General features: G+C 36.6%; 7 protein-coding genes and 1 long non-coding RNA gene across 11 annotated transcripts; 5 read left to right on the top strand and 3 right to left on the bottom strand.

Moving 5' to 3' along the window:
- The first annotated feature begins 889 nt into the window (after positions 1–889).
- On the top strand, positions 890–5968 carry LOC125468851 (exportin-2-like). Its single transcript, XM_048565399.1, is given in 3 exon segments — positions 890–2440; positions 2443–3944; positions 5266–5968. Coding segments are annotated over 2 exon segments (2910 nt in total). The 5' UTR covers positions 890–1032; the 3' UTR covers positions 5266–5968.
- An 11475-nt stretch (positions 5969–17443) lies between these two features.
- On the bottom strand, positions 17444–18862 carry LOC125468700. Its single transcript, XR_007251071.1, has 3 exons — positions 18602–18862; positions 18311–18518; positions 17444–18216 (listed from the first exon to the last, which is right to left on the bottom strand). It is a non-coding gene; the product is annotated as an uncharacterized LOC125468700 (long non-coding RNA).
- Positions 18863–20467: 1605 nt separating this feature from the next.
- On the top strand, positions 20468–24958 carry LOC125468890 (auxin response factor 18-like). 3 transcript variants are annotated; one of them, XM_048565550.1, is made up of 14 exons: positions 20468–20898; positions 21166–21281; positions 21399–21494; positions 21640–21696; positions 21996–22148; positions 22255–22339; positions 22517–22607; positions 22693–22857; positions 22951–23064; positions 23152–23224; positions 23309–23456; positions 23562–24166; positions 24259–24446; positions 24527–24958. In XM_048565550.1, exons 1-14 carry the CDS (start codon positions 20853–20855, stop codon positions 24666–24668), a joined length of 2079 nt encoding a protein of 692 aa, XP_048421507.1. In that variant the 5' UTR covers positions 20468–20852; the 3' UTR covers positions 24669–24958. The 3 variants fall into 3 exon arrangements, with proteins under 3 accessions (XP_048421507.1, XP_048421508.1, XP_048421506.1); XM_048565551.1 differs by having other exon boundaries at positions 20470–20898; positions 21999–22148; positions 23559–24166; XM_048565549.1 differs by having other exon boundaries at positions 20472–20898; positions 23559–24166.
- A 7218-nt stretch (positions 24959–32176) lies between these two features.
- LOC103929307 (uncharacterized protein At4g00950) lies at positions 32177–34368 on the top strand. The gene is made up of 2 exons (XM_048564994.1): positions 32177–32991; positions 33935–34368. The coding sequence occupies exons 1-2, from the start codon at positions 32380–32382 to the stop codon at positions 34001–34003; spliced, it is 681 nt and encodes a 226-aa protein (XP_048420951.1). The 5' UTR covers positions 32177–32379; the 3' UTR covers positions 34004–34368.
- A 313-nt stretch (positions 34369–34681) lies between these two features.
- On the bottom strand, positions 34682–37237 carry LOC125468848. The gene is made up of 3 exons (XM_048565387.1): positions 36977–37237; positions 35621–35703; positions 34682–34979 (listed from the first exon to the last, which is right to left on the bottom strand). The coding sequence occupies exons 1-3, from the start codon at positions 37053–37055 to the stop codon at positions 34950–34952; spliced, it is 192 nt and encodes a 63-aa protein (XP_048421344.1). The 5' UTR covers positions 37056–37237; the 3' UTR covers positions 34682–34949.
- Positions 37238–39174: 1937 nt separating this feature from the next.
- LOC125468847 lies at positions 39175–42590 on the bottom strand. 2 transcript variants are annotated; one of them, XM_048565386.1, is made up of 4 exons: positions 42437–42568; positions 41882–42051; positions 40052–40982; positions 39175–39900 (listed from the first exon to the last, which is right to left on the bottom strand). In XM_048565386.1, exons 3-4 carry the CDS (start codon positions 40933–40935, stop codon positions 39432–39434), a joined length of 1353 nt encoding a protein of 450 aa, XP_048421343.1. In that variant the 5' UTR covers positions 40936–40982; positions 41882–42051; positions 42437–42568; the 3' UTR covers positions 39175–39431. The 2 variants fall into 2 exon arrangements, with proteins under 2 accessions (XP_048421343.1, XP_048421342.1); XM_048565385.1 differs by lacking the exon at positions 41882–42051 and having other exon boundaries at positions 42437–42590.
- A 3291-nt stretch (positions 42591–45881) lies between these two features.
- On the top strand, positions 45882–46883 carry LOC125468803. The gene has a single exon (XM_048565260.1). It carries the CDS (start codon positions 45882–45884, stop codon positions 46881–46883), a length of 1002 nt encoding a protein of 333 aa, XP_048421217.1.
- Positions 46884–47057: 174 nt separating this feature from the next.
- LOC125468801 lies at positions 47058–47859 on the top strand. The gene is made up of 2 exons (XM_048565259.1): positions 47058–47583; positions 47744–47859. Exons 1-2 carry the CDS (start codon positions 47058–47060, stop codon positions 47857–47859), a joined length of 642 nt encoding a protein of 213 aa, XP_048421216.1.
- The last annotated feature ends 23206 nt before the right edge of the window (positions 47860–71065 follow it).

Here is a 71065-nt window from a genome sequence, read left to right as displayed (position 1 = left end):
CCTACTCCCTCTCCTGCGATCCTCTCTTTTTAGATCTTTTTGTCTAGTTTAAGTTGTAAGATTTAAAAATTTTAAATCGCAAACCAATCAAGTTTTTGAGTCTTAAAGAAAATTGCTTTCAAGAAATGTTTTGAGAAACTATAAAAATTTTCAAATAGAAAACCAAACAGGTCCTAAAGGTTGTGAAAGCAATCCAAACCGTTTAGCATTGCATCTCTATTAATTAATGAAACCCTCTTTGTCAACCAAAAGAGGGTGAAAAGACAACTTAGTCTTCTATCACACAAAAAAAATGATGGCAATAATGTAATTTCATAGGTTCAAATTTTACTGTTTTTTATTGAAGTCTTACCTACAAGTGATGTTAAAATATCTCTAATATTTAAAATAATAAAAATAATAAAAACCTCCCACTCTCCCTCTCTCTCCTTCTCATTTTCTAAAAAAATGTGTTCATACACACAAAGTGTGTAGGCAAATGCTAGTTGCACGTTGAAGGAGGCTCTTTTAGGGCTTTTTTTTTTTTTAATTTTAAACAATCTATACCAAATGGCAGGTCCAAGGAGAAAAGAGAAAGTGGAGGGCTTCTTAGGGCTTTTGGGGTGCACGCGGGTCGGCAGTTTCTGTAGTGGAAGAGCTCAAGCCCAAGCAGTTACCGCAGGGGCAGCCCTAGGCCCAATCGCCTGGAGCAACTTTTTTTGGATTGGGGGAATTCAACCCAATGGCAAGGGCAATTCAATCCAATTGCAAGGGCTACCAAACGAGGCCGTTTGAAGGGGGAATAATTGGCAGTGCTTGCTTCTACGGACCAAAAATTCCCAAATAAATTGGAAAACAAAAATCCCCAAATTAAAATCCCCCAAACTCTTCGATTTTCCCTCTCCTCTCTCCCTCTCTCTCTCTCTCTCTCTCTCTCTGTTATTTCACAAACACCTTCCGCTCGCTTTCAAAATCTCCACACATCGCATAAACCCTAGTCCCCCTTTTTCCCCCGCAAAACCCTGAAGACCGCGAGAGCTTCATCGCCCATCAATGGAGTGGAACTCCGAAACCCTACAGCACCTCTCTCAGTGCTTTCTCCACACTCTCTCTCCGTCCCCCGAACCTCGCCGCCGCGCCGAGGCTTCACTCTCCGAGGCATCCCTCCACCCCAATTACGGCCTCGCCGTCCTCCGCCTCGTTGCCGAGCCCACCGTCGATGACCAAATCCGGCAGGCCGCTTCCGTCAACTTCAAAAACCATCTCAAGGCGCGATGGGCTCCTAACTCTTCTTCCGACGAGACCCCCATCCCCGACGCTGAGAAGGAGCAGATCAAGGGACTCATCGTCTCCCTCATGCTCTCTGCGACCCCCAAAATTCAGGGGCAGCTCAGCGAAGCCCTAGTTCTCATTGGCAAGCACGATTTCCCTAAGCTGTGGCCCGCTTTGCTTCCCGAGCTTATCTCCAGCCTCCGGACGGCTTCACTCGCTGGAGACTACGCCTCCATTAACGGTATTCTCGGCACTGCCAACTCGATTTTTAAGAAATTTCGTTATCAGTACAAGACCAATGATCTTTTGCTTGATTTGAAATACTGTTTGGACAATTTCGCCGCACCTCTTTTGGAAATTTTCATAAAAACCTCGAATTTGATAGAGTCTGCTGCTAATTCCGGTGGGCCTGCTGTGCTTAAGCCGCTCTTTGAGTCACAGAGATTGTGCTGTAGGATTTTCTACTCATTGAATTTTCAAGAGTTGCCTGAGTTTTTTGAGGACCATATGAATGAGTGGATGACTGAGATGAAAAAGTATTTAACCACTAGTTATCCAGTACTGGAGAGCAGCGCTGATGGTCTTGCACTGGTTGATGCGTTGCGTGCAGCTGTTTGTGAGAATATTAACCTTTATATGGAAAAGAATGAGGAAGAGTTTCAGACGTACTTGAATGATTTTGCGCTTGCTGTGTGGCATTTATTGGGGAATGTGTCTCAGGTGTCAAGCCGTGATCAGTTAGCTGTTACAGCTATTAAGTTCTTGACAACAGTTAGCACAAGTGTGCATCATAATCTTTTTTCTGCAGAGGGTGTGATACCACAGATTTGTCAGGGCATTGTGATCCCTAATGTGAGATTAAGGGAGGAGGATGAAGAACTATTTGACATGAACTATATTGAGTTCATCAGGAGGGATATGGAAGGTAGTGATCTCGATACTAGGAGGAGGATTGCGTGTGAGCTTCTTAAAGGGATTGCTAGCAATTATAAACAACAGGTTACTAATTTGGTTTCTCTACAGATACAGAATTTGCTAAGCTCTTTTGCTACAAACCCAGTTGCGAATTGGAAGGATAAGGACTGTGCTATATACTTGGTCGTATCACTTGCTATTAAGAAGGCTGGTGGTACTTCTGTTACAACTGATCTTGTTGACGTTCAGAACTTCTTTGGGACGGTAATTGTTCCGAATTGCAGAGTCAGGATGTCAATGGGTTTCCAATGCTCAAGGCCGGTGCACTAAAATTTTTCACTATGTTCAGGAATCATATACCAAAGCCTATAGCATTGCAATTTTTTCCGGATTTGATTCGGTTCCTTCGTGCAGAGTCAAATGTTGTTCACTCTTATGCTGCAAGTTGTATTGAGAAACTTTTGATGGTGAAGGACGAGGGTGGAAGAGCAATATATACTTCAGCAGATATATCTCCTGTTCTGCCACAACTGATGAACAACCTCTTTGAGGCCTTGAAGGTTCCAGAATCTGAGGAAAACCAATATGTAATGAAGTGTATTATGCGAGTTCTAGGAGTTGCAGACGTATCACATGAGATTGCTGATCCTTGCATTAAAGGGTTAACATTAATACTCAACAAAGCTTGTGAAAACCCCAAGAATCCAGTATTTAACCACTATCTTTTCGAGTCAGTGGCTGTTCTTGTAAAGCGTGCATGTGGGAAGAATGCCTCTCTAATATCACTTTTTGAGACAAGCCTATTTCCCAGTCTCCAGAAGATATTGGTCGAAGATGTGACCGAGTTCTTTCCTTATGCATTTCAGTTGCTCGCTCAACTAGTTGAGCTGAATAACCCACCTATTTCACCGTCTTACATGCATATTTTTGAGATACTTTTGTCCCCTGATTTATGGAAAAAGGCTTCTAATGTTCCAGCTCTTGTGCGTTTGCTTCAAGCATTCCTTCATAAGGCACCCCATGAGCTCAACCAAGGGGGGAGGTTGCAGCAGGTGCTTGTGATATTTAATAAACTCGTCTCCACTCGTAGCACAGATGAACAGGGTTTCTATGTACTAAATACTATTATTGAGAGCCTTGAATATAATGTAATTGCACCTTATATTGGTGGCATTTGGAGTGCCCTTTTCACGGTGCTCCAAACCAGGCAAACAGGAAAGTTTATCAAGTCTCTCTTGATTTTTATGTCACTCTTTCTGGTCAAACACGGCTCTCAAAACCTTGCAGATACAATGAATGCTGTTCAGGGAAACATATTTCAGGTCATCTTGGTGCAGTTTTGGATTTCCAATCTTAAGCTAATTACAGGAGTCATTGAGACTAAGTTGACTGCTGTTGCATCAACCAGACTTCTATGTGAATCTCCAGCCCTTCTGGATGCTGCAGCTGTTGAGCACTGGGGGAAGATGCTGGACAGCATTATGACCCTTCTTTCACGCCCTGAACAGGACAGGGTTGAAGAGGATCCAGAAATGCCTGATATTGCTGAAAATGCAGGTTACTCTGCCACCTTTGTTCGTCTTCACAATGCTGGGAAGAGAGAGGACGACCCACTGAAAGATATCAGGGATCCGAAAGAATTTTTGGTAAATTCATTGGCTAGGCTTGCTGCACTTTCCCCAGGCAGATACCCTCAAATCTTCAGTCAGTATCTTGACCCAACCAATCAGGCAGAACTACATCGTCTCTGCGAAGTTTATAAATGCCCGATTGCTTAAGTGAGTATGTATACAAAATATTTTCTTGTTTTGTAGTTGTGCACCATTCCTATTATTTTTTATGGATCTTCATGAAGCATGTTTTAATTACGTCTGGAATTGTTTGTGATATATTCATATTGTAGCAATAGTTTGGTGACTAAGCATGTGATACACAATGGGGGGTTGTAGCTGTGAGATATGCTCTGATACAGAAAGATTGTTACCTTGTTATTTCTTAGTCATTGTCTTACACTAATTAGAAACTGATTGAGTGCACTGAACATCAGCAATGAGTAACTTGCAGTTTGATTGAAATGTATTGGGCTATATAAGAAATTATCTAATCATATCCTCGCTATGCCATTATATGCTCTTCTTCCCTTGGATGATAAGCAATCAAAGTTGTTTTTTACAATATATATGGATCCGTCTTGGTGGTATGTACTCATAAGAATTTTTGTATCTAAAAGATGTATTGTCTATTGGAATGCTGATAACCGCCTAGAAATACATCTTTTTTAGGTAAGTGTTGTGAGTAGCTTAATATTTGATTAGTGGTGCAAATACTACCACTTAGTAAACTACAGATTAGAAGTTGGATGGTAAGAAAAAAGTATTACTTGTTTTGGAACATTTATTGATTAATAGTGTAAAAAAATTTGTTGTTGAAACTGAATGGTGAATCTGGGGTATTAGCTGCAACCTGATAACAATAGGCTTTAAATGTACGATGATTTGTATGTAAATTTATTTGGTGAGTGGTTTTACTGTTTGCAGAAACAATCTTAGGTTGAACTGGGACGGGTTTGAGTTTTGAATATTGCCAAAAACTGGTTTGCTCATGGTGTGGCAGGAGGAAAACAACGACCTTGGGACTCTTAGCCAGTTTTGGTTGTGCGTTTGTGGAAAAGATGAATGGTTTTGATTTTCTTTCTGTAGTAGAGGGGTCTCTAGGGTTGATATTTAAGCCTTGTTTGTTCAACATTAAAGGGGTTTCTTCAAGTTACAGTGAAAGCTTACTTGGTTTAAGTTGTGGCTGTATTTGTTTTTATTTCTCAATCTAGGCATGCTAGCACTATACATCAACCCATGGATGAGTGTTAGCACTATCTCGCATGTATGAATTTCCTCAATTCCCTGTTTGCATATCTTACACGTATATGGCAGATTTTCCTTTTGTTTTCCTTAATTCCATTTTCTCCTAGTGGTAAAATGTCATTAGGCACCCTTGACTATTAATTCTATTGTAATTGCTACTTCTTTTTGTTAATGATACCTTTGTTTACTATCTCAAGTATTTTCTTTGTTTATTATCTCATCTTCATGTGTAAACTTGCAGGATTTTTACATGGCAATGAAGGTGCGGGCTTTTCATTTGAAGTTTCAACGAGTCTTGGTCAGCATGCATATTGAGCAACCTATAGTGCCGTGCAGTCTACAGGTTTTGATGATTGTCATCTTCATCTCTGCAGCATTTGAAATTTTTCTGCAGAAATGATGTGGGATATTTGGTTACACTTGTCCTGAGTCGGCTACCATACACGGCGAGCACCCAGTAGTTAACTGGATTTTAGTGTTGCAGTCCTATGTCAAGTCATCATGAATGCGTCTTCGTAGCATCCTGTCCTGTGTCAGCATGCATTCGTCTAATTATGGTACATCTGTATTGTTGTCATGTAAGTCTGTTTTTGTTGAATATTACTGTTGCATATGTATGCATATTGTTGCACCATTGTCTTTTCCAAAAGAAAAAGCAGAGGAATTATTGCGTCAGTCGTTATTGCAGTTTGTCAAATCCCTTGTTGGTTAAGTGAATTAAGGTATTAGAATTTCCCCTATGAAGCCTTTAAGGCAGTGGGAGGGGAAAACGGAAGTTTTAAGGTCGGAGGAAGAAGATGAAGCATTTTTTTCGGGTTTTTTGGTGTCGAAGTCAGAAGAAGAAACGGAAGGTTTAATGGACGCATTCTTGCAGCACTTGTGCAATATACTTTTTATTAATATATCGAGAGCACACAAAAGATTGTGCAACATGTTTGTTCTGATGGAATCTTGTTACAAAGTTTGCAGATGATGTTGGTTGACTTAATTATAATTGAGCACTAAACCCTTGTTACGTTTGCTACTCTAATTAAACATATGATTCCACTGACATCATGCATATGGCATGCCTGCGTAAGATGTGGAAACTGTAAAACCTTAATCCAACTATCCTTGGTTATCAGGAAAAAGATTTTATGACACGAGTACACTCCAAACGTTATTTCTTTTGTGTCAATTTAATAATATTACAATCTCTCTTGTGCCAGTCCTGTAATATTGCATGTAATATTTTTACAATGAACAAACAGAATATCAAATTTTACTAATTGAAACGAAGAGAATACTATAGATCGTGAAAAATACACATAAATGGAGGTAGATGTGAAATATTTCAAACATATGTACTTTTTACTTTCGGCCCATGACTCTTGAGAAAGCAAATTCATAATCTTATTGGACCAGGCCCAAAAATGGTGTCACCTCGATAGATAGTTGGTTATTTGTTTTTCGTTTCTTTTTTCAACTTGTTCAAAAGGAAAAAGGAGATTCGAACTTAGATTTTCGCTCTTTTGTATTGAATATCTAATTTGTCTAGAACATAGTGCTTTCCTGTAAACTCGAAGTTCCTCTATAATTTACAATAGATTAAAATATCGCTTTGTCGAAGAAATTTTAATCATCTATTGATTTTCCTACACAAGCACTAAGTACATCCTAATAACCATTTAAATAGTAATACAAATGATGCTAACCCTAAGCATTGTCTAACAAAAAGTGTACATAATATTAAATCAGTAATCAGCCAATGTTGTGAATTATTCTGGGCTTCCTGCCTAACATCCACTAAATCATTTTTTTCTTTCTCTTCTTCTTCTATTCTCTATTTTCTTTGAGGATTAATTAGTTAGGAGAAATGCTAAGGAGGCTCTTTTACAGCGGGATTCTCTATAGATTTTCCGTCACCTCATAGTTTAACTTAATTATCGTGCCAACATTATTAAACACTGTGCCAAAAACATAAGGTGACAGTAAATCTATGAAGAGTTCTACTTTTGAGATGATCTCCTTAGCATTTCTCATTAGTGTATAATTGACATAATTGTATGGTGTTTCTTACCAAGAAGCCTTCTCCAATCCAAACTTTGGACCCAAATAAAATCATGATATTCATGTCTGTGGGAGGACCCCACCATGTTAACCTACCATCATCACTCACTAAATTGATGGTCCAAGGGCCAATTGATCAATGACCAATAAGAAGAAGCCACTCAATTTTTAGTATTTTAATTTTTGGGTAATCTACCTTAGTGGTGACTTTACCTAATTTGACCAATCTTTTCCCGTCTATGTGTGATGGCTTATACTCTTATTGTTTTTCAAGATAAATGTTGAGTGAGTGAATGTGATGTTCCAATGCATTTTTGTTGCATGGTGGAAACAAGACATTGGACCTCATAAGATAGATATATCAAAAAATCTCAAAATATGATGATAGTAGCTAATTACTATTTATTGTTTAATCAAAATTGTTAGATTATCATTAGACCAAAACAAAACTCAACTGTTGGAGATCAACACAACAATGCATATCAAGTTAAGACTATGTTAGAGAATCATTAGACTCCAAACATTAGGTGTTAGGAAACAACACAAACATGTCCAGCAATCTCACAAATTGAAGTATTACTAAATGAAAATGTTTGGGAGAACATATTTAGAAGACCAGACTAGTATCACGTTTCTAATAAAGGTAGTACTTAATTGTACTGATGGGTCGTACCTTTATCGTAGATGAAGTTATTAAATTAAGTTTGTTGGAGATCATATGATTTTTAGTTTATATATATTGTTGAGTAAGCAAATCAAACTTAGGATATCTTCAGACATTTTGACGAACTTGATTGCATAACATGTATATACATGCATTGTTTGGTGTCCAACATTGAATTAGTTTAGACAACTCATTGTAATCAATGGAAATGAATAAGTTTTTTCATGACTAATTCATCTTCTTCTTTTAATTTGTGCAACAAAAATTAAATTTGACTTGGCTTGGATAACTCATTATATTTAATGAAGAATGATAGGTCCTTTTCAACTAACCCTCTTTCTTCAAATTTAATAATATTTAAAAATTGACATCTATTTCTTGCTTCAACGTACATTAAATTTGAGGTTAAAAATGTGCAAGGCTCTTGCAGCTGCTCTCTCAGTCTCTATTTCATTTCCAAATATATTAGGTTTCCTAAATAAAGTCAAGAAAACAAGGGAAGAAGGCCCCACATGAATGTTTTTTTATTGGCAATTTCCACAAAGGGCCCACCTCCTTTTCTTCTACTTATGTAAAGGTGAAATGAAATGAGCTTTCTTACCGAAAAGTACATATAACTAGGTCGAAAGGGCAGAGAAAGCATACGAGGTCCCAAGGATCTCAAAGATTCTTGACTAAAAAAATTTAATCCAACGGCTACCAGAATTCCAAACTTTGTCAAAAGTGAAACATGATTTATACGGCCAGAATGGACCAAAATCTCACTCAAACTCCCTTGTATATTTTTGTGTTTAAAATGTTGTGTGATTAGAGAGAGTTGGGAACCTCCATCAAGGTTATGTAGTTTCTATCCAATCGTCTATAAAAATGTCACTTTTATTATTTATTTTTATCATCATTTATATCGTTTGTCTAATAAATATGGAACCAACATGCGTTGACGAGCCCTACCTCTATTAAAGAGATAAAACAAATGATAGTACAAATAGGTAGTCACATTACTCATTTGTCTACATGTTGGACTCATCGGCTCGATCAGTGCATTGTGGAATTAAGTTTGGATCTAATTTAAGCGACGATAATGATCCGATCAGCTTCAATTGCGAGCTATTAATGAGAGAATCTTGTTAAGTAATAAATTATGTGTTATTTTTTGTTTTCTTGTTTTATTTAGGTTTTATGTTTATAATAACTCAAGAATTTCAGTATGAGTTGTGTGGTCTCGCGATAAGCAAGTTTGGTATTTATGTGAGTTAGATAGTCTCTCTATAGATGAGTTTGGTTGTGTTGTCAGTATGATGGTTCACCAAAATATCAGAGGTAAATTGTTGAGTTCGTCGGATCTATTGTTAAATGATTTTTAGTCAACGTATGGCATTTTAGAGTCACGATATTCTTCTTTGCAGAGTCTAGATAAAAGTATGACGTTTTCATATCTCCCAATTGGTTTAAGAGCTTTCATCTCTCACATGATCTTATAACACTAGATGCATTGATTTCTATGAACTCCTCTGTCTCTTACAGTTTCTTACCAAATCTAGGATATTATTTGTAATTTCATATTTTTGTTTGCAAGTATCCTTCTATAAGGGATCATGTTCTTCATTTTGTATAGAAAATATGTCGTTCCCATAAAAATAATTATCCTTTTGAAAGTGCAAGTTTCTTTTAGAGATGTAAATCTAGGTTTTATTGCTATTTATTAAACCCCTATTAATTTAAGGTACAAAGAATAATATAAGACAAGCAACAATCTTTGAACCCAATTTATTCCCTACTCTGTTTGTTAAGGAAAGATGATTCACAACTAAGAAACAATACGTCACTTAGTAATGCGGTCTAGTGGTATTCCTCTTCATTTATAAGTAGGCTTAGATTCAATTCTTGCCAAAAACGAATTTGAGCCACATTATTGTTAGTATATTGTGAGGCTTAGCTCATTCCCTCACTCTCGATAATATCATTTGTTCAAAACAAAAAAAAAATCAATATAATCTTCAATGATACGTAACACTACACATAATTTATTTGTGATTAACTTATATAAAGGGATTTCATTAAATTTTTTTGAACGTAAGATTTTTCATTCATTGCATAAAGAGCATTACACCGACATATTCATAAACAATTAAACTCACCGTAATTTAGTTACTCATTATTGTTTTCACATGAATTCTAACCTAAAATGCTCACTTCTTTTAAAAAATTTATCTTGGCACTCGGATTAATTTAGTTAACAATTCTCAATTATTTTATTTAGGGTGCACCTACATCAAAGCACAAAAAAGGGCAAAGGACTAGGGTACCCACGCCTCAGGAGTGAAAGTACCTCCTTAATAATGTGTTAGGGTTTAGGGCAAGCCAAGAAACACAAACTGAATTGATCTCCATCTCCATGTGGGGTTTGCAGTCGAAAACAATTGTCCCACCAATCATGCTTTCTTCTCAATATTATATGTCTCGCAACAAGGGCATATCCCTTAACTTTAAGGCCTCTCTCTCTCTCTCTCTCTCTCTCTCTCTCTCTCAAGTTTAGCATGCCAATTATCAATGTGGTGTTATCAAAACATCCTCTTTTACTTCTCACATACATTTCTTAATTTCTAACTTCTGAACTAAATAAATTGAAGAAAATCAAATAATAGAAACTAAAAAAAAATGTATGAAAGATAAAAATAGGTGCTTGGATAAAACCGCTCTTAAACTTTAGCATGATCTCCTATAAGAAAAGACTAATTATTTAATTTTAACCCAAAGAAATGAAAACAATTCAGAAGATTCTGGCAAGATACCAACTATTTATACAAAAAAATTGTGTCAAATGAAAGCAAAGGAGATGCTTAGGTAAAGATCACGACGACAGAATAAGCCATTTTCTTAGCAATTAGTAACCAATGATCATCCATGTTTTAATTTTGTTTGTCAAATTGGAGGGATCTAATCTCCAATCCAAATGGAATCTGCAGATTTGATGGAGAATATTATTCGATTAGGGTTAATTCAACTTTAAATATTATTTTTATTGGAGTAATTATTAGTAATGGAGGAGATCTTAACCCTTAAGAGGTGGGAAGAGTCATTTTTATTATTTTAAGCCTAAATATCACTATTGATCAGAAAATTAATATTGTAAACCATAGCGTTTCCCAGTCTGGAATAATTAGGATCAGAAAATTAATTAATAGTTGTTACTTCAAGTGTCAAAACTTTTCCCTAATTGTTTTGTTCTTTGGATTAGTGGGGATCGATCGAGGAATGAAGATTATGAGTCAAAAAGCTTGCTTAATGTTTGAGAAGATGCATAGCAAGAATCAAATCCTCTTCTGTTGCCTTAATTTAAAGTTGGTTTCTTAAAACATATACCCTGTCATTATCGAATGATTTTTCAGTGTGCTGGAAACACAGCTTGATCAACCAATTAAATTATGACACTTGATGTACCGGACTATGTTTCTAGCACACTAAAAATTTCTCCTCAATATCATCTAATTGTTATCCACCCATAAATGCATACACATGAGTCTATACATGATGCATCACTTTCATTTGCCACTTTAATGATATCTTAAAAACCAAGTAATAAACATTTAACGTTGATCAAATGCATCCCAAAACGATAGAAGAATGCCAAAAATTATGGGTTTTTCGTTCATTCAATTTTAAGAGTTATGTTTTTTATGCTTGCTAATATAGCTGGAGTCGCTTTACCAAACCACATTCAAAAAAATAAGAAGAGATGGGGAGAAAAAACAATATACTTATATGAAAGATTAGTGAAATTAATAATTAGCATAATATAAGAATCATTTGGTGCTATATAATAAAACAATAGTGTAGAGCATAGACTATAAATTGGATCCTATTCCACCATGAGCTTTTCTTAATGTATGAAAAAAAATATTCTCATCCGCGCGTGCTCATTATTTGCTATATAATAATATTTTGTAAATATTTAGTGGTTGGTTTGGAAGCAATGGTTCTCGTTAACCTTCAAAATTACATAATAAAAGGTTTTTTTAGCCAAAATGGTCTTTGAGATTTGCATAAATCTTCACTTTGGTCCCTAAGATTTGAAATCAATAGAATTGGTTCCTGAGTTTGTCCACCATCAATCATTTTGATCATTCCTTGGAAAATCTCCATTAAATAAAAATAAAATGACCAAAATACCTTTAATTTTTGTCAAACAATTTTGACTTATTGTTTATTAAATTGAGGGCATATTTGTCCTTTTAATATAATTTTGCACGAAATGACCAAAATGATTGATGGTGGACAATCTCAGGGATCACTTCTATTGATTTCAAATCTCAAAGGCTAAAGGATGTGTTATACAGATATCAAGGACTATTTTGGCTGAAAAACCTAAAAAATAATGACTAAGCAACTAATAACGATTCCCTCCATGGCTCATCTTCCCTTCCCTATGTATGGTCAAAGAATATTTCAAGGGCAAAACAAACATGAATCTCACACGTGCATGCATACGTATACACGTTCAACTACAAACGTGTTAGCTTGCTATAGGGCGGCTCACTCGGTGGCTTCATATTTATTCGTATGAGGGGCTCATAGATGGAGATTACTGTTTTTTGAATTTTTACTCAATATTCTTGCTGAGGATGTAAACACTGTTATTCGTATTGATTAAAAAAATCTATCATTTTGGAAAGAAAAAAAAAACTACAAACGTGTAAAACTAACCTATGTATAAGATCTTAGAAGTATCTGAATTTTATTTCCATGACATAAGAACCACGACTGTTGACTGTTGTAGAATTTCTTACTTGTTTTCTTTAAATTTCCGTACTTTAATTGAGTTAATTAGTCTTCAAATTTGAAAACCCTAGCAACGCCCACCAATCATTTTCCAAATATAGTGAAGCTAATTAAGAAGAATAAAGAGGGTTCTTAGCATCTAATTGGTGAATATTTGAAAAACATTATATGTTGTATATTATTATTATTATTATTGTTTTGTCGTTGTATATTATCTATATATTCACACAACGTGACGTTTTGTGCAAAACTGGCGAATTTATATGTTATTAGATTATCAACGTGAAATCGTCCCTTAATGCTGAGAAGATCACGTATTATATATATTCAAATAATATATTACTTTCATTTCAAAATATCACTAAATACTAAAAAAAACAAAAGTTGGACTATATGGCAGATTTATGATTATTTATTTAAAGAAAAAAATGGCAAGATTATGATTAATTAATGGCTCGTTTGGATATACTTTTAAAATGATTAAAAGCGTTTTTAGATAAAATATTTTTTGGTTTAAAAACACTTAAGGTGCTTTCTGCAAGAAGCACTTTAAACGTTTTTTCAGAATTTACTTGCATTTTTACTAAGGATTGATTCCAAAAACATTTTCACCAAAACCACTTTCAGTCATTTTAAAAGTAAATGCAAACAAGTAATAATATTCCTGGAGATAAAATGTTCTTACAAGTCAGCTGAAAAAGCTCATGCTGCTTTTGGCATTTTTTTCTCAATTACATCCAAACAAGCAATAATATTCCAGGACATAAAATGTTCTTACAAGTCAGCTGAAAAAGCTCATTCTGCTTTTGGCATTTTTCTCTCAATTGATTCTTATATATATAGTTGAACGACAGTTTTTGTTATGGTAAATGTTAAATTAGTCACCGACAAGATTTAAACTCATTCCGTTATGCAAGGTTTAACATTTTTCTACCACTATGATAAGGAGTCACTTGCCAATTGATGCTTATATTCGGTATCGTATGAAATTACTTTATATTAATTTGTTTTTTATCTTAATCAATTCTCATCTCTGTACAAGGTGCCAAAGAATATAAAAATTAGAGGATGGTAGAAAAATATAGGTCAAAATTAATAGTTTAGGGCATGCGGTCCACTGCAAGAGCTGTATCAGCATCAACTTCATTTGAATATTGGATTTGCAACGAATATAAGACATTGAGATGTTAGATTAAAGAAAATGTACCTCAGTATGTCCGACGATTTGGGACAACATAATACGCACATTAGTTCTATATAATTACATTACATACATACATACATACATACATACATACATACATATATATATATATATTTATATCCTGTCAACCTCTGTTTCTCATCGATTGATCACTGTTAATTTTATTCATTATGAAGTGCCCAGTATTTAAGCAAACCGTGTCCAAGAGTTATTTCCTTTTTTCTTCATCCATGTGTTGTGGAGAGGAAATCAAATTTATCACTACCTTTTTTTTGTTAAGTGCGCACAGGGGCGAAGCTACAAGAATGTCGAATAAGCTAGGGTCCATCCTGAAATTTCATCAATTTATATATAATGTTTGCTAGTTCATACAATAAAGAGTGTATAGCCTATCAGTGGAGTAGAGTTTAAAGTTTTCAGCAACTCATGAGTTTGAGATTTGTTTATGCAAACAATTTTATGATTTTATTACCATATCTAACCCTTATAACTAGCCTTTCGTTTTACCATATAAGCCTTCTGCCAACAACATTTTGATTTTTCATAACCAATTCTTTTTTTTTTTGGTCAGTCCATATAAAACAAAGTCTATACAAATATACAATCTATAGGATGATCCAATTATGTTGAAGGAAAAATCTCATAATATAGTTTTGAGCTAACCATGACTTTAATTTTTTTCAGGTCTAATGTGTTAGTCTTTTTTTTATTCAACCTCGTAAACAAGCTCTGTTCTTATGATATAATCATCTTAATACTAAATTTTGCATACAAATTCTAAAGCTCCATCTGTCTTGTTTGATTAAAATTTTACATGATAATACAAAACAAAAAAAAAAAAGAATCCCTTTGATTGTTCTCCAATTAATTGTACTTGTAACTATTTTTTTTTCTTTCTAATTTCTTTCATTTGGCTTGAAGGCCCGTTCTGTGAAGGATTTATGGCTCTGCCACTGAGTGCGCATGTGTTTTTTTTTTTTTTTTAACAAACATGTTAGTCTTACCACATTTATACCATTTTTTTACCCTACCTCTATTAAAAAACAAATGTGATATAAAAAATCTGATAAGTATAGCATTGTTTTATTTTTATTTTTCCTGAAGTATTTGTTTTGCTGAACATATAGCATACGTGCATCCGTGTAATCGGAGATTAATCCCTTAATCTACATCCATTAACTTCATATATTATCAAAGAAGTGCAACACCAAGGAAAACAATGAAGAGCCAAATTCACCAAGTATAATACTTGCACACACATACCCCAACATGGGATACACATATCTCATCCTTTGCGAATAAGGTATCCTCACAGCATGAATTCTATAATTGAAAATGTTCAATTTCTTACATCTATACAAAAAATCTTTTTGAATCAAAAATCGTTTAGTCTTTCAAATATATCAAATAAATGAATAGTTTATCATAAATATGTTACTTGGATGACTAAATGATTTTCAATTCGAGTGAAAGATGACATTACTCTACCTGATATGTTAAATTTGAACTATTAGTTATTACATTATTTACTTTTCATAATTGTAATAAGTATTTTTAAAACAAATAATAATAATAGAATGATGAAAAGCATTTATTAATCACATAAAATTGATTTGAAGCTGTTGTCAAATTTGACCGTAACTTTTTTGCTGCCATTTCATGTCATTTTACATAGGAATTGTTATTTCAGTTGAAAAACACCAATACTGTCTTTTTTTACTGTTTTGCTAATAGAACTTTTTGACTCCTCATTTAGACCACTCAAACAATGCTAACTATAATTTTATTAGTTTAGTATGAAAATCATCCAAAAGTTATTATAACTAGCCAGTTTAGTATGAGCATCTCCAAAAGATGCTAGCTATCCATTGTCCAATTTTTAAATTTTTTTTCTTCAATTTAAAAAAAAAAAAAAAAAAAAAAAAAAAAAGTCTTATTTTTCCTCCAAATTATTTGTTGGGTATTTTATTTGTCCAATGACTTGGAAACAGAATGTCCTGCATCGGAGAGGAAGAATCCGGATCTTTGTGAAAATCTCAGAATTTATGAATAGTGTTCATTCATCGTATATTATGCAGTTAAAAATTATTTTAAATATTCTTATTTAAAATTAAATGCAAACAGTATCTGATAAAAACTGATCGTACAATATATGATAAACGAACACAATTCATGAATTCCAATAATCTTTATCAAAAGAATCCCGAGAGCATCCTGTTGGTGAGAGGAAATACTAGTGGGCTCATGAACACGTGGGTACGGAATGGTACAAACCACGTGGCTAAGCTTAATGAGACGTGTACGGTGAGACCACACACAGTACTTTATATATTAATGTTTTTCATCATTGGGAGTAGGACCACCAAATAGATCACTTCCATCTCTGTTCAAAAAGATATACTAGTTATAATTTATCTCCTTGAGAAGTTTAGTAAGCTAGATTTGTGATCAGAAGATGTTGAAATGTCTCTAGAGTCTTTCCGGCTCCTAGAAGGGATGGATAACCGTGACTTATTATCAGTTGTCTTTCTTAAAAAAAAAAAAAAAAAAAAAAAAAAAAAAAAAAACAAGTGTAGTAAGCCACATTGGTCAATACCCTCTTTGTACCAAGTACGTTTCACAGCTTAAATCTCAATTCAACATCTCTAGAGTCTTTCCGGCTCCTAGAAGGGATGGATAACCGTGACTTATTATCAGTTGTCTTTCTTAAAAAAAAAAAAAAAAAAAAAACAAGTGTAGTAAGCCACATTGGTCAATACCCTCTTTGTACCAAGTACGTTTCACAGCTTAAATCTCAATCCAAAATTTAATTTAGAGTGATTGTTAGATGCAGTTGGGTTTGATTTTTTAGCGATTAGGCTTTAAGCTTATGATATTATTTACAACATTGGTTCTATTTAAGCTTATGATATTTTAATATGAGTTTTAAGTAATTTTCGAATAATTAGTAGGGTTTCATAACTTTCATTGGTTGTGTTTGTGAATAAGGGGGCGTTCTATTAAGGGTTTACTTCTTTTCAATTGATCTGCGTTGCTCGTAATATATGATTTGCAGGTTACAAGAAATGATCGTCTATAGACTAAATTCTCTCTTTGCTCATTCGTCCGACCCATTTGCAAGAGATGTTCACCCCTTATATAGGCCCTCAGCAAGCTTAGAAAGTCTGAGGCTCACCTACTTTACTATTCTGGCATTAAATGAGCAACTTATATAGACTGGTGTGCTGGCTATTATCTCGTTCATCAAGACATGTGGTAATGAAGTGACAGTTGTTCAGTCGATATTATATGTTTTTCTGGGCCAATGCGATCGAGCACTAAGCGCAACCTTGACTAGTCAAATGTAGTCCCCCCGAGTAAGGATCCAATTGCCCATTACGTCTTGTCCTAGGCTTCTGCCTTCAAACGGTGACCGACATGTGGCCTGAGTTGGTATTTGAGTAGACTTGTTCCGGGAGCCCTGTGCCATAAAGTTGTCAATTTACCCATATATCATTGTCAGTCAGAAAGTATTTTATGTTGCTTAGTCAAACCAAACTGGCGGGCGGTTGGCTATAGCGGTCAAAAATGCTCCTTTCTAATTCCATTGGGCACTAGACTTCTTTTTCTTCTTTGGGCTTTGATCTCTCTTCGGCTATTCTCGATCTTTTTTCGGCCTGTACTATTTTGATGGTCGAAAAAGACTTTGCGTTAATGTGAGCATAATGGTACATGTGAACATACACATGAAGCTGGTCCTAGCTCCAGACAGTACTATACATACTGTGTAAGCATACATGATGAGCGGATAAGTCATATATAAACATGCATGGATAAACCCACGTTCGTTGCCGTGCGGCGGCGCCTGGCTGTGGACATGGGCTTTCGAACGCTCAAAATCACAAGCGTCACAAATCATAAGAGCATATAAAGTTTTGCAATTCTCAAAAATAATGCACGGTAGTAAACATTTCTCAATAGAGGTTCTCAAGCTCATAAATCACATCGTGGTCGTCATAATAATTAATTGCATATTCTAAGTAAAAGCAAAGAATGATATAAAAGCATCATATAAAACCAGTACCAAAAAAATATATATACACACACATATGTAATAAGGAAAATTAATTAAAAAAAACTTGAAAACTTTGAATTTTAATTTTGATGTAAAAATGTGATTTTTCGTTAAAATGAACAATACCAGAAGCTTTTTGTTAACGTTTCCTATGTAATATTGTTTAAATGCAAAAGCTCACTCATAGATACACTGTATGGTTGTAACCACCTTGCCCTGCATGCTTTTTGTAATCCTGAGGATAACACTCAAAGTAAAAGAACCTTTATCTAGTTAGTAAACCAATTGAATACTGCGAAGACGACCATTTCAAGCGTTCGAAAACCCAGGTTCGCTGCCATGCGCCGTCGCACGCACCGGCAGGAGGTTGGCATGCGCCGTCACGCGCTGGTATAGGTAATGGTCGCCGGCGGTAAAATATTATGTCGCCGTTGGTTGGAATCTGAAAGATTCCAGTCACCAGGTATTTGATGAGATTCTGATAGGGAATATGCCTAAGAATATTTTGACTCGGATTTGAAAAAAGGTTGGCTTACCATATCGGTACCGGGTTTACCCATATCTAGATTTGTCGAAATCTGGCCTACTCTTCACGTCTGATCCAAGGGCATATTAGAACTATTGGGATTTAGATGAACACGATAATGGTGGTCTCGAGGGTTGATTCCTTGCCGTTCTCTCGAAATCCCCTATCAGCCCTCTGTTTTCTCGCCGAAAAATAGGGAAAACTCCTCCCTCTTCTATCTGCATCATTTGTTCATCAATCCTCACATGAAACAAAAACTACTTAACATAAGGAAAAGATTGGTGGTGGTTTTAGGCCTTACCTTCACCGATAAAGGGCAGGAACTTGCCGGGAAGTTCGGACCTCATTAGTCATTAGAGCTTCTCAAATCGATATCTTGGCTTCAAATCTCGAAGGAAAGTGACAACGGTTAGCTCCACGGGAAAGATTAGGTCACGATAGTGATGGTTTAATGGGATTGGTTTGCCGAAGAACGTCGGCTTCGCCATAGTTGTTATGTGTGCAGGTCGGGGAAAAAAAGAAGAAGAAGAAGAGAGAAAGAGACAGAAAGAGGATGAGCCGAGTGAGTGAAAGAGGGAGCGGAATTGTCTGCCCTCTCATTTCCATAATTTCTTGTTTGTGTAGTCACGGTTAAGCACTTCAATATTTTATATTCTTATTACTTTTTATTTTATTATTTCTATAAAAATTTAATATAAAATATTGACGTAACTTAACCGTGATTACATATCATAGGAGGGCATAAGAAGAATATAAAAATAGGAGGGTAGACAATGAGAGTGAGGAGGGGAGAAGTGAGAAAGTGGGTCCCAGTGACTGAAAACCCAATCAGAATAAAATAATAGAAGTGTCCCTCAATTTAATAAAATTACAAAAATACCCTTGAACTCCAAATTCTGTTTTGCTTATGTTCGCACATTTGTATCAACGAGCACTACTATAATATACTAAAAGGATAAGTCACACGTGTCACAACACGGTGGTCAACAAAAGTCAGCATTCTTGCCTCTAGAGACATTGAAAATAGAATAAAATCATGGATGAGTCATAACAAAAAGACTTTAAACTTTAAAAAATATACGTTTGACATGTTATATTGTCAGATTGTCAATTTAGATTATTAAATATGTGAATTTTTGTTTGACTGCATGCTACCAATTTACAGATGTACCATTCCATAACACTAAATTGTGGATTATAATTTTTGGCCAGGCATGCTACATTGCCAAACTCTCAATCTTAATCATGATTAGGTAAATTCTTATTTCGTTGTGTAATACAAAGAAGGAGATGCAACACATTATACTCTTTTTTTTTTTTTAATTCAACAATATTGCCTGTAATAATTATTTTAAGGATTTTATTTTCCAAATGCCTACATACAATTTTTTTGGCCAACATTAGTACAAATGGGTACAATACTTTTATTCCTTTTATTTTTGATTGGGTCACCAAACCCACACACCATATACTGATAATTACCATTGCAGTCCCAATATCTCACACAAGCTGTGGGGTGGTCCAATTATTGGTCTAAGATTTTATTTTATTTTTATTTTTTTTCATTAGAGTTATAGGTCCATCTTTTTTTTAAGAAATATTTTTGAGTGTACTCTTTGTAAGGTCCAAGGTTTCATTTGGATGATTAGTCACCTACCATGTACCATCACTACAAAAGACTGTAACAACATGTCGTGATATGCGACCTAAAAAAGAAATAATTTTCGAACAAACTTTATGTATTTGTGTCACTTGATTATCGATATATGTTTTTTGTTTTAATCAACTTTGAGAATTTAAAATGTACAAAAATCACTTCCCAACTTAAAACATCAGTCAACTCATAGTGGGATGGAATATTATCAAGCACAATTAATTACTTAATTAATTTCTTGAATTTTTCTACTTCTTTGCAGTGGGATGTACTGTCATAATATAATAAATCCCACTAATTTATAAGAGAATGGGAAAGAAAAAATAACTGGGCATATGATAGATAGATCCCATCCCACTCCCAACTCCCCCCAATTATATGAGAATTGGAAAATAACATTGGGCTTTTAAGCATTTTGTAATTATAATAATAATAAAATTACTTGAAAAAAGAAAGTAGTTTTGGGGATTTGGAAACGTCGATTCAGTCGCTTAAAAAAACCATAAACACTCACAGAGGAGGGACAGAGAGAGAGACAGAGAGGGAGAGGGAGGAGTGAGGAAGGACACCAGGGGTATTAAAAATCACAGTCGTTACAGGGAAAAAGAGGGGAAAAAATAAAGAAAAAAAGGAGACTAGTACAAGAGGCACTAGCAATAATGGCTGCTTGCATAACCGTTCTGTCCGTTTAGCCTTTTTACTCTCCTTCTTCTGGGTTGCTTCTTGTTCGTAAATGGGGCACGCTATTATGGTATTTTCACCCATTACTGCCCCAGCCTCAGCACCGAAGGCCCTGCTCTTTTGAGCTTTCTTCTTCTTCTTCTTCTTCTTCTTCTTCTTACAACTCCTCTGCTCTCTGCTCCTCCGCTGCCCTGAACGACGTCGTTTGAGCTCTTGAATGGCACACCTTGAGGGTGAATCCTCAATTTCTCGTGCGGAAACGGGTGGGTTTGCTGTCTGCTTGGCAAGTTTAGCAGAGTTGGGATAAATTGGAAACGGAATGCAAATGCTTAAAAAGTTTCCATTTTTGGATTCTGGGTTCTGAGCAAACACAAAAATGCATTCACTGAAGTCTCTAATTTTCTATAAAGTTTTAATCTTTGGCATTTTTAGTCTGTTTTAATTTCTGGGTTTTCCTTTTTAGAACAATATGTTTGTTTATTTATCATTTATTTATTTATTTTTTCAACGGTGTGCATTTTGTTTGATAGATTTGAGAGGTGATGATCTGTATACAGAGCTATGGAAGTTGTGTGCAGGACCTCTGGTGGATGTGCCAAGGCCTGGAGAGAAGGTGTACTACTTCCCTCAGGGTCACATGGAACAAGTACAATCCTTTCCATCCCTTTTGCTTTAATTGTCTCTCAATGGATCAAAATCTGTGGTTTTTTTTGTTTAATTTGTTTTCTTATCCGGGGTTTTGATATTTTCTGGTTTTTTGTAGTTGGAATCATCAACAAATCAGGAACTGAATCAGCAAATCCCTCTCTTTAATCTTCCCTCAAAGATCCTTTGTAGTGTGGTTCATATTCGATTACTGGTAATGCGTTTTGGAATGTAGTTTTCGTGTAAATCCACGGTTTTGGGCTTTTTTTTTTAATGGTTTTTTTTTTATTGAAATTGAAGTTTTTTTTTTATGTTTTTGGTTTTTGGGATGGTTAATTGAAGTTTGTTTATACTTACAGGCAGAACAAGAAACAGATGAGGTTTATGCTCAGATCACTTTGCATCCAGAAGCAGATGTGAGAAACATGTTTTCTTTTTTGTCTTATTTTATGTTTTGTTCCAACTTCCTCTGTTTGGTTGCTTAGAAGATGGGGAAAAGAATACATAGTCACTAATGTTAAAGTCTTTTAAAATCAGTTGGGATATTATCTCAAATACGAATAGGGGAGATTTCACATTTTCTTAACCTTTTGCACAATTTTCGTAGTAACTGAAAGTGTTTCGTAATGAAACTTTGAAGGTCCAACTCCGAGAGAAGCCTGTAAAGTTATTTTTCCCGATTCTCTTACTCATCTTCTTTTGGTTGGTTTTACAGCAGTGTGAACCTACAAGTCCTGATCCATGCAAACCCGAAGCTCCAAAGGCAACCGTTCACTGGTTTTGCAAGATTTTGACCGCTTCCGATACAAGCACCCATGGAGGGTTCTCAGTCCTTCGAAAGCATGCCACCGAGTGCTTACCTCCATTGGTATTTACTCTCGTCTTCATGCATTTTTGTTGTTTCTACTATGCTAGTGGTCAGTCAGCATTTTCTTTTCATATTTTCATGTGTACCTGTATTTTTATTTCATTAGGACATGAACCAAGCAACTCCAACTCAGGAGTTAATTGCCAAAGATCTTCATGGATATGAGTGGAAATTTAAGCATATCTTTAGAGGTATCCTTTCTGCACCAAAAGCTTGGTTTGTGATGGAATGTGAATGTGGTTTTATATTTGACTGTTGAAATAGACTAATTGAAAGCACTACTATTATTAGCCATGTTGAATGCTAGGAACTATCCTTTTTTGTGTATGATTGATGGGCTTACATTTCACTTCAATTTTGAATGTTAGGTCAACCCCGGAGGCATTTACTTACCACAGGATGGAGTACATTCGTGACTTCAAAAAGATTGGTTGCTGGTGACGCCTTTGTGTTTTTGAGGTATTTGCTTATGATTCGTTTATCACAATTAACAGGAATGCCTTCATGGTAGAATGGGTTTTTGTTAACACGAACCTGTTTGTAGGGGTGACAACGGGGAATTACGAGTTGGGGTTCGGCGTCTAGCTCGTCAACCGAGTCAGATGCCCTCGTCAGTGATATCAAGCCAGAGCATGCATCTTGGAGTGCTTGCAACTGCTTCACATGCTCTTATGACCAAAACACTGTTTGTTGTGTATTCCAAGCCAAGGTTTGGGCAACGGTTTCATTTTATCTGTGATACAAGATTCTTCAATTAATTGGAAATCCTTTTATTTTATAGCTTTTTCCTGTTTTCTCTCAGGACTAGCCAGTTCATTATTAGCTTAAGCAAATATCTGGAGGCCATTAACAATAAATTCTCACTTGGGACGCGCTTCAGGATGCGATTTGAGGGTGACGAATCTCCTGAAAGAAGGTGTCTCCATGTCTGTCACCGGTTATGGTCACTAATGTTCTTAATACTCAACTTGATTGTAAATTTCTACATATTTTAATTGCTCAGGCTCACAGGCACAATAGTTGAGGTTGGGGATTTATCTCCTCAGTGGACTGAATCTAAATGGCGATCGTTGAAGGTTAAGATGCTAACAAGTTACAGATCAAATGCTGTTTTATTTCTTCCCGTTCATCTACTTGATCTTTTGTTGTATTTCTTTCAGGTTCAATGGGATGAGCATGCTGCAGTTCAAAGGCCAGACAGGGTTTCTCCTTGGGATATAGAACCTTTTGTAGCTTCGGCTCCATCAAATCTTGCTCAACCAGTGGTAAAGAGCAAAAGGCCTCGGCCTGTAGAAATTTCTTCATCTGGTATGAGAAATAACCGCACCGGATTATTTATTTATTAAAATTCTTTTTCAAATTGTTGGTGGTTCTGAATGTCTTCACGTGTTTGCATAAATTGGACTGTAGAAGTTACCACCAATTCTGCTGCTTCAGCTTTTTGGTATCACAGTTCGCCCCAGACCGCGGAGTTAAACCGAGGTGGTGTTCTGGAAGTCCAAACCTCTGGTAGTCAGGTTGTCTGGCCTCTGAGGCAGAAAGAAAGCAATAGCAGCAGTTACTCTAGCGCAAGGGTCTGCTCAGAGGGCATCTGGCCTTCTTCCCCGCACGTGGATGTTTCTTTAAGCCTTTTTCCGGACTCAAAGGAAAGCTGCAAGAATGTAATTACGGGGTCTGTGCTCTCTAGCTTTGCCTCCCCAATTTCGTCAAAGCCAAATAATGTCCCGATACATGCCCAGGTGGAAAAGGGGAAAAATTCTGATGGTTCAGGTTTTTGGTTGTTCGGTTGTAATTTGTCAAACAACACTAAAACAACTTGCCCCCAAGAGATAGAGCCAGTGTTTAAAACAATGCCGTCTGGTGCCAAAGGACCAATTCCAGCTGATGCATTTGAATCTGATCAGGGTCTGGATGTTTCGAAGCTGTCAAAGGAGCAGAAACAAGTAATCTTGGAGGCATCACCAAAAGAAACACAAGGCAAGCAAGGATCGACGCTTTCAACGAGAACTCGCACTAAGGTAAAATGTGGACTATTGCTGGTTCTATTTTATCAAACCACTAGTGAAAATCAGTTGTTTCTGATGAGTAAATTGTTTTGTCTACTGAGAAGGTGCAAATGCAAGGGGTTGCTGTTGGTCGTGCTGTGGACTTGACTGCGATGAAAGGCTATGATCATTTAATTGATGAGCTAGAGAAAATGTTTGAGATCAAAGGAGAGCTTCGTCCAAAGAACAAATGGGCAGTTGTTTTTACGGATGATGAAAATGACATGATGCTTATGGGCGATGATCAGTGGCCGTAAGTAACCTAACACTCGGTCTTCTGAATTCAATACAAATAAACTGGGTTCTAAGTACTTAAACTTTTTCCAAATGCAGGGACTTCTGTAAGCTGGTGAAGAAGATATTTATATATTCAAGTGACGAGGTACAGAAGATGAACAGATGCAAGCTTCAGAGTTCATCTTTGGATTGCGAAGGGACAGTTAGCGTGGATTCTGAGCATCGATTGGAAACATGATTGGTTCAAATTCCCTTTTTTCGTGTTGCGGTTTTATTCTCTCCCTCTTCTTCTGGGAAAAGTAGCTGGTAGTTGGTTTTTCTCATAATAATGTTAGAGCATGCTGTAGGAAAACAGAAGGGCTAGGTGGGATTTTGGGTTTTGTTTTGGTTCTGGGTTAGCAAAGCAACTACTCTTAATCAGGATTAGAAAATGGAAATCTGTCAATACTTGGTGTGGTTGTGGTTAGCATGAGTTGGCCTGTAAAAACACATAATACATTAAGATGTATGTTTGCCATTTGGTTTCAATTTAGTCCTTTGGTTCTGTTTTGTGGAAAGCCCTTTAGGGGGAAACCTACCTACCGACGGAGATGATATTTTAAGCCATTCACATACTGTCACGAGCTTTCGCTTTCCCAAATGACCATGCATGATTGGATTAGTCTCTTGTCACGGTAGCATCCCCGTTGTGCGGTCAAACGCTAAAGCGGAAAAAAAAGGTGTTGGAAAAGGAAGAAAAAAAAAAGCTACGGCGAGAAGGTGTGGATGTATAGAGCAAGAAGTGGGGAGGCAGCAACTTTTGGTCTAAGATGTCTGAAATATGGAGGCAAATGTTGTTTTCATGAAGGCCCCTTGTTGGTAAGTGGTAGTGGAGAAAGGGTGAAAAAAAAAGCATCAAAAGGTGTAAAATCCAATTGACAAGGACATGGAAGATATGAGAGGTTATCATCATTATTTGTCTTTCAAAATTTCCTTCATCAACTCTCTCCTTACCAAAAAAAAAAAAAAAATTTCTATGGAAGTGTTAGGTAGAAAGCCACTCTTCCGAGTCAAATGTAACGCACACACTGAAAAACAAAAACAAAGATACTAAAATTTGATTAACAATTCAATCTTGCACTTGAGTTCTCGAGTCTAATTCCTCTCTCTCGTCTCCGCTTGTATTGAAAAGAAAAGATGTGGAGTTTTCATGCTTTTTCTTATTGCTTTCCTAACTTTTCCAAACTTAGGCTTATGTGATCTTTTTCTTGTCAATTGCTGTTATGTTAGATTATTTGCTAACTTAAGCTCAAAGGTATTTAAGAATTAAAGTATTTTAGTATCCATGATACATAGGAAGGAGCTAGGGAAAATGCACCAAACATTAGTCTAAACTTCAACACATTTCAAGAAGGCTGGAAGAGACCCTTTTGTCCATTGCTAATATTGATGATTTTAGTATTTGCATGAGCTATCAGCCGTTGATCGTTGTAAATCTAAAATTGAATCCGCATCCCTCGACGGCTTACTATCCTTAGCCTTCGAAGGTACTAATGAGTGCTAAATTCTTTGAACATTTTTCATGTAATATGGCGTGGTGAAGAACATGTAACATCATAACATTTGTTGCTTTGTTGAAGCAAACAACGTAAATAGAAGATTGATAGTCAATACAAAAGTTACGCGTTTTTGGTATACATGCTATACATATTGGAACTGTCCTTTTATTAACGTGTTATATCTTCAAACTGGTAACGAAAACTTGAATTTAATTGTTTAATATAAAAGAGTATCTTGTATATGCCTGATTTTAGGGGAAATGAAGTTGGGGAAGATTGTGTTACAGCTCCATGTTTGCTTTTATTTGTTGTGCAAAGAGTAAGCAATTATTTGCTTTCGAGCAAGTGATGTATAAGTCATAATAATATTAGTTAGGTAAGCTGATCAGGTCAATTTATAACCCTTTTATTCAAGTTTGAAGTTATATAAAATATTTATCGTCCTGTAAAAAAACATAAATTATATAGTTGGTCAGTCACCTAAGCTGTCAGAATTCATCCATTAGTGAGATGAATGGATTGGCTTCTAGTGTTTTACAAGATCTATATGCTCACTTCTCTTTTCCCATAAATACGAAAGAAATTTTGGCTATTTTTATGTTTTTTAATACAATGATATACACTAAAGATAGGGTATTTGGGTCGTAAATTGTACAACAATTCTGCCATAATAATTTAGATTCGTTGTACACGAAACTCGAATCTAAACACCCAACCCTCCCGGGGCGTCAAAAACCCTTATCATTAGATCAGTAATAGTGAATGACAACGATATTCTATTTGGACTACTCTAATTTACATTAAAAAAAAAAATATTCAATTTAAATACAGGAGCCTAACCTAATACCTTAACCAACTGACTGAAACTGCATCTCACGTGTTTCATTTACATACAATTAATTGTTCATTTACAGGGTCGGCCTAAACTCAAAAGAAGAGAACCCATAAAATCATTTCTGGATTATAATAGCCCAATGCTAAGAAGCCCTTATTAATTAGCGTAAATACTTTGAGGGGTTGTTTGTTCTGTCGTAAGCATGACTTGTTTGTTTGCACAGGAAAAACGTGTGTGTTTGTTTCTTCTGTTTAATTTTTTTTAACTTTTTAGACAGGCATGACATAATTACACTTTAATTATTGTTATCTTAGATTCTTATGACTTGTTTATTTCCACTGGAAAAACTTGTTTGTTTCTTCTGTTTTTTTTTTATTTTTTAATAACTTTTTAGAGCATAATTACACTTTAATTATTGTTATCCTTAGATCATTTCTAACCCTTGTGCTAAAACCTAAAATTTTTAGCCCATAAAATTTAGGTTTTAGCCCATAAATAGTTTTTCTGCTACTATCCTTTTGACCTAAATTTTTTAGCATGAGATTATTAAAGAATAAATTTAGGCTAATTTATTCCTTTAAAGTAATTTTAAAAAAAAAATTATGCACACTATCATAATTTAATCTTATGAACATTTTAACCAAAAAACATTTAAATTTCGATAAATATTGAAAAATCACTAAATTTGAGTGAATTTTGAGTTAAATAATTTTTTTTAATTATTTTAGCTGTTAGATTTAAATTTGGGCCGTTAGATTTGATTATATTCAATCTCAGCCGTTGGATTCAATAAATCTTGGGAGATATGCCAGTGTGGGTGGGGTCCCGTTGGTGGTGCCCACACCATTTTCTGGGCTAAATCCTTGGGGGAATTTGGCTTTTAGCTTTTAGCACACACATTTAGCATGAGTTTGGTTGGGTTTGGGAGGGGAATAAAACCAAAAAAATAGCATTTAGCCCAGGGTTGGGTTTGGTCTTAGATTCTTACTTATTGGATTTTGGCAATAATTATGGGTTTAGTGAGTTTTTAGTAATTTTGCCAAACAAGACAAAGCAAATTACATCAACTTTGATTATGCTAATTTTGTTTATGAATCCGGATTTATGATACAACGTATTTCAATTTACTTTTACAAAAACTAAGACTTCTATGAGCATTTTGCAATTGCGCTATTTTGTTTTTGTTAGCTGTAACGTTGATGTAATGAGAAATAAATACACATTCTTGTTACATGCAAGTTTTACTGCTTTAGCAGTGAGTTGGAGGGAAATAAGTACTTATGAATTTATTCAATTGCAATTGTGCTTGTACTATATATGGTCACAGGAGAGATAAGGGGCTTTGATCTTTTGTGATATCACAAATCTGCTTTTGAGCAAAGCTAATTCTGAAAAGGACATGCTTTCTGCTTTCCCCCCTTGACTTTTGCTCCTGGATGACATCGCAGCAACTAACACGCCATCCACAACACCTATTAGCCACACAAGTACTCCTAATACCACTATCCTAATTCAAATGTCATCATTGGAACCCAAAAAAAAAAAAAAAAATAGCATGAGTATTGTTTGAGCAGATTTGTCATTTCACATAGGGTTATAGGTAAACATTCCTTTACTATTCATAAATTAACCAGAGATTTTGGATGCGGTTCTTAATTATCAATATTTTTTTTGGATAAAAAGTTATCAATATTCTTTGACTAAAGCCTCGTTGATTTTCAATTTTTGATCAAAGTTCTTGAAATTAATGTGATATTTTATTTCTATGTATGATACTATATTTTTTTTAAATTAAAAATTAAAAATTATAGTTGTTTATATTAAAAAAACTAATAAAAAAGGTTTGAAATCTTTGAGTTTTAATAATAATGACAAAATAAAGGGTAAAGTGAATAATACCAGGTTTGACCTTTTCGTGTAAAAATGTGGTTTTTCGTTAAAGTGAATAGTATCGTGGTTTTTTTGTTAAAACTCCCTTTATATTAATGAGATTTTAAATAAAAATCCATAATTTGTGGGATTAAAATTATTAGAATATAAATTATACTATTGTGTGTATGTATATATAAACATGGGTACATTCATAAAAATTAACAAAAAAATTATCGTACAAAAACATGGGTACATTCTTCAAAACCACACAAAAAAAGTAATAGATATTAGGCTTAATAACATAAGTAAATTTCTTCGATTAAACTTGACATGGATACATTCTCAAATCAAAAGAAAAGAATGTACCCATATAAGTTTAAAAATGGTTAGAAAAAAATTGAGTAGATTTTATATAAAAACAAAGGGGTACATTTTACATATAACAAATTGGTATATTTAAGAATGGGTACATTTTAAGATTAAAAATTGAAAAAAAAAAAACATGAATGGGTGCATATACACTTAAAAATTTGAAAACATTTTTTTAAAAAGCTAATGGGTGCAAACTTATTCTAATTTTTTATTTATTTTGGAAATGTTTTGAATTGAAAATTAGTTAGGAGTTTAATAAAGGTGTGAGTATTAAAATCCTAAATCAATTATTAATTTTTATTTAAAAAAAATGTAATTGACATGTAAATTCATTATTACATTAATGTTAGGGACTTGGATCATCTTCTGAAAACTAATAATGTTTCAGTCAATGAACATTAGTAACTAAGGACCAGATATTAATTTTTCCTAAATTAACCAATCCAATAAAAGAAGGACACGTGAACTAAACGCTCAATAACGATTTTACCCTTGACATCGTGAGTAAATCACAAAATTACTCTAAGAAAATAAAATGTAATCAGCCCTAAAGTAATTAGGCTTTTACTAATGAACCATGGGCTCTCCAGCTGCCTATAATACATCACGCCATCAAGCCATATCCGATCCAATGATGGTAGGGCCACGACTCTCCAGAGTCTCCCCTTGAAAGTCTGGTGAACCAACACTTTTACCTACATGGATCTTAAGACTACTAGTAGGTAGGATTGCAAAGACTAGCCTGCACCATTAATGGTTGTCTAGTATGCTTTGCAACCTTCCCTCAGAGCTGCTTGCTAGGGTTTCTTCCCTATAAAAAGCCAAGTCAATAAGAGAATATAGTAATCGCCCCTTACTATTCACAACACTCTCAAGCATGTTCTATTTCTCTCTCTACTACTTTTTTGACTTAGGCATCGGATATCCATTGGCGGGCACTCTCCTCCCTTTTTAGGGTATTCATCAATTAGGCTAACGACATGTGTTCTCTTATTGGTAGAATTTTTGTCAAATCAACCGTATAAGAAATTTGCATTCACAATTATATTTGTCACATCTCCGCCCGGGGTGGATCACTTCCCGGGCCCGCTTCACCACTGTAGCACGATATTGTTCGCTTTGGGCTTACCATTCCCTCACGGTTTTGTTTTTGGGAACTCACGAGCAACTTCCCAGTGAGTCACCCATCCTGCGAATGCTCTCGCGCGCTACTCGCTTAACTTTGAAGTTCCAATGGAACTCGAAGCCAGTGAGCTCCCAAAAAGCCTAGTGCTAGGTAGGGATGAGAATATACATATAAGGATCATTCCCCTAGGCGAAGTGGGATGTCATAATCCACCCCCCTTAGGGGCCCGACGTCCTCATTGGCACACACGCAATCAGGGTTAGGCTTTGATACCAAATTGTCACATCCCGGCCCAAGGCAGGATCACTTCCCGGGCCTGCTCCACCACCGTAGCACGATATTGTCCACTTTGGGCTTACCATTCCCCCACGGTTTTGTTTTTGAGAACTCACGAGCAACTTCCTAGTGGGTCACCCATCCTAGGAATGCTCTCGTGTGCTACTCGCTTAACTTCGGAGTTCTCATAGAACCCGAAGCCAACAAGCTCCCAAAAGGCCTCGTGCTAGGTAGGGATGAGAATATAGATATAAGGATCATTCCCCTGGGCGATGTGGGATGTCACAATATTACTTCTTGCTCTGTATCACACAATGCCTAAAAATGTGCTCCAAAATAAACTAAGATTTTGTGTTGTTCAGTTGACTTTGAATCCTTAGGTGCATCTTTACTGCCAATCCTTAGTTAATGGCAACACAATTTAATGTATTTTGATTAATCAATATCCTAATCAAGAATCCAACAATTTAAGGACATAAATCACATTCTTAATAAAATGCGAATTTATACAGAAAAATTTCCTCAATAACGAAAAAGTTTTGGGTGCAATCAGTGATATATCTCTATTCTTTATTTTTCTTATATTAATCATATAATGAAAGAGACAGAAAAAGACATGTCCAATTATGCACGAATCCCCCTTATTACATCTGCGGTCAATTGGAGGCAGGTTTTGTTAAGTCTTTCAAGCCAGCTGGTATCATTCTCTTAGTGCCAACCCTTCAAACTTCAAACACTTTTAGCACTATTGAATATGTGTTTCTCATGCTTTGAACCTTTAGATTTACAAGGACATAATCTGCATTTGCCTTGAGATGGGATGATTTTTAGGGCTAGTGGCACAGAGGAAATGACCTTTTTGGAGGGAACTTAACTTTGATTGACAAACTAAAGTCCAAAAAAAGGGTCAGTAGTACTTCTGAAAAGGGTTGGACAAGGTCAGTAGTACTTCTGAAAAGGGTTTTATTCTCCATCACAGGTTGGCATCCTATGCTTTCATAACACCAATCTGATGTTCTCATGTGCACCAAATTTCACCATGTGGCACAGTACACAGGACTACACAGTGTACAGTGAAGATAAGATAAAAATCGTTGTCAAATTGTTTGTTCTGGTGTTCCCAATTACAAAGGAGATAATATAGAAGTTGGTTTGCTTTTATTACTATTACGATTGAAGAGGAATGCTAAAATTAGTTGCTTAAGTGTTCGACATTAATATTGGTCATTTCAGTTTTTGCTTTGATTATTATTTAAGAAGATAGGATTAGTTGCGAACGCATATAAAAATAATCATGATCAATCATATTTTACTTTTACTAATACTTAAAAGGAATGCTAGAATCAGTCGTAAACAAGTTCAACCAAAGCATGCTTTGCTTTTAATGCTATCCAAGGGGGAATAGTAGGAACAGTCACAAACGCATATAAAATTGATTTTACCCGATCATTCGTTGTGAGTTCAATTAACATGAATAACCGGAATTAGTTAACAACGCAAGCAGAATTGATATGACATTTTCTTAGTTTGTGAGTTCAATTAGCGTGACTGATCTTTATAGCAAACTCACATGAAATTGATATAGCCATTCATATTTTGCGAGTTCAATAAACATGAACGATTCAAATCAATTCACAAGTGCACTTGCTACTGATCCTCTAACATTTTCCTATGCCCAATAGTAATTCTAATAAAAAACAAGAGAGTAGGTGCACTGGGGGCACGCCATCAATTACCATATGTTGGGTATTTCCTATCAATGAGCAGAGAAATAATATGACAGCAGACCAAAACAAAGCAATCCTCCATTAAAAGATGGATGTGACTTATAAGTGCTTTTGGCTTTCCTTTTTCCTTTGAGGACTTTTCTTTCTGTCTTCTCCTTCTCCTCCATTGACCCTTCCCCTTCACTCCCAAAACTGTTACAGCAATGGGGCTGGGATCTGATGAGGCAGAGCCACCACAACTGCCCTTATTTTCTGCCCCACCATTTCACTCCCATGAGCCTTCAGGCACCCTAACTCCACCACTCCACACCTCAGTCTCAGTCCCATTCCGTTGGGAAGAGCAGCCCGGGAAGCCAAGGCCCTGCACTGCCCTGGCCACCATTCCAAACCCAACTGACTTTTCCCGAAAGTGCTTAGAGCTCCCTCCAAGGCTTCTTCTGGAAGCCAAACTGCTGTCTCCCACAACAGTGTTGGAGGGTCCTTATGTGGGCAGGTCAAAGCTTCAGTCTTCCTCATTCAGGATGGAGTGTTATGGCGGTTTTAGCCCTGAGAGAGGAGGGGAGCTTGGTGCTCTGGTTCTGAGAAGGAAAGGGAAGGAGAGAGGGTGGTTTGACTCATGGGGGAGGAGGGTGTTGAAGGGAAAAAGAGAGGTTAGTGGGGCTTGTTATGTCTTTCCATCTTCTGTGGATGGAGAGAGTGACGGTGGGGGCAGTGTGGGAGGAGAGAGTGGGAGGTTGAAGATGAAGAAGAAGACGACAGGGATTACAAGGGTTGGGAGCTTTTCTAGTCTCTCTCATGCCAAGCCTCATTTCTGGGTAAATATTTCTTCCTTTACTTGGTTTCTACTTTTAGTTCGCTTTTATATTTTGGTACATTTATATTTTATATCGCAATTCAAATTTGAATGGATTAAGAGCATTCATCCCTGCACTCGAGTATCGCATGTATGAGTTCGATGGAGAAAGTACGAACTCTAGTTGGTTTTAATCCAAAGCCTTGTGAGGGTGCGAGGAGTTGCCCTTTTCGGAAGGCAAATTGATGTAGCTATTTCCTAGAGAAAGAGACAGATTTTTCTGGCATACACCGGGATATTTAGTCGTTAGATCTTGATTGTTGAAGTTTTGGCGCATATCCAGTCCTCTATTCATCCGGTGTAGGCCATACATCGAACGTGGTCGAATTTTCAGAGATGCCCAAAACCTCCCATGCGTGCCCAACTAAGCAGGTCTCTGAGTACGACAACATAGATTGGCTTGTGTAGGGTAGGCAGAGGAATGGAATGAGAATGTGAGGACATGCTACGTTGCTGGTTTGGCCAAGGCCACGAGTGTATATGTACTTAAGAAAAAGTCATTACGGCCAGACAGAGATCCACTTCGGATCTTACCGTCCGAAACTCAAGGACTAGGCAATCTGAATCACTCAAATTGAATCTAACGGTCCCAATTAACTCATTTTGCCAGCACACCTCACACAAACCAAGGGCCCTAGACACTAAGGTTTGGAGATGATCCAAATTCGTAACCCTTTCAAAATGCTTTTGTAAGAAGCACTTCTGCTTATAAGCGATTTAGCTAGAAGCATTTGGAATTGCTTTCTTCCAAATTCTTATATAATGATCTTTGCAACAACATTTTTAATTATTTCAGCCATGTGTGCATTGCGTTCTAAAAGCAGTTCCAAACAGACGCCTAAATTTTCGTTTAGAAATGTTGAAGTTACTTTTATTTGAAGTAGAAATGTCTTTGATATTTGCAGGCAACAATTAAACAGAGCTTGAAGCAGGCAGTTCCATGGAAGAGCAGAAAATTCAAGAAAGATGGGTAGAGTGTATCAAAATCAATTACCTGTCAAATGCTCTAGTCCTGTAATATTGTACGTTCTCTGTACTCTACCTAAGACTTAACAAACACAGCGTCGCCCACGGGGGCGAAAACAGGGATGGTCCTGAATTGTGGGGGACTTTGTTACGGGTTAGGGTTGAGGGTTTAGGGTTAGCCCCCGTAAGGACATGTAAAATGAAAAAAGGCTGTAAGTGTGTTTGTGTAAAATTTAGCCCTTATTTTACTGTTTTGCATTCATCTCCGGTAGCTTTGACAACGGTAAAGTTGCTGAAAGTTCTCTTGTTGGAGAGGTTTCTGTAAATGTTGTTTTCGTAACTGTGTTTTGGTTTAAGTAATGTTTTGATCTCAGTTTCCAACTTGACCAATTGGTTTATGTGCTTTATATCCTGTCAACAATCTTAGTACATTTTGCCTAATTTGATGTTAATCGGTCTTGCGAGATCTTCCACGTCTGCGCATCAACACCGAAATGAGACGGAAATGACCAAAATTTTTAACAGAAAACTCAGGAGACCAAATTGGCCAAATTTAAAACACGAGAAAAACATGGGGATCAGAAAGGCATCAAAACTGTGAATTTATGTTTTATATCGGGACAAATGAAAAGTTTATACAGGACAATTGAAAGAAAATTGAATTCATGTGAAGCAAGCATAAAGAATAAAATGGAAGCAGGCACTTATGTTCGGCATGCATTCATTAAGCTTTAAATTGGGCTTCAAATCAACAAGAACAGCAGCAGCTTCGGCTAGTCAAAGTTAACGTGACAAGGAAACCGGTCACATGCTTACAACAAAAAGGATAATATTCAACATGCAGCATCACTATGTTCTCCGCACAAGATTGTCAGGCTTATTTCAATGCTCATGAAAAATGGCAAAAATAAAAGAAGGGCGATCGTTCGCCTGTACCAATGAATCATATCGCCCCTATTTTTTACCTGTCATACCTGCAACCACCTGTGAAAAATACCCAGGTAATTCAGAAATACGAGCGACAGTAAAGAAACAAGATAAAAGATCTTGTTAAGAGTGTTGCGGCTTGTGAGGGCGCACAATTTCTGGCCAAAAGAACAAGCGGCCATGAAATCTATATTGAAACAAACTTAGGTCCTGTTCTCTCTCGAGATGGATATAGAGTTTTATTTAAGAATAGATCAAGATGAACTATAATTGAGCAGATAAATGGACAAAATCAAATCATGACAGAGCAAGTTGAGAGGATCCAATTTTTCTATCTTCTTTTCCTATCCTTGTCAAGTTACATGGTCATGGCTGTGTAAGAGCACATAGCCAAACCACTTAGACCTATTAGGAGAGGGCGCAAGTTTTGGAGGTTCATAAGAATTCCATGCAGACCACCAATCTAACTATGACGATGAAGAACACCATGGACTCTACCCACCTAATTAGGTAGTGATAAGATATGAGTTGAGCAGTCACTATATCCAAGTTAGATTAAGTTCAAATCCATAAAGGCATGAACCAACCGTGAACATTTTCTTTATGAACAACATAACACATCCAAGTGCTCTATGTAAAGTGCATAATTAGGCAAAGAATGAATGAAATTTTTAACTAACGTGTCGTTTAACACTCACATCGCTTAAAGCAGGCTGAGGGACTTGCTTAGAAGCTTCAAAGGAATCAAGAATTGGCCTTACTACAGCTGGAAGAAAGAGACCTGAAATTCCATCATAATAACCAGTCAGTTGAATATAGCCATAAGCCCGACAGGAGTGCCGTTGAAACCTTAACAGATACTAATTAGATGCTTCTTAAAATGCTTGATCTACTAACTTGAAAACATTAGGAACCAAATTTGACCTCAGTCTCAACGAGCAAAATTGATCATAGTTTCTCGCGAGTAAAATGGATCACTTATCATATTACAAGTTCTATATGAGGAATAACTTCCCAATAGAAAAATACAATTCTAATTCATTAGGAAATATTTCTTTCGCGGAGAATGTAAAAAGTTCAATACGATTATCAAAATGAGTATCCCAACCGCAGAGCCCACAGCTGTTTTCTGGCAACGACTGTTCCAGCCTTGGAAGCATATTGTTGTTCTACCAGGCTGAATCTATTGGAGAAAAAGAACTCAAGTCCTAGATTTCCATTCCCAGACAAATGAATGCACACAGCTACAAACATGTAATTCTTTCCGTCACAACAGCATAAGCGTAATCTAAACTTGTAATTCATTAGAGATTAAGGGGCTGTATTCAATTAGGAATTTGAGAGATTTTAATGGATTTATAAATTCATGGATTTTTATGGAGTTTAACTAATTTGTAGAGATTCCATGCAAAATTTTGATTCAATTCCCTCAAAATCTCATGGGGAGAGGTGAGATTTGTGGATGCTTAAAAAAATTACAAAATTTCTTCAATTCCCTCTAATTCCTCAACTTTTCCAAATTCTTGAAATTCTAATTCTAATTCTAATTCTAATTGAATACACCTGTAATGATATAAACTTCTTTAAAATTCTAATTGAATACATCCGGATTTCTAAGGATTTTAATAAACTATCTTAAAATCCAGATTGAATACCACTGGATTCATTAAAAGAATTAAAATCCCTCAAAATCCCAATTGAATAACCCCCCCAAGATATAACGAACACTTCAAAATTTCAGAACTTTGCCTCAGAACATGTATGCCAGGACTGAATTGGCATCAGAGAGCTGTACAAAAACAAAAACTGCACCTTTACGGCTCAAACATTCAAATCAAAATACAGTGGTGCACACAACATACATTATTTAATCTGAGCATAAAAGCAAAATTCCCCCAAATCGGAAAGTTTGCACACGAAACCAAACCCAGGTTATGAAAATTTCTGTCCACCAATTTTGGGAATTTGAATCCCATCAATTTGATCCTAAATTTAATAGGGATTTTGCGCGCGCGCGCGCGCGCGCGAGAGAGAGAGAGAGAGAGAGAGAGTACCAACGCCGGCGATGAGGCAAGAAGCTGCGACGACAGGCTCCTGAGCGACGAACATCCTGAGCTTCTCCATCACTGCCATCTCTCGGGTGTCTGTGTTTTGGGGTTTTGTGTGAGTGAGGGATCCTCTCCGTCGTCTGAGCAACAACCTAGAAGCTTGAAAGCTGGAACAAAATGGAAGCAGAAACGGATCTGCTTTGCAAACCTGACCCGGGTGAAGGGAGCTGATTCTTAGCGATTCGGGTTCAGTACTTAATTTAGGGCTCAAACTTGGGCTTCTTAAATTAACTTGGGTTGGATAACTTGATTTGGTTCCCACATGGAGACGCAACTTTCCGAGGGGTAATTGTTGTTTTTGCTCTACAGTTCAGTCCTGCTATCCTAAGATACTTACTTTGAACACCTGTAAGCAAGGATGGACAAAATACCCGCGGATATAGGTAATCGCAATTACCCGTTTATTTAAATTTCATTGTTACGATTATGGGTAACCGTTTAGATAAATAAACGGTTATAACGGTTATGGGTATGACCGTTTATCCGTGAAATTTAAATGGGTGATCATGGATATTAACCGTGGTTATAAACAAATAACCGTTTACCCATTTATTTTATATATGTAAAATTAACATAAACCATGTTCTTTATCGAACAAAACTTAGATCAATGCTATTGACTATAGTGCATGGTTTATATAGCTAATTATATATATTATGTTAATACTTTACATTATAGATTAAATAACTCAAGAATATTGTCTTCTAAACCGTTTTCGTAACCAAAAATACTTAACAAATATTATATTACCTTCATTAGTAACATGGATTAATAGTAAAAGTTTTCCCAAAAATTAGGAAAATAAATAACAATTCCCCTCAGCCCCACTCACTCAATTCAACCCAAGATCTGTTCCTCAAACATGTTGCAACTTGCCATTTCAGCTAATCCCTCACTTTTCTTAGCATTGTTACCGTAATTTACATATCCTATATTCCAATTTTGTTTTTTAAAACTAATTTTCTTGCTTTTTCATTCTATATCAATTTAAAATATCATCTATAAATTATTATTTCAATTATTAGAATGGTATAAAGACTTAAAAAATTAAAATATGAAAATGTATGATGAATGTATCTATAACGGTGTTTAATTGTCAAAAAAAAAAAAATTATGACAATTTTTTTTTTTTAAATTTTCAAGTTGTTAAAAAACATGTAGACGGGTGAAAAATGGGTAATGGTAAAAAAAGAAAAAGAGAAATGGGTTAAAAAGAGTAAATGGGTAAACGGGTATTAAACGGTTATGGTTAAATGGGTATGTGGTTATGGGTATGATTAACCGTTTATAAACGGTTATAAGTATAAGTATAACCATTTAGGCAATTACCCAACGGGTAAACGGTTATACGGATATGAGCATAAACGGTTATGGATAAACAACCGCGGTTACCTGCCCACCATAATCGTTGCCCATCCCTACCTGTAAGAACCAAATGCATATTATTTTTTGTCTTCCGCTTAACAAAGTCAAAGTTCGATGCATTCAGGTTGCCTCCAAAGTTATAATAAGAGTAAACCATACGGTTGCTCGAGTTTTAATGTTGAACTTATTATAATACAAATAGATAGGTTATAAGGCTACGTGGCAATGTGACAATCACACGAACTACTTCTCTCCAAAAATTCTTAGATGCTTTGGAGTACCCGATACTTCATGTGTTTTAACCATTAAATATTAAGTTTTATATCTTTAAACAAAGATATAACTGTTAAAACAGCCAAACTACAAAGTAGTCTTCCATAGCACCGAAGAAAATCCCTCCTCTCTCTTGGATGGCAGACATAACTCTTCATTCAACAGGGACAGGACGGCAAAATTCTCCCTTCAAAATTTATAGCTGAGGCGCCATTGACTTCTGAGACTAACAGGATAAGTCTCCTAAACCATCATACCACCGGAGTCAAAAGTGCAAGTCATAATCACAGCAAGTGGTCTAATCGTAAATGCGCGAACTACCACTCCCAATAAAACAAAGAAAATGTGAAAGGTTCGGGTTCGATGCTCTGACCTAATGAGTCTGCTTGACTGTGATCACGGGTAAGATGATATTTCCCATAACCTCTTCAAGTCCAGAAAAAGTGGATAATCGTAATTTGCTACTAGTTGTTCCCTTTTTAAAGAAAAAATAAAGAGCAAAGTCCTGAAAACAAAAGGGAAAATAACCAAGACTTGTGATAATTTACAAACGTAAGGTGGAAGAGTAACCAAATAAAATTTATACAAAATCTCATCCCTCCTCGCAAAGAAACTAACCCAAAACATCGGGGTATATTTACATACGAAATCTACGTAAAACCTGGACGAAATAAACAAAGAAACTAACCCAAAACACATATTCCCTTTTGAACAATCATTACAAGAGGCATGAAATGGTCACAACTCAGAACTACTACACAACCTAGAAATGGGGTAACATCCACCCCACAGTCCATCCCAGGAGCAAGCCAGCACCAACGAGACTGAACCCCAATGCAAAAGCAACAGCATAAGTTGCAATGTCGTGCCTGGGTTCGGCCCTCCTTCCTCTTTTACCCTTGGCACCCTTACGCCAGTTCCTCCGCAGTTTCTTGCCTTTGGCTGGCATCCATAGAAGTCCCTCCGGAAAAACAGTGGCGCTTGGAGGCTGTTCATTGTTTTTAATCTGGAGGTAAAGACTTTCCAGTTGCAGCAATTGGAACCACTGCTTATAGGCAAAGAGTTGAGAGGCTTGTCTGAAGAAGAGCTTAAAGATGTGCTCCTTCTCGGCATAAGCTTGCTTTGCTGCCTTCTCGGCTTCCCTTGCTCGTGTTTGAGAATGGCAGAGTGCTTCCATTAGCTGAGCTTTTGTAGGCTCACCCTCAGAAAGTTGTTGTATCTCCATTATGTCTCTGCAAGTAGAAATATAACTGATCTGACTGCTAGTCCCAAATTTTTTTTAAGATTGTGTACCAAGTGTGTTCTTCGAAATGAAATCTAAAATCTGAATAATTCTTAAATAACACGAGGACCTGGAATGTCAATCTAATATATAATAACCACCTGAATGACTTGTCGGAGTGCCCTTCTCCAGATGCTTCTCCCTTTCCAGAATCAGGATAGCCATGTGCAGGAGTGGTCATACTGGAAAGACCCGTTGCTTGGGCCTTTGCATCTAAAGATGTCCCCAATATCACATTCGGGTCAGAACATCCAATATCAGCATATGGATGTCTCTTATGATACATTTTCTGAGGTGGGGGAAGGTCGCAGTTCTCAATATGGTTAAGCGACTTCTGAGCAACCAAGGAAGCCAATTCATCTCTGTCCGTTGTCCGCCACCATGGTTCAGCCCTCCCACCTCCAATCCAAGGATAGTCACAACAAAACTCCTTGAGTTGATTGGAAACTGGGCAATCAATGGTATCCATCCCCATTATTTCATATTTTTTCTTCATTTCGTATTGAAGAGGTTCCTGCATGTTCTTACTATATTTGGCACTTACATCTTGCTTTTGGACTTCGTATCCTGTCTTCATACAAACAGCGGGGACTGCATCAGTGAATTCTGCCTTTTGCTGGTGGACCTCGCTAGTTTTGGGTGTTGATTTCACGAACCCAGCTCTCAGTGTTTCCATGTCAGCCTCCAATGCACTTAACTGTTCGTATGTAAAATCTTTTTGGTACCCATAGCTAGGTTGCATTTGCAGCCACCATCTTGTATCCGGGGGTAGACTAGAATATGAAGGATTCCGATTGATAGGCATGAAACCAGTGGCAGGATGATATGGCCCTTCTGCTACATTTGCAGGCCCAGCATCAACCTGCCTAGTTGTCGAAGATGAGGATTGGCAGCAAGCTAACTTGGGAGCTCTTTTGGCATCCTCCTGGACAAAACAACGATTAGCTGTTCTCTGCCACACAGCCCTTGCTTCTGCTGCCGCCATCAGCTTGCTATGCTTTTGTACATTTTACTTTGTAAAAGGAAAATACACTACACATTGTTAACAAAAAATAAAAAATATATCAGAATTTTAATCCAACAGAAAGGGTCGTACTATTTCACTACCAAAATCCCACTAAAGAAGCAACAAGAGAAAAACAAAACAATTATTCGTTCGAAGCATCCAAGATAGGTTCTAAAATTAAGATCAAGATAATGCAGGCTTAGCAAGCCAAAAATAAAACTTTACTATGTTTATCATTACTTCCGACCATGTTTATCATTACTTCAATATATTTGAACAGTTCACAGTTCATTTGGAGAATGACAACTTCTGGAAGCTGCTGAAAGTCCATGGTGCCACTCGAAGTTCAGTAATGGGACACCGGGTATCATGATTTTACACACTAGAAGTAGCTGAAATCCTTCAATACCAGAAAAACTATAACATACGCATCAAATTATAAAGCTTGCTATACTTTATATCATGATAAGGTGGTCAACCCAGCCACTTTGACTGGTGACAAATTCTTCCATAAAAAGGATCTTGATTTAAAACCCCGAATCTCCTTACAAGTCATACACAACTATGATCAATGCGGAAATTCCTAGATTCCAACTCCACAACCTACTTCCCTTTCTATCAAGCTCGCTGCGTGCGCGCTTGACTTTATGGGAAGCTCACTCGAGGAGAATCACAAACCCCGAACCCCGAACCCCAATCACCAACATTCTTTTTCTCTAAAGCCAATGAGAAACAAATGTTACTCCTTATCACTCAAAACATATACAAAACAGAAGTTCAAACGAATCGAAACACCAACACAATCAGAAGAAGAACAGAAACCAATGGATAACATAACTAGCAATTGCACGACAATTCGAAATCACGAAACATTAGAAAGCTTTAAAAACATTGATACCAATTAAAGATGTTGAAAAACCATTACCTCCACTGGATCAGTACAAACATAAAGAAGCTGAATATTCCTTCACCTGTCCTTAATCAGTTAATCCAACCCTTCTTTTATTTCTCTAAGATACCCAAATGCAGATGCCAAAGGGTTCTGAACGACCTTAATAACCCTTACACAGCCGGCAAATAACACTTACCATAATCCTGCCAAATTAAGCACCAAACCCCACTAACTTAATAAAAATATTCACAGACTAGGAATTAGCCAAGTTAGCGAGAGCAGTGTGCTCCACCTCTGCACTCAAGTTCGAATCCCCTCCACGAAGTTTAGCATATATTAAAAAAAAAAGAGATACTTCATAAAAAAAATTAAACAAAATGAAAGACTGAGTTATGAAACAGAAAACCAGATTGATAATTTGACCACTATTAATTTATGAGCAAACCCAGATTAGCAAACAAGATGAAAAACAAAACCCAACAAAAAAATCTCTAAAAAAAAAAAAAACAGAAAACAAAAAACAAAAGCACCCACCAATTCAATTCCATCAAACAGAAAGAAGAAGAAAAACAGAGAAGCAGAACAAACCTCTAAGGTATTCGTTCAACGAAACGAACCGTTTTGTGGTTGTAAAGAGGGAAAATCAGACAGGGAATCTAAGAGGAAGCGAGAAGAAGATGACCCATGTCAGAGTAGAGCTTTTGTTTTCAGTTATCATTTTCCTGCTTTTATGTTGTCGGTTTGCAGTTTTGCACAGCCACGCCACGCTTGCTCTCGCGACATCTACGACGCCGTTTTGGGGATACCAGCATTGTTTTTGTCATGTGGGTCCATGTTTCATAATTTGGGTTTGAATACTGATATTCACTCCAAGATGAGGGTGGAGGATGGGTCCATCCATATATGACGTAGGATAGGATTTGGCTGACTTGACCATTTGGAGTGTTATTTTGTAGTGTTTTTGGAGGGAACATTGTCACGTGGCAAGGCAAAATCGTATGGGTGGGGTGGAACCGTGGGAGAATTAAACTGTCTGGTATTTAAGCAGTTACTCAACTGTTGTTAAATAAGTAGAGATTTAGTACTTCTGGATTCATTAAAAGTATTAAAATTCTTAAAAATTTTAATTAAATACATTCCCTAAATACTGGTACGTGGATTTTAGGTCTAGAGCAGCACGATCATTTTTTTTTTTTTTTGCCATGGAAAAGCATGATCGCATCGTGCGTTTTCATCCTCCCCTCTCATGCTGTAGATTTCAGTTTTTTGTGTGGTTTCAGTTTTGACGTCATTTTTTATTTTTTAGTGTTTTCTGTTATTATCTAAAACAAATTAAAATAAATGTGTTTACGGAAATACCCTTGGTATTATATTCTTTTTTTTATGGGTAGTTGTAATTTTTTATTTTGTTTCAGGGGCTTTTGTGTCCAATTATTTTTGGTGAAGCCTTGAGACGCCAAAACTTACTTCTAGCCTTCTAATATCAAAGATATATTGTAAAATATATTATTTTTTCATTAATCTCATAGCAAATGAAATAATGTTTGAATACTCGATACTTAAAAAATTCCTCTTGGGCGAGGGGCTCGCCCAAATTAACCAACAAACCCTTTCAGCTTCTTCTAAGTAATAGATATACACTTAATGGAACGAAATTTAGACGTGAAATTTTGTTCAATCACTTCACTTATTATAATTAGATGAGTATTCATCCAACAACAATAAATAAAATAGTCAAATTGACTTCACTTGAGGATGATGACAAAAAACATTCACCAAATTTAGCATCTAGAGTGGCCCCCATGATCAATTGAGAGAGTGACTCCATTTTGGGGCATATGAGGGGACCCCAAGTGTGTAAGAGCTAAGGTTTTAGTTTGAATTAGTCATCAAGATCTGGATTTAACCTGCTCAGATATGTAAAGCCGTGCTACCGTTTATGTGATGCTATCATAGTTGTTGATGTGGGTTGGATATACCGCACAACTTATAATCATCAATGACCGTGTTAGTTGATGAGCGCAAATTGTATTCTTTTTTTATCTTGAAAATTACATTTACTTGTGATATATTGAATTTAAATGTAAGGAATTATATGTCATTTGTATTTTTATGGTTAAAATAACATGATGGAGAAATATATCATCATTTCTTTGCAATTCTCTTTTTCTCATTTCCTTTCCATCTCCTGCTTTTTCAAATTCTAAGTCTTTCTATACAAGTGAAGGGATGAATCAATATACATCATTAGGTTAGGTAAACTTATAGAAACTATGAGTCTAATTTGGTAAACTTCTATGAAATCAAAATTAAGTTCAAGAGGCATATCTAAAAATAAGCCTTTTAAGCAATGTTCCTTTTAAAAATTAGAATAGTAAATTAAAAAACATTCTCTATAATCTAACTCTTTGATCTTTAAAGCTAGTCAAGTGAGTCTGATACTTATTTAAAATGGCCATTTATCTAGTGCTCTAACTATTTAACCGTTTGTGCATTTGAAATATTAAAAGCCAAGACCACCATGTGCTAATTGATTTCAATGTGAATTGGATGCATGATGAGAAATATAGAAGAATATGTGGCCATAAAGCTCACGAAAGGTTGCTCTTATCGTTTCATCTACATAGAAGAGAAAAAAAAAAAAAAACAGGAAAACTGCTGCTCTCTTATTAATTTCTAAGGAGCAATCAACAACAAGTAAAAGCAATAAATCAATGTTAAGTATTCGTCGGTTACGGAAAAGAAAAGAAGGAAGAAGAAGAGGGAAGACAAAGAAACGAAAAAAAAAAAAATAAAAAAATAAAAACGGATGGGAGTTTTGTTTTGGTAGTAAGGTATCAGTAATGCGGCCAAACATTAATGAGGATTCAAGAAAAAAAGTACACAGAGAAGCAATCAGATGATTCAAAAGGAAAAAGGGAAGGCTGAACAAGAAAAGAGAAGTGTAGTGCGGCAAAGCAAGAGATTTTCAGGCTTTTCTAAACTTAGTTTTCTTTTAATGAATTCAATAATATTTCCGATTATGCTCCGGCACTAATTTCTTTTCGCTAGGGCTACAATGTAGCCTAACTATGAATTCTTAATTTCTCAGTTTAATTATTTATGAAGTTTCATTCACTTTGAGTATCATTTTGCTATGCTCATGAGCTTGATTTTAATATTGTTGATTGGCCACCACTTTGGTTTGGGTTGAGTGTATTTGATGCGAGTTAATGCAGATGCCATGTTGTTAATTCGGTTTTAGCGTCTTGCAAATGGTACTATGAATTCCTTGATGTAGATGCCATACACTAGGTTTCATGCAGCCTCTTAAGTAGTTCTCAAATCGTTAATGAACTCGTGTGTGTTTAGTAATCTAGATGCCATAGATTGTTAGTACGTATGAGTATACATAGTAATCTAGATGCCATGGATACTATATGAATTAGAGACCGTCAATTTGGATGATTACTCATTAATAATTAGCTATAGGAATTAAGTTGGATTGGTTATGGTGAATCGGATGCTCTAGTGTCTTTCGAAATTAGTTTATAATTTGATTTCTTTGTTGTTCTTGTCATTTATTTAAGTTCATTTGGTTTTTGTTAACGTTTACAATTTCAAAGTTCTTTCTCAAACCATCGATTTTTCCATTTCAATTCAAGTGCAATACAAATTAAGTTAGATAATTAGAATTATTTCAATCTTAGTTGGAAGATCTTGTGCTTGCCTACCATACTATTTTACGATTCGTACACTTGCGAGCAATAAAGTTTAAACTTAATTGGGTTGATTTCGGTTAATCTAATTTTGGCAACAAGTTTTTGGCACCGTCGACGAAGATTGAATTAGTTCTATTTCTAGCTTATTTTCATTGTTATTTGTGTTAATTTTAATTTTGTTTTTGCTTTCTTTTCTTTTCATGTACTTTTTGAGGTTTATGCACGGTTGTCGTTCTCGAAGTCTAGAGCTTGTACTGTACAATTCAGAAATTGAGAGAACCTTTCCACACCTATGGAGATCGCACACAAAGCCACAAGGACCAACTGAGGAAATGGTTCTCCCTAATCTGAATGAGAACCGAATGTTGATGGAGTATTCCACTCCTACGGTGACAACCTCTCTTTCATGCATCGTTTATTCGCAAATCGCTGCTAACAATTTCGAGTTGAAGCCATCATTTATTCAAATGATGCCGTCATTTTATGGTTTGTCAACCGAAGATCCCAATTTGCATATCAATGAATTTCTTGAGATTTGTGACACTCTCAAGGTCCATAATGTGACGGATGAAGCCGTTAAATTGCGTTTGTTCCCTTTTTCACTAAAAGACAAGGCGAAAACTTGGCTCAAATCCTTTCCACCCAACTCGATCACAACTTGGAATGACTTGGCAAGCAAATTATTGCAAAAATTCTTCCTTCCTTCCAAGACTGCTAAGTTGAGGAACGACATAATGACTTTTGCTCAATTCCATGGCGAGCCCTTTTATGAGAGTTGGGAGCGATTTAGAGATTTGTTGTTGAAGTGCCCACACCATGGTCTACTAGAATGGCTGCAACTTCAGAATTTCTATCAAGGTTTAAGTACTGATAACAAGAGGATGATAGATGCTGCTAGTGGGGGTGCTCTAATGACAAAGACCGTTGACGAAGCTTTTGCACTATTCAATACATTGGCGGCTAATTCTCAAAGTTGGGGTACCGATAAAGAATTACCGAAGAAGGCCGGAGTGCATAAGACTAATGCCATGTTGGCTATGGCTGCACAAATTTCTAGTTTAAATAAAAAGTTTGATAATTTGATGGTTGTTAAATTTGTGAAATCATTTGATGGTGTTTGTGAAATTTGTGCAGGTATACATTCCAGCATCGAGTGTCTCATGAGCAGTTCTTTTCCGAAGTTTATTCAAGAACAAGCCAATCAAGTGAACAACTTCAACTGCCAACCGTTTGATCCATTTTCAGACAAATATAATCTTGGTTGGCGTCATTATCCAAATTTTGCTTGGAAGAACAATCAACAGAGTCACGTGAACCCACCTATACCATTCTAGAACAATGAAGCCAAAAAGAATTCCATGGAAGATATGATGGCTCAGTTAGCTCAAACTACCAACCCTATTGCTCAGAACACTAACAATTTCATGCAAGCAACTCAGACTTCTCTACAAAATCAGCAAGCATCCATATGCAAGCTAGAGGAGTAGGTTGGTCAAACTGCCAATGCAATGGTTGAGAGAGAGAAGGGAAAATTTCCAAGTCAAATTGAGATCAATCCCAAAAACCAAGAGCAAGTCAAGGCCATCACACTCCAGAGTGGGAAAATTGTAGAGAAAAAGAGTGAAGGAAAAGTGGACCCGGTTGAAAAGTTGGTAACTGGCATCACTGAACCGCAAGAGGAAGAGCGAGTACACGAGAAAAAAGTTTCTCCATCTATTCCGTATCCTCAACGGTTACAAAAGGCTAAGAAAGATCAACACTTTTCTGACATTTTTGAATTGTTTAAAAAAGTGCATATTAACATTCCTTTGCTTGATGCAGTGAAACAAATCCCAAGCTATGCAAAATTTTTGAAGGATGTTTTCACCAAGAAGAGGAGATTCGCTAAACATGAGACGGTGATGTTATCTGAAGAATGTAGTGCAGTGCTACAAAAGAAATTGCCACCTAAGTTGAAAGATCCAGGGAGTTTCACTATTCCTTGCACGATTGGAAATACTTATTTTGATAAATCTTTGTGTGATTTGGGTGCAAGTATTAATCTAATGCCTTTCTCTATCTTTAAACAATTAGGTTTGGGAGAGATGAAACCAACATCGTTTTGTTTGCAACTTGCGGATCGGTCTATCACATACCCAAGAGGAATTATTGAAGATGTGTTGGTTTCGAGTTGACAGGTTAATTCTCCTTGTAGATTTTGTGGTTCCTGATATGGAAGAAGTTCGTGAAATTCCGATTATCCTAGGTTGGCCATTCTTGGCCACTGCGGATACTGTAATTGAAGTTCGAAGTGGCCTAGTCACATTGTGAGTTCAAGGAGAGCATGTGGTGTTTAAAGTTTTTGAAGCTATTAAGTGTTCGAATGAGGCAAAGTGTTTTGAAGTCAATGTTCTGAACAAGGAGGTGAATGTGGATGTCAAATCTGATGCCACCAATTTTGCACCTCTTCTCACTGATCTTGCTTAAACCGTTTCGTAGTCCAGATGAAGACTATAAATTTAGCGCTTTTGGGAGGCAACCCAAATTTTCTTTTCCTTTATTTTTCCTTTGTTTCCTTTTATTTTTGTCATTTTATTTAGTTTTGAATTTTGTTTCTCTCTTGCTCGGCTACTGATCCTTTCCTTTTACCCTTTGTTTTTGTAGGTTCATGTTGCTGCCATCCAACATAAGTTAGAACTCTGAAACATCGAAGTTTGGGGGTGGTGATTTCTTTGGAAATTGCATTTACAAGTTGGAACACAAGGACTGCCATGTGGTGCATAAATTAGGGAAGTGTCTTACTCACAATGCTTTTCCTCGTTCATGTTATTTTTTTTTTCTTTATTTCATGTGTTGAAAGACATTAGGGACAATGTCTAGTTTAAGTTGGGGGGTGAGGATAAAGAAAGAAAATAATTTTTTTTTTCAAATCTTTCAACAAGAATTGCGTTGTCTTTATGTTGCTTTGCCAATTTTGAGTTAGGTTGTTTCATCACTTTAGTTTTCTTTGTTCTTAGTGCTTTAAAAAAAACACCAAAAATTTGAAAATTTGAAAGAAAAAAAAATCAGAAAAATTGAAAATTCAAAAACATTTTCCTATTTTCTTTATTGTTTTGCATTAGTTTTTCGTTAGTTTCTCGACCCAATGATATGATTGGTTGAATTCGAAACATGGTGATCGAGAAATTAGTAGGCACGTCTTAGGTGAATTTCCTTATTCTCTTGTTAGTTTGTACATGTCCAATCATCCTTGAAACACAAATGCACATAGTCTTGTTGATGTGAAATTAGCATGATTTAACGCTTCATATGTGAATTTAGTGACCAAATGTGAACCTTGTGAGTTTTTGAGCCTAATATGATTGAACTACCATGCATCAATCACATTTATTCTCGTGCTATGATCTCATTCTTACATGAATCTCTAGAACTTACCTTATACCTCTCGATTCATTCATCAATTCATGTCATAACTTTGAAAGGATATAGGCCATTTTTGGATCATTTGAGCCTTTCATGCCTACCTTATAAGCTATTTTTATCGCTAGTAGCCCTTTGAGCCTTAAAATAAGCCTTTTCTTTGTTAGCCACATCTCCCTACCATGCTCCGATATTGGAGTTGAGCCTTTATGCATATACCAATCCTTTATTGTTTTGCGAAAATATTACAGAGGTTATGTTTTTGGGGTTTTGATTATATATATAGAGGAATTGGATGGAGAGTCTACGCTACATTGTAAGCAAGAATGAAAAAAGAAAAAGAAAATTGAAGTTCTACGGTGTTGCAATGTGTTATGTACAAGCATACTTGTATTCTTAATGTTCATTGTTATCATATGTAGAAAGCTTGAGTACGATTGCATAAGTTGGAGGGATAGCTTGTGATGCAAATTTCATTTTTTCAGTCGAAATTGAGATGGGGTGCTACTATTTTTGGCTTGCTCTAATGTATACTTTCTCAAAATTTTTGAATTCCATATCCATTCTTTTAATAGGCAATAACCCTTAGCCTCATTACAACCTGACAAAAGACCTTTTGATCCAAGGAAGTACTTGATACCGAGCTAGGTTGATAAGCAAGCATATAGAGGCATGTTTAATGAGATCATTTGAGTGAAATACATAACCCAAAAATATGTATGATTGAGTGTATGCCTTGTGAGAAGCTCACGAGTTTGCATATGATGATTTTAAAAAGCTTGGAATTGCATTGGCATGACTATTATACACACTACACCTCAAGGATGATTGAAAGGTTTCGGATAACACTTGGAATATGGTTGATTCACTTGCTTTGTGCTTATGAAAATTCTTGATTATTATGAACTCTTGATTGAGATTCTTTGTGGTCATAGGAGGAAGCTAACATTTTCCATGCTATTACTTTTCATGTTTTTCATTCTTTTGCTCAGGGACTAGCAAAATGTAAGTTTGGGGTATACTTATTTTATACATTTAATTGTGATATATTGAATTTAAATGTAAGGAAGTACATGTCATTTGTATTTTTATGGCTAAAATAACATGATGGAGAAATATATCATAACTCTTTGATCTTTAAATTTATAGCTAGTCAAGTGAGTCTGGTACATATTTTAAATGCCCATTTATCTAGTGCTCTAACTATTTAACCATTTGTGCATTTGAAATATTAAAAGCCAAGACCACCATGTGCTAATTGATTTCAATGTGAATTGGATGCAGGATGAGAAATATAGAAGAACATGTGGCCATAAAGCTCACAAAAATTTGCTCTTATCATTTCATCTGGATAGAAGAGAAAAAAAAAGGAATACTGCTGCTATCTTATTGATTTCTAAGGAGTAATCAACAGCAAGTAAAAGCAATAAATTGATGTTAAGTATTCGTCGGTTATGGAGAAGAAAAGAAGGAAGAAGAAGAGGGAAGACAAAGGAAAAAAAAAAATGGCTGGGAGTTTTGTTTTGGTATTAAGGTATCAGTAATGGGGCTAGACATTAATGAGGATTCAAGAAAGGAAGTACACGGAGAAGCAATCAGATGCTTCAAAAGGAAAAAAGAGAAGGCTGAACAAGAACAGAGAAGTGTAGTGCGGCAAAGCAAGAGATTTTCAGGCTTTTCTAAACTTAGTTTTCTTTTAATGAATTCAATAATATTTCGATTATGTTCCGGAACTAATTTCTTTTCGCTAGGGCTATGATGTAGCCTAACTATGAATTCTTAATTTCTCAGTTTAATTATTTATGAAGTTTCATTCACTTTGAGTATCATTTTGTTGTGCTTATAAGCTTGATTTTAATCTTGGTGATTGGCCACCACTTTGGTTTGAGTTGAGTGTATTTGATGCGAGTTAACGCAGATGCCATGTTGTTAATTCGGTTTTAGCGTCTTGCAAATGGTACCATGAATTCCTTGATGTAGATGCCATACACTAGGTTTCATGCAGTCTCTTAAGTAGTTCTCAAATCGTTAATGAACTCGTGTGTGTTTAGTAATCTAGATGCCATAGATTGTTAGCACATATGAGTATACATAGTAATCTAGATGCCATGAATACTATATGAATTAGAGGAACTAGATCGTCAATTTGGATGATTACTCATTAATAATTCGCTGTAGGAATTGAGTTGGATTGGTTATGGTGAATCAGATGCTCTAGTGTTTTTCGAAATTGATTTATAATTTGATTTCTTTGTTGTTCTTGTCATTTATTTAAGTTCATTTGATTTTTGTTAATGTTTACAGTTTCAAAGTTCTTTCTCAAATTATCAATTTTTCCATTTCAATTCAAGTGCAATACAAATTAAGTTAGATAATTAGAATTATTTCAATCTTAGTTGAAACGATCTTGTGCTTGCCTACTATACTACTTTACGATTCGTACACTTGCAAGCAATAAAATTTAAACTTAATTGGATTGATTTCGGTTAATCTAATTTTGACAACATTAGTGTCACGCATGACTAATGCTAGGATAATTTATGTAAAAAATTGTATATGATTCGTTTTTACTTGAATCAAGTGATCATTAAGATAGCCAAGAGTATTTAGAGTGTGCCCTCCCATTGTTTTGTGCGCCTTGACGCATATCCAACTAATCTAAAGCTGAATGTTCACATTTTGACATGTATCAGAGTCAGCTTATAATAACGCTTTAGCATATCTCACATCAAAGGATAAAAGTACAACACAAGTGTTAGAAGATTTTAAAGTTAATTGACCTTTTATTAATTTTTTTTTAAACAAACAAAATTATGTACACTAAAAGATGAAAAAATGGACCAAACTTTATACTGTGCCAAGCCATAATATTGTGGTTTAAATTTGCATTTGATCAGAATCGAGTCTAAAATCTCTCATTTACAAATGAAAAAAAATACATGTAAATAAAAAAATACCACTAAATTGTAATACTAAACAATTTAATGTACCTATTATTAAATTTAATACTCACATTCTATTATTGGCGTCACGACCAATACAGATCATCAGGGTCCGCCCATTGATTTATGGGCAAACATGGACAACGTACAAGGTTAATTAATTTAAAAATGTGTCTCGTAAGTGCCTAATTGATGGGAATAGTGCATAGAAGCATTCTTGTGGTAAAAGTTACCACCAAAAGCAGACTAGATTAAATTAATAGATTAGACATTATAGAATTAGATTAGAGAGAGACCGCAATCCTTTAACTTCTAATGGAATATTTATTTACTTTTTGACTTTTTCGTATTGAGTACGGTTAATAAGACTAAATTTGTAAATTAAATTAACAAATTAAATAAGATATCAGCAATAGAAAATGAACACATTTATCAACAGTTAAATAATAATTCAATCACTAACTTTTATATTATCAACAGTTAAATAATAATTCAATCACTAACTTTTATATTATTTATAAAATTTAATCTACAAATTTAATTTTCTTAGCATTACTCTTTTCTATTTGCTTGCAATTATTTTTATGTGCCACTTCATAGAGCTCTGGGGTGCCACGTGTTTATTTTGTGCTGTCTTTTCTGCCCACTGCAAGTCAGACTCCAGATCACAGGGAATATCGAATTGTCATTCCTGACCTTGACATTTCCTTTTCCCTGCATTGTCAGTAAAAAACTTTCAACCACCCGATGAAGGAGGTGGATTGTCTGTCTTCTCATTTTCATACTCTTCTCATATCTTCCTGTGATGTATGATCACTGTTAAATCACGTTAATATTTTATATTAATTTTTTATAGAAATAATAAAACAAAAAGTAATAGGAATATAAAATATTGACGCGGCTTAACCGCGACTACACAAACAGAATGACATGAGGAGAGTATGGAAATAGGAGGGCAGACAATTTGACGGAGATCAAGAAATGGTAAATTTGATTGATTGGAGGTGCTATATAGGCAACTTCTAACCAGCCGCTTAGTACTATGATTTAGTGATATTCTTTTTCATTTTTAAAGAAGATGTTTTAGGTTTGGTTCTCTCTAAAGATACATTTAAAGTTTAAACTACATTATTTTAGTCCATTGTGAGACTTATCCCCATCTCCTCCAACCTTAATATAGATAATATCGTTTGTTCCAAAAAAAAACAAAAAAAAAACTAATCATAACCGTGAGTTTTAAATGGGCAGATAATTACGGTTACCCACATACTTTGATATTTTTCCCATCGCTAAGTGCTACATACACCAAATATGTGCACCAAACAAGGTGACATATACAATATCATATAAATTTCATAAAAATTATTAATAAAGTTCCAACTTATAAATTTGATTGGTTACACATTATTTAGTGCACAAATTTACTGTACCTAACGTTATTCTTCGATGAACTTATTCCTGCTGCTAGAGCAAATCCAAATTTCATTTTACTTTATAAAATTCTCCACACCAATCATTACGTACAACAGCTCTGTGAAGCAGTTTTCAGAATTATATATGCACATGAATGGAAGTAAAATAAAAAATAAATTGTACAGTTAAATTTGGAACTCTTCCTGGTGCCTTAACTCGACAGAGATCCAGCAGAGCAGTGGGAAGAGATCGAAAACACTCGAAAAGGCCTTGATCGCTCGACCATGCCATCCTTCCGACCAATGTTGCCTGATAAGATTGTTTTCTCCTCCATTTAGGCTCATAAGCGAAAAAAAAAACAGAAAAAATTTCTATCAGGTTCTTTTCGATTCCCCTGGTCCTCCTGGCAGTCACCTTCGAGCTAGCGAGAGAGTTGAGCCTCATAATTCCCCTTGCGTATAAGCGGTAGGGATCCAAAAACGTTCACAGCGTTGAGTATAGAATGCGCTAGTCACAAGCAACACTCAAGGAATGTTGGGGAGTATCGCAAAGTTTGGTGCTTTCTGCAGTCATATTGTTCATGAATGATTTCCCACGAGTTCAAACATAACTTATAATCAACTTCATCACGTCTTATTAGAAATGTATTTTGCATTTCATTAATCACAATAAGATTACATTTGAGTATATATACATGTAAGCCAAGTCTAACAAACTGTCCTAACTCAGTCCAACAATGACTAACTGTCCTAACAAAACTGTAGCAATTACTTAGTCTCTAACTTTTATCTCTTGAGGAGATATTTACACTTTCATCCTTAATAGCCCCCCTCAAACTAAATGGAGGTACCCGAAGAGAGAGTTTGTGTCTGAGAAGGGTAAATCTTGACTTGGACAGAGATTTGGTACAAATATCTGCAACTTGATCTTGTGTACACACAAATTTGACAGCAAGTTGCTTGGCTAGCACTTTCTTCCTTATGTAATGATAATCTATTTCAACATGCTTCGTGTGTGAGCATGAAAAATAGGATTCTTCGCCAAAGAAATGGTAGAGATATTATCACACCACAACTGAGGAGAACAAGGAAGAGAATAGCCAATATCAACTAAAAGCTTGGAAATCCAGGACAACTCTGCGGCAGTATTAGCAAGGGACATGTATTCCGCTTCAGTGGATGATCTTGCCACAGTTGGCTGCTTTTTAGCACTCCAACTGATAATGGAACTCCCGTGGAAAATACAGAAACCACCAGTGGATTGCCTGTCTAAAGAGCATCCTACCCAGTCAGCATTAGAGAATGCTTGAATTACCAAAGGAATAGAGCTTTTAGAGAACCATAAACCCATATCAATAGAACCCTTTAAGTACTGAAGGATTCTTTTAACAGCTTGAAAATGAGAGACTAGGGGACTATGCATGTATTGACAAACAAGATTAACATCAAAACTCAAATCAGGTCGAGTCCAGGTGAGATATTGTAAGGCATCTACCAAGGACCTGTATTCAGTAACATTGTTAAGACGTAGAGACTCATGATCAAGCTTTTCTGTACTGAGGGGTGTTCAACAGGGTTTTGCTCCATCCATGTGAGACTTTTATAGAAGATCAAGAATGTATTTGGTCTGATTAATAAAGATCCTAGATGATGATCTCTTGACATCAATGCCTAGGAAATAATGCAAAGGAACAAGATCTTTAACAAGGAACAAACTACTCAATTGTGTAATCACCTTTTGACATTCTGCAGAAGAGGGTCTAGTGACTAAAATTTCATCCACATAGACCAATATGAAGACCAAATGCAGAACCCTTTTGATAAACAGGGAATGATCATTTTAGGAACCAATAAACCCCAAAGAAACCAGAGCACCATTCAATTTTTCATACCAAGCTCGAGGAGCTTGTTTCAAACCATAGAGAGACCTGTGAAGATGACAAACATGATTCGGCTTGGATGAATCCTCAAAACCAGGGGGCTATTGCATAAAGACAAATTCTGTAATTGTACCATGCAGAAAAGCATTGCAAACATCAAGTTGGTTAAGAAACTAATTAAATTGACAAGCAAGAGTGAGAAGTAGTCGAATGGTAACTGGTTGTGCCATTGGACTAAAAGTCTCAGAATAGTCCAAGCCCTCTTGTTGATCGAAACCTTTAGCAACTAATTGGCCCTTGTATCTGTCAATAGACCCATCTGGCTTTCTTTTGATTCTGAATACCCACTTGCAGCCGACAATATTATGAGAGATGTGGAGGGAACTAAAGACCATGTACTTGTGCTGAGAAGAGCATTATATTCCTCTTCCATTGCTTAGCACTAGTGAGGATGTTTAGATGTTTGCAAATATGTGTGAGAAGTATAATCTGAAGAAATATGATCTGAAAGCGGATGCTTTGTCGCTGTGAAAGCCTTGGGTTTGAATATCTTAGACTTTGATCTTGTCTACATTGGGTGATGATTAGAGGGAAGGTAAGAGAGGTGGTAAGGTTGAAGTAAGTGGTGATAAAGTCTGTAATTCTATGGGGAGGGAAGTAGGCTGCTGAGAACTTGATAAGGCAGAAGTTGTAGGTAGGGGTGATAAGGCAGAGGTTGTAGGTAGAGGTGAAGTGGGAGTGGTAAAGGTGAGAAATGATGGGATTGGCTGACGAGGACAGTTGTGAGGTGTGGAAGGGACATGAACTGAAAAATTATGAAAAGGGAAACTTGTTTCATCAAAAAGAACATGCCGGGATGTGTAAACTCTCTTGGTTACATGGTCAAGACATTTATAGCCTTTATGATGCAAGTTATATCCCATGAAAACACATAACTTGCTCTTCGGATGTAGCTTTGAAGGAGAATATGGTTGTAACCAAGGGAAGCAAGCACATCCAAAAACTCGAATAGTACTGTAATTTGGCAACCTTTGAAATAATAACTCCCAAGGTGAAGATTTGTAGGCGGTAGGTAATCGATTGATCAGATAAATTGCAGTTGCAAATGTATCAACCCAATAGAAATAAGGAGCACTAGAAGCGGCCAACAAAGTCCTGGCAGTTTCAACTAAGTGCCTATGTTTCCGTTCTGCACACCCATTTTGCTCAGGTGTATGAGGATAACTAAGTTGATGTTGAATGCCATTGTTAATAAGAAATTGAGAGAAAGAACTACTCATAAACTCACGACTAGAGTCAGATCTTAGAGCAATTATTTTAGTACACAGAGAGCTTTTAACAATATTCTTGAATTGAACAAATGGAAAGAAGACCTCAGATTTGTATCTCAAAGGGAAAAACCAAGTATACTTGGTGTAATCATCCACAAAAGTACATAATATCTAGAGTCATTGAGAGAAGACACTTATGCTGGCCCCCAAACATCTGTGTGAATAAGCTTGTAGAGGTTTACTTGTAGTGCAAGTAGCAGATGCAAAAGGAAGTCTAGAACACTTGCCTAATGCACAATCTGAGCACAAAGACTTATTTTTACTATGAGAAACTGAGATACATGATGTTGCAGCCAATTTATGTAAAATCTTCACAGAGGAGTGGCCCAACCTTTGATGCCACACTTTATTGGAAGCTTTAACAGTTGCAGTCAAAGCTTTATGATGCACAGTATGAGATGAAGAGGGATGAAAATGATAGAAACCTTCTCTGACAGGACCTTTAAAAAGCATCCTCCCCGAAGAAAGATCCTTCACAGTGAAGTGAAAAGGATAAAGATGCATTGAGCACCAGTTATCAACCAAAAATTGATTTGTAGACAATAGATTTTGCTTAAGAGCAGGGACCTGAAGCACATTATTTAATTGAAAATTATAATGTGCAGTAGGCAAAATAGAAGATCCAGAATGAGAGATGGATAAACCTTTTCCATCGCCAATGTAAACTTGTTCAGGTCCTTTATAGGCTTCTGGATTCTGAAGATTGCTATATGAGTTGGTCATGTGAGAAGTAGCACCTGAGTCGACAATCCAAGTAGGAGCAGAATTGGAGGTGTTACCATTGTAGAGTGAGAAGATGGAGCATTGTAATTGGCATTCATGGGATGAGGATAGTCCCAAGCTTTATGATCAAATTGTCTGCAGATTTGACAAGAAACTTTCTTGCTAGAAAATTGAAAAGTGTTTCGACCTCCACGATTATGATTGTAGTTTTACCTCTGATTGTTGTTGTGATATGAATTTTGCTGTTGATTATGATTGTTGTTGGAATGAAAATTGCCTCGATTTTGAGAATAATTCTTGGAATTGTGATCCATGCCACAACTATTGTTTGTGGAATTTGAGAAATTTTGAGCAGTGAAGGCTTGAGAATTAAGGTTTGGGTGTGGCGGTGTAGGCAGAATACCAGCGGACGATGAATAAGCCTGAAAAGGTGTCGTAGAAGATGATTTCTTACGATGATTGAGTTGAATCTCTTTGCTGATCAACAGGCCAAGAAGTTCATCAATCGTTGTAGATCCAAGTCAAAATTGTATCGCATCCACAAACGAATCAAATTCAGGAGGCAAGCTATGGAGAGTGACAAATATGAGATCAGAATCATTAACCGGTGCGCCAGTGCATCAACAATTTCTTCAATTTTCTGGAGATATTGAGCAGCAGTGGATTCACCTTTGGAAAGATTGCGGAGACGAGATCAGAGCTCATGAATATGCGACTGAGAGGCAGTGGCAAGATGTGATTCCAATTTAGCCTAAAGTGCACGAGCAGATGTAATGCCAACGGTGTAAGGAATAAGAGACTCCGAGAGCGTTGAATTTAACTAGATGAGAATGTTCTGATCATTCTCGAACCAAAGTCACAAATTCTGGAATCAAGGTTGTAGTACGATTGCCTGAGTATCAAGAAGAAATTTAGGCGGTGCTGCTATGGATCCATCAATCAAACTAGTGAGATTATATCGACGGAAGATCGGAGCAAAAAGAGCACTCCAAGTCAGATAATTTATAGTCGTGAGCTTAATCGGAACTATAGATCCAATATTCTGAATCGTGATTGAGGTAATTGCAAAAGAGGCAGAGGAATTAGGGATTGGAATCACCGGAGGAGAGAAATGAACATGAGAATCCGCATCAGATGATGAAGATGCACCAGTTGCACTAGTCACTATGGCTACGGTTTGAAGTCAGCAAGCAAAGAGGAGGAAAATCGGAGAAGAATATTAGAGCGGGAAGCTAAAACGTTTGGATTGAGAAAGAAAGGCGGTTGTTAGACCAAAAAAGGCGGTGATACCATATTAGAAATGTATTTTGCATTTCATTAATCATAATAAGATTACATTTGAGTATATATACATGTAAGCCAAGTCTAACAAGCTGTCTTAACTCAGTTCAACAATGACTAACTATCCTAAAAAATTTGTAGCAATTACTAAGTCTCTAAGTTTTATCTCTTGAGGAGATATTTACACTTTCATCCTTAATAGTCTAACGTTGGTGATCTTTGAGTTGAACTAGCTTTACAGTGCCGTCTTCACCACACAAAAGAAAACTATGTGAAACGAGTTTTATATCCGTGACACCAGCCTGCGGCATGAAATGTGGCGTCACTTTAGTATAGGTGGCCAGCTGACACTCTATCTTATGACATAACAAAAATCACTTACTATGTCTAACTAAGTCACAACATTTATTGCATGAACAAAGGATTTACCTGGACTACTCCACCAAACCTTTGAGTGTTTGGTTGCAAAAATGTTTGCCTTTTATGCCTCCATTGAATCATTGAGACAACATGAGGATGATGTAGCTCAGATTTAAACATCTAGATTTTCCATCACTTTGACATACCAACCCATATTTGTTAGCCCTATTGTTATTAGTTGACAATCCCTCAGTCTGACATTTACTCTGGTAAGCTGTAGTTGCGAAAGGTCCATCGAGAGACCAAGTTGCGACAACCATACTTTGTGGCAGCTCTACTTTAAACTTCCAAGCAATTTCCCAAAACCTGCCATTGCTTTTCCACAAAACCACTTGAAATAATTGCATCCCCTGAGCTCATCCATCTGATTGCCTCCACCTTTGTAGATTCTACAAGTATTGCATCCCCTATACACCAAAGTCTAGAGGCCAATTCAGAATCTCAACATGTCACCTCAATTTCTTAACTACCAAACAAGAAATATAAAACCTTTTTGCTGCAAATAGTTTACACATCTGCTGTAATTAGACATTCATTCATTCAAGTCCTGCTGTCAATTCAAAACTGTTTAGTTTAATATTTAAACATTAGGCTTAAGTATTTGAGGAAGCCCAAAGGCGCCAAAATAAGTTGAACTTGCATGAAGCCCAGCCATGAAGCCTGATGCAAAATGAAGTCTTCTTAGCTAAGGTATATGTCATGTGCCTATGACCTAAGTGACAAATGATAGAGACCAACTCACTATCAGCCAAGAAGAACTTTCTAGTGGCATTATAAGTAATGCCAAGATGACTCACCCTTGAGGACTTTCGTCCAAGAACAAAGCCAAGATAGTTGGGCCAAACTGCCTATAAAAGGAGAAAAAGATAACAGAGATAAGGACACTCAACTAATCAAACAAACAACATGCAAACTCTGCTCTCAAGTCAGATTTGCACCCAGAAAAGCTGAAAATCGCCCAGATTAAGTCCTTTTAGTAATAGTTCCTTAGAAAAGCCATCTTTTGTCTAATGTAAAAGCTCTGTTACCTTGCTTTAGTGTTGTAGTATCGATTCCCTCGTGTAAAACCTGTTTACCATACATCCCTTTTAGCTTACAACCTTTATAAACTCAAAGAAAAGTGGTTACAAGACGTTCAACCTTACCCGACAAGCACACCAGGCAGCGAGAACTTGATCAACAACTAACACCAAGTGCCAACGTCCTAGGGGAGCTGTGACAAAGGGGAAATCCTTTGCCGTGAACATAGTTTTGGCATGCTTAGTGGGATCGTGATAATTTTGTATACCTAGAAGAAGGAAGGAACAGACTTTTAAGTGGAACGTAGAGTACATGCAACCACATTGTCCAAAAAGACTAGACATGACAGATTACCTGGAAGATTTTCCATCCCTACGAGGCTATGCGATTTTGGAAAGCCCGACTTCATCTAAGAAGTCAGGCAGAAAAGTTACAAATGAGGACTTGCAAGCTACTATGGTGCAAGTATTGAAAAACATGGAAAATATATTTCTGGAGACTAGAGGGGAAGTCAACAGACTCTGTTCACTAACAGGGAGTCTGCAAAAGAGATTAAAGTTGGAATACTCCACCTCATAAGATGGTCATGCTAAGGAAATGATGAGAGAGACAAGTCCTGAGAAAGAACCAATGATTCCCCTATTTCATTTGCTTGAGGAAAAAAATGATGGTGGAAGAAGAAGGAAGAGCCTAAAACTAGTTATCCAGGGGAGGAATAAATCCAAGGAACAAGTTTGCCCGATCCTCTACTATTCCCACTAGATAGTAGGGACAGATTGGGCAGGATGGACGGAAGTATGGAATGACTCAACAAGTTGGAGAGTCTAGTGGAAAGGGTATGCCCACAACTTCGTGTAAACCTCCCTTTTATAGGCCACCCTCATTGGCTAATAAGGGATGAAAGTCTAGGTGGAGGCAGCTAGAGCCACAAAAGGAGGCTTTCTCGGGCAATGAGCGTAGCCCAAAGCGGGGACCTCTTTACACCTCACATAATAATGTGGTTTACCAGTAACTCAGAAATGAGTTGGCCGAGCTGAGAAGGATAATGGTCCAAAATACTTAACCACAAGCTTGCCTGCTATTTAGGATCACCTACCAGAAGCCTTACTCAGAGTATATTGATGAGCATAATCCCTTTCCCTTGAATTTCAAGATGCCTAACTTTTAGTGGGGAAGACTGCAATGTGTCCTCTAAAGATCACATCTTCAAGTTCTCTAACTACTGTGACTAGCCGTCCTAGCTTGTCTCCTAGCCGTCCTAGCTTGTCACTAGCCGTCCTACCTTGTCTCCTAGCCGTCCTACCTTGTCTCCTAGCCGTCCTAGCTTGTCACTAGCCGTCCTAGCTTGTCTCCTAGCCGTCCTAGCTTGTCTCCTAGCCATCCTAGCTTGTCACAAGCCGTCCTACCTTGTCTCCTAGCCGTCCTACCTTGTCTCCTAGCCGTCCTAGCTTGTCACAAGCCGTCCTAGCTTGTCTCCTAGCCGTCCTAGCTTGTCTCCTAGCCGTCCTAGCTTGTCACAAGCTCATATCTGATTACCCTAGGGTTTTAAGTGCTTATATATACTCATATTAACCCCTAGATCAGATCATTCCCATTCATACACAATTCACACACCAGAAATTCATTGCCGTGTCTCCTTTACAATCCAAACACCATCCTTCCATTTCCACCACTCCCCAAACCATTCACACCATCACACAACCATTCCTTAGACCTTGTGCAGCAACAAAGAGGAAGAGAAGAGGGCCTAAACGTTCATACAATTCAAGTTTGAGTTGTTGGAATGTTTAGGTGTTTCTTTTCCTTTGATTTCAATGTTTAATTTCAATTCTCTTTGTTTTGTACGTATGAGGAACTAAACCCCCCCTTGGCTAGGGGGGGATTCGAAATATATGTTTATGCTTGCAATATGATTTGATTACTTCTAATTACGTTTCATAAGTTGTGAATTCAATTTGTTTAATTGTTTGATTGATAACTTATTTATGTATGTTTATTGAGAGTGCACGCTTAATTTTCATGCATGAATATGACGCTAGAATATAAGTGAGTTTCACCTAATAGTTATGAACTTATATTCACAAGTAGTGGAGGTTGCTTATAAACAATCGCGTTAAATGAATTCTTGGCAAGAGTATCATGCATTCATAGTTACAATTGCCTCGTCAACACTTATAATTTTCATAGAGCATAATGATCTCTCATTGTATCTCTTCTATGCATTCATGTTGAGAACCATTGGAGAATGATTTGAATTGTCGCATGCATCATCCAATTCAATAACATAAGGAAAATTTGAGAGTTAATTAGTGCATCACGGTTAACTTGGGGTGTTGAGCATCATGGTTTATTGAAAAGCAATTGGAAATCGTTTTATATGCAAGTGTAACATGTGTGGAGATGAACCCCTTAGCTAGCCATCCCATCCATTCTATTCCATCAAATTCGTTCTACAATCTGTTTTGTTTCCAAGTTTCTGTTTTAATTTCAAATTCATCCAAAACCAATCCCCCTTTACTTTATTGTCCAAATTAGTTAGAAAGTGTCTTAGTTTGTGTTTATAAGTGTTTTGATTCAATTTGTTGCACAAATTCGTCCAAATTCACCAAGGTGCTCAAAACTGCCCAGAAAGTGTTTTTAAGGCAGTTTTGAGTGTTTTGGGTGATGTTTGAGTCTTTTGGTTTGTTTTAGTATTTTAAACGTTTAGTTTCGCATTCTTTGAGTCTAGTTTAGTTGCGTTTAAAGATAACCCTAATTATAAGTTAAGGTTGTTTGGGAATTCGTTGGTTGATTTAGCATCTCAATGTATTCTCTGTTACCCTTCAATTCCATTGCCAACTGGGGGCAAATGGAGATGGCTTTCCATGAGCATTTTTATAGGGTGGAGCCCGAGATGATTATCAAAGATCTAGTGGAGGTCAAACAATATGAATAGGAGTCGACTGAAGACTTCATGATAAGGAAGATATAGATGAGGTGCTAGTTCCCTATCAACCATGCCCAACTTATATCTATTGCTCAGAAAGCCCTAAGATTGCATTGAGGAAAAAGTTCTATGATGTTTAGTTCAGTGAGCTGCAGGAATTGGTAATGGCTGCTACAAAGTATGAGAAGCTGTTAACAGAAGAGCAGCAAGTGAGACACTCGTCTAAGGTGCCTCATTTCTACAAAAATAAAGTAGCAATTCACCAGTTGGAGTTTGAGGGCATAGAGCCAGGAAAAAATGACAACAATGAAGGAGAGGGAATATAAATGTGTGTAGCAGAGATGACCACTCCCTTCAAACCTTTAATGGTGAAGGGTTTGGTCTAGCTAGTTAAAGACCAAAAAAATAGTGATGAATGACCAAGGAGGAATGAGACATTGCCCTATATTATCCTAACTCCCCAACACCAATGATATCAGAGCAAATGAGGAAGGACTAAGTAGTTGCAGTTACGTCTTTAATCAAAATATAGTTGGTATATGGAAGAAAGAGAAAAGAAGTAAGAGAGAGCTCAATCAAGGAGGAAGCAGAATGGGAAATAGACGCTTTAAGTGCCAAAAACAAAGAAGAAGAAGAGTTTTTGGGAGAGGAGGTAGAGCCAGCCATTTACATGGCTGAGTGTATATATAACTTGGACTGGCCAGAGGATGTGCTCGAGGGTCTAAAGTCAATTGAATTTTTTTATATAGAGCCTAATAAGCCAGCACCAGAGGTACAAGACCCCTTAAAAACTATTAATTTAGGGACTGAGGAGGATCCAAGGGCAATATAACTCGATAACTTGTTGAAAACTGAAGATCGGGCAAGAATAGTTGACCTTTTACATGAATTTAAAGACTGCTTTTCGTGGCACTACACAGAGATGCCAGGTTTAGATCCCAGTTTATTAGAGCACATAATGCCTATTAAGGAGGGGTACAAACCTATGAACCAAGCTCCAAGGAGAATGTCGAATGAGATATAAGAAAAAGGTCAACGAAGATATCGATATGCTGGTGAAGGCATGATTTATTAGGCCTGCCAAGTATGTCGAGTGGTTGGCCAACATTGTACCCGTATTAAAAGCTGTAACTAATGTTGTCCGATGTTGTGTTGACTACAGAAACATTAATGAAGCCACACTTAAAGATGAATACCCCATGCCAATGGCTGACCTATTTATAGGTGCACATGCAAAACATAAAGTTTTATCTTTCATGGATAGGAATACTAGTTATAATCAAATAAAAATGGCTAAAGAGGACATATATAAAGCAGCATTTAGATGCCTCGGACATGTAGGAGTATATGAATACGTAATTATGCCATTTGGGCTAAAAAATGCTGGTGTAACCTATCAAAGAGCAATGAATACCATTTTTCATGATTTAATCGGGCATAGCATTGAGGTGTACATTGATGACATTGTGGTCAAGTCTAAAACTAAAAAGCAATACTTTAAAGACCTCAAACATGCCTTAACCAGAATGAGGACCCATAAGTTGAAAATGAATCCAAAGAAATGTGCTTTTGGAGTTAGATCGAGCAACTTTTTGGGATTCTTTGTTCATCAAAGAGGTGTGGAGGTAGACAAAAACAAGACTCAGGCTATTATGGAATCACATTCTGTTTGGACCCAAAATGTTATTTTGGGTCGAGATCAGAAATATTCTCGGCCTTGTAATACTTATTTAGAATCTTGTCATGGATCGGCCTTGTCGAGGTTGGCCGAGTCCTGCTACGAGGAGGATTATTTCGGATAAAAGTGAAGTAGTTGAGTCTTCGCATAATAAGGAGTCTCAAAGCTAAAGACGTTGGGAATTCGGGAATGAATATGATTCATTATAAAGCTTGGTTCAGAGACCTATTGAAACTAGGATTGGACGAATCCTAATCAGATTAGATTTAGGAGTTTTAGTCCGGATACATCTCTGGTTCGGCCAGGAATAGGTTCGCTGTTATATATAGAGGGGAGTGCATCATTTGAAGCCTTTTCTAATTCAACACACAAACTGCCCTAGGCAAACTCTCGCTTTACGCGAAGCCTTTCAACAACCTTGAGATTTTTATTTTCTTTTTCCGCCAACACATCTTCAGTTTGGATAAACATCATTGTGAAGGCAACCAGCGAACATCTTCAATTTGGATAAACAGCATTGTTGCCGTAAAATTAGCCGACTGCGGAGTACATTTAGTTTAGATAAACAGCCCTGCATTGAGGCTGACTGATTACTTATCAAAGTCTCAGTCGACAAAGATTTTCGAGTTTTTGTTGGTAGAGGTCATCTCATTAGCCTTCTCGGTGAAGTGAGGTGTTACAAGTTATTGGGCTCGGCACATTGAATGTCGAGTTGTTCATGATTAGATATTCACAAGTAAGTTTTAGAGTTCGACATTCTGACGGCCGAACGACATTCACCATCAAGACATACATCTCTTTTGAGTGCTTGTGTCCATATAGTTTGGTGCCAGTTCAACGTGCTTATACTCTTACGAATATAATCACTATGACCGAACCCTGCGCCAACGATCCATGAACTTCGTAAGACTAGCAGCATTGTCTTCAGTCTTTAGAGCCCGAAGGCCGAGAAGTGTTCCTTCCTCGGCTGCAGTCGCAAGATCAAGAAGTCAGCAGCGCGCTCAACGCAACATCAACACATTTTACTCCCTGGCCGAGCTCGATCGACGAGTTGGCACGCCCCGTACACAACCGAATGATGTAGTTAGCTGATAGGAGCATATTCATGCGACTTAATTAGCTTGTTCTCGTGCATTTATGTTGTGTTTACTTATCTATTTTAGTGTTTAAGGCCACTTTTGTGTATTTTCAGATTATAAGGCCAAAGTGTGCAAGAAGATGCAAATTGGAGCCTTTTGGAGCGAAAGAGGAATGAATGAGTTGAAGACGTGAAGAAACGACGAATTCCTACGCCAACGATGAATTCTTACCAAAAAACGAAGAATCCTACTCAAACAAGGCTTCCTATTTTAGGAAAGTTGACCCTAAGTTTCCTGTTTTGGTAACCTTTCCTAATTCTAAACGTCCATATTTTCTAGCCACTTTATAGGCCTCGTATGCACTTTAGGACACAAAACCAAGGCCCTAGCCCTATTTCCCTTCCTAGCCGCACCTTTATATTTATGTTTTAATTTCCTATTTTCGTAAGCCTTTGATTTAATTTTAAATAAGCTAGGGTTAGTTTTCTGAAACCCTACACATTTTTACAACCTAGCCGCACCTAATATTCACCCTAATTCTTCCCCCCTAAGCCGCAAGCCAACTTCCCTAAATTCCCCCCCAAAACCGTGCATCCATTCTAAAAACATTAAGCAGCCACCATTGACCTTAATATTCTATTCCATGTTTCCTCCCTAAGCGGCAAGAATTCACACAAAACAATATAAAAATCAGCCACCATAATTCTCATTATTAAAAACCCTAACCCGTGCATACACACAGCCACTTTCACCCTAACACATTCAGCCGCATATCCCATTTTTCCATTATTTTATTCAGCCATTAACCTTTACACCCCATTCACTCTAAACCTAATATTCCAAAACAGCCGCAACACATCTTCCATTCCAAAACAGCCGCAACACATCTTCCATTCCAAACCATTCATCTTCCACATTTTCCCATCACTGCCGCACTTTTCCTCCACCCTTCCAGCCACCATAAATCCATCCCTAAACCCGCAATTCATCCACCAACACCATTTAACCTCACTGCCGCAGCAAGGAGAAGAGGAAAGAGGACTTAGACGCGCAGAAATTCAAGTGGATTCATTGGGCGTTCTAGGTGTAATCCATCCTTTGTTCTTTATGTTTAAATTCATTTGTAATTCTCTTTTTGTGAACATGAGAGGCTAAATCCCCCTAGTTAGCTAGGGGGTGATTCGAAACCATGTTTATGCTTGCAATATGAATTGATTACTTTCGGTTGGAATTTCATAAGTTGTGGATTCAATTCGTTCATCTATTTGATTGATAACTTATTTGTGTATGTTGATTGAGAGTGCACGCTTAGTTTTCATGCATGAATATGATGCTAGATTATGAGGGAGTTTCACCTAATTGTTACAATCTTATAATCACAAGTAGTGAAGGTCGCTTGAAAACGATCGCGTTGAATGAATTCTTAGCATAAGTTTCATGCAATTCATAGTAACGAATGCTTCGTCAATGCTTATGTTTTTCATAGAACTTAATGATTCTTGCTTGTATCTCTATTATGCAATTCATGTAGGGAACTTGTAGGGAATGTTTTGGGTTGTCGTATGCAATCATCCAACTTAATAACTTGTGGAAAAACTGAGGGTTAATTAGTGCAATTCACGGTTAATTTGGGGCGTTGAGTTTCATAATTTATCGAAAGACCAACTGAAAATCAAAGTGTATGCAAGTGTGACATGTGTGGAGAAGAACCTTCTAGCTAGCATTCATTCCATATTTCATCACATTCATATTTAAATTCTGCCTTTAAATTACAATTTGTGTATTTAGTTTAATCTCGTCAAAACCACAATCCCCCTTTACCTTAGTGTCTAATTTAGTTAGAAAGTGTCTTAATTTGTGTTTATAAGTGTTTTGTATTCTTTGAGTCTCTTGATTTGTTTGAGTGTTTTTATTGTTAGTTTTGCATTCTTTGAGTCTAGTTTAGTCTTTTCAACGTTTGTTTTACGTTTTTGAGTCAGTTTCCAAGTGATTTAGTAATCCCTCCTAATCCCCGGTCTAGAACGATCCCTACTTGCATCTTTACTACAATTGTCACAAGAGGGTTTTAATTTGTGTGCTTACTTAGTTCGCATCATTAGCTTATTAATTACTTGGCCTGCGCGCTATGTAGGCTTGGTAGTTTTTAGGGTTAACATCTTAGCACGCCCAGTAGAACCAAGTGCTAAAAGTACGAAGTTCATGCCAATTAAGACATGGTCAGTAAAAAAGAAAGCAGTTATGGGAAAATCAACGATCGACCTACCAGTCCAGAGTCTAGGACAAAATTTACCACAAAATCCTCTTGCTACCGTGACACTTGAGGCTATAAGTGCATTGCGCCGAGAAAATGAAGTTTGTCTCGGCGAACAACCTCGCAATATAGAAGTCCCTAACAAAACCAAATGCGTTTTCATTGAAGGGATAGTGAAGGATTGTGATGAAGATCGTGGTGAAGGCTCTGATCCACCGACTAGGTCGTTTCTTCGAAGACGACTTGATGAGCAGTCCCAACAGGTTAAACAGATAGTCAACCAAGAAGTAGACAGTTTACTTGAGGTGATATGCAATAATTATGATACACACACTAGATTGCTCGAACTATTAGTTAGTAAAGCCTACGAAGGTGGACCCGCCGATCATTCCCGACAATTTCCATCGAAGAATAACCCTTTACCAACAGTACATGCTTAGCCAGGATTTGCTCACTTATAATGATCAACTTGGAGAAAAGAGGGGGATCAATTAGTAAAACGGATTGATCTAACCAGAGCATGGAGACAACATTCGTCAATATGACTGAAGTCCAAAGAATAATCGATTTGGCTTTACAGAAGGGGCTGAAGTTTCCAAAGTTCATTCATCCATATCCTACCTTCATGGAGAAATTCGAGTATCCGAAGGGCTTCAAAATTATGGATTTCAACCTTTTTGCCGGAGAAGCATCCCTATCATCATTAGAACACGTAGCTCATTTCACTGCTCAATGTGGGGATGTTAATAGCGATTTTCATGAGCAATTCTTTCACCCAACTCTATCCAGAGTTGGGAGGAATTAGTGGAGAAATTTCATGAGTGATTCTATTGGCCAGGGATGGATGTATCAGTGTCCTCTTTAGCCAGGATGGCTCAGGCCTCTGACGAATCATCGATGGAATATCTTACGAGGTTTAAATCGGCCAGAAATTGGTGCCGAGTACCTCTTCTTGAAGTCGAGTTCGTTAGGATCGCTTTAAACGGCTTCGATGTAGAATACAAAAAGAAATTCCTGGGGGTGAACTTTCGTGACATGTATGAACTAGCTCAACATGTCGAGCAATATGACTATTTACTCTGAGAGAAGAAGATTTCAAAGTCCCTATCCCAAAGAACAATTTACAAAAACCCCACGGTCAGTTATGCATCAGCCGAAGCTGAAGAGTATGCCATTATAGACGCGACCGAGATAGTAATCGACAAACCATACATATGCAAGGCATTAGTGATAGAAGCATATTTAGGCGACTTAGCTAGCTTATTCTTGTGCATTTGTGTTATTATTTCTTAGTTAATGTAGTATTTCAACTCATTTTCGTGCGTTTGTAGGTCCAAAGGGTTAAAGTACCAAGAAAGTGCATTTTGGTGCATTTTGGAGCAGTTTTGGGCACTAAGTGGATAGCTTGTATATGGGCCAACATGGATGGACGAATTTGGAGCTCAAAAGGCTAGTGATAGGAGCATATTTAGGCGACTTAGTTAGCTTGTTTTCGTGCATTTATGTTGTTAGTTCATAGTTATTTTAGTAGTTTAAGCTATTTTCGTGTGTTTTTAGGTTCACATAGGCTAAGGAAGCAAAAAGGTCATTTTGGAGCATTTTGGAGCAAAATTGGACTTGGAATGGATAGCTAATGCTTGGAGCAAAATGAATGGACGAATTTGAAGACCTAAAGATGTTAGGATTCCTAATCACAAGAGGATTCCTAATCAAAAGAGGAATCCTAGTCAAAGAAGGTTTCCTACTTGAAGTAGGAAAGTTGAGCCAAGGTTTCCTATTTTGGTTTAACCTTTCCTAATCCTTAAAGACTCCATGTTTCAGCAATATAGAAGACTTCTATACATTCTAGGACATAAACCAAACTCTCCTTGCAACATAACAAGCCTTACCGTGCACCCCATTGACTTTCCTTTCCTTGCCGTGCAAGGGAGGTCCCTGTTTCCTATTCTAAGTCATTAAAACATATTCCCTTTTCACCTCAATCTCAGCCACACCTCACATACCTTTTCTATCCCAAAATCCTTGCCTAATTTGAGAATTAAAACACATTCCCTTTACCTATCCTTTGCCGCAATTACTTTTCCTTTTCCTTTTAGTTTCTGACTTTATGACTCCTTTTCCTTAGGGATTTGGGGTTAAATCCTTTCCTAAACTATGTAATAAACCTTAGGGTTCTTTCTCCCAAATAAATACCAAGGCCGCACCTTTCATTAAACCTAATCACTCTCATACACAATTTGCCATCATTCAGAGAAACAAACCTTCTTTGCCACAACCTTCCAACCATTCTTCCACCATTCATACACATTCATACCTTCATCCAAGCATCCACACACCATCCCCAACCTTTGCCGCACCACCCTACCATCCTAAATCCATTCAAAAACCAAAAATCTATCCACAAACCACCCTAGACCTCTTGTGCCGCAACCTTGCAAGGAAAAGAAGAAGAAGAAGAAGCCTTGGACGTTTGTGCATTCAAGTTGGAGTGTTTAAGCGTTTTTAGGTGTAATCTATCTTTTGTTTCCAATGTTTGATTTAATTTTCCTTTGTTTTGTTGTGAACATGAGAGGCTAAACTCGTTTTAACTAGGGGATGCTTTGAAACCATCATTATGTTTATGATATGAATTGATTAAGTCCAGTTGTGATTTCATAAATTGTGAATGCAATTTACTTAACCGTTTGATGAATAACTTATTCTTGTATATTGATTAGGGAGGCCTACTTAATTTGCATGCTTGAATTTGGTGCTAGAATATAAGGGAGCTTCACATAATCGTCACAAACTTATATTCACAAGTAGTTAAGGTTGTTTTCACAATCATGTTAAGTAAATTCCTAGCATGAGTATCATGATGTCATAGTTACAAGTGCTTTGTCAATACTTATGATTTTCATTGAACGTAATGATCTTTGATTGTATCTCTATTATGATGTCATGTAGGGAACTTTTGAAGAATGCTTTGGGTTGTCGTATGATTTCATCCAATCCAATAACTTAAGGAAAATCTGAGGGTTAATTAGTGATGTCACGGTTAATCTGGGGTGTTGAGGTTCATGATTTATCGGAAAAGCAACTGGAAATCAATTTATGTTTGAATGTATTATGTGTGGAAAAGTATCCCTTAGCTATCTAATCATCCATAGTTTTTCTCAAATTCGTCCAAATCTC

The sequence above is a fragment of a genome, unplaced genomic scaffold, assembly GCF_019419815.1.
Source record: "Pyrus x bretschneideri cultivar Hongxiangsu unplaced genomic scaffold, Pyrus_bretschneideri_v1 Contig4, whole genome shotgun sequence".
NCBI classification, from domain to species: domain Eukaryota; kingdom Viridiplantae; phylum Streptophyta; class Magnoliopsida; order Rosales; family Rosaceae; genus Pyrus; species Pyrus x bretschneideri.
The sequence above is the reverse complement of the archived record's forward strand: the minus strand, read 5'-3'. Positions and strand labels throughout refer to the sequence as shown.

Excerpts from the sequence above, each read along its gene's own strand:
- LOC125468803 (XM_048565260.1), top strand. The coding sequence starts at position 45,882 with ATGGTTCTCCCTAATCTGAATGAGAACCGAATGTTGATGGAGTATTCC.
- LOC103929307 (XM_048564994.1), top strand. The coding sequence starts at position 32,380 with ATGGGGCTGGGATCTGATGAGGCAGAGCCACCACAACTGCCCTTATTT. Across the intron at positions 32,992-33,934 it reads ATGCCAAGCCTCATTTCTGG|GCAACAATTAAACAGAGCTT; the intron begins GTAAATATTTCT and ends TGATATTTGCAG.
- LOC125468801 (XM_048565259.1), top strand. The coding sequence starts at position 47,058 with ATGGTTGAGAGAGAGAAGGGAAAATTTCCAAGTCAAATTGAGATCAAT. Across the intron at positions 47,584-47,743 it reads TTTGTGTGATTTGGGTGCAA|ATTTTGTGGTTCCTGATATG; the intron begins GTATTAATCTAA and ends TTCTCCTTGTAG.
- LOC125468848 (XM_048565387.1), bottom strand. The coding sequence starts at position 37,055 with ATGGCAGTGATGGAGAAGCTCAGGATGTTCGTCGCTCAGGAGCCTGTC. Across the intron at positions 35,704-36,976 it reads TTGCCTCATCGCCGGCGTTG|GTCTCTTTCTTCCAGCTGTA; the intron begins GTACTCTCTCTC and ends ATGGAATTTCAG. Across the intron at positions 34,980-35,620 it reads CTCAGCCTGCTTTAAGCGAT|GTGGTTGCAGGTATGACAGG; the intron begins GTGAGTGTTAAA and ends TATTTTTCACAG.
- LOC125468890 (XM_048565549.1), top strand. The coding sequence starts at position 20,853 with ATGGCACACCTTGAGGGTGAATCCTCAATTTCTCGTGCGGAAACGG. Across the intron at positions 22,608-22,692 it reads GACGCCTTTGTGTTTTTGAG|GGGTGACAACGGGGAATTAC; the intron begins GTATTTGCTTAT and ends ACCTGTTTGTAG. Across the intron at positions 23,457-23,558 it reads TGTAGAAATTTCTTCATCTG|AAGTTACCACCAATTCTGCT; the intron begins GTATGAGAAATA and ends ATTGGACTGTAG.
- LOC125468847 (XM_048565385.1), bottom strand. The coding sequence starts at position 40,935 with ATGGCGGCAGCAGAAGCAAGGGCTGTGTGGCAGAGAACAGCTAATCGT. Across the intron at positions 39,901-40,051 it reads CACTCCGACAAGTCATTCAG|AGACATAATGGAGATACAAC; the intron begins GTGGTTATTATA and ends TTCTACTTGCAG.